The 72089-nt window shown below is 34.6% G+C and overlaps 1 protein-coding gene across 1 annotated transcript; it reads right to left on the bottom strand.

The window, feature by feature from the left end:
* Positions 1-34198: 34198 nt before the first annotated feature.
* Positions 34199-35911, bottom strand: LOC149540902 (uncharacterized). Its single transcript, XM_089802750.1, has one exon. It carries the CDS (start codon positions 35909-35911, stop codon positions 34199-34201), a length of 1713 nt encoding a protein of 570 aa, XP_089658876.1.
* Between the last annotated feature and the right edge of the window lie 36178 nt (positions 35912-72089).

Below are 72089 nucleotides of genomic sequence, written 5' to 3'. Positions count from 1 at the left end.
TTAAGGGGAGTAAGTGAAGGTCCCTTGGGAAGGAGGAAAGGGTTCTAACAATCCTTTAAGGAACCTATCCAATCCAAACAATAGACTAGTCTTGTAAAGGCCTAAAAACCCTCAAAACACTCAGTTATTGAAGAGGGTTTGTACAACAATTTTGAGACTCAAAACCATGAAAATCTTGTTTGTCTCAAAATGGATTTGACATTTGAGTGCCAAAAGACTTAACCACTTTCTACATTGAAGCTGAGCACACTATGCATGTCAAGCCACAACATGTTCCGAGTCAAAAAATCCAACATGTGTTGAGTGATCTTTAGGTGCTGAGCAGTCTTCATGTATTGAGTGAAGATCAAGTGTCAAGTGACTACAAGTGTTGAGCAAGATCCAAATGCCAAGTAATATTTAGGTGCCAAGTCATAGATGATTCTGAGCAGGATAGAATCACTACAGCAGCTGAGTGAGCTAGTTTCTTATATGTGTCGAGCATCAGGAATTAGTAAGTGCCAAGTAACACAGAATGCATATATGAGTTTGAAAAGGCACAAACTCATATGTAAACCATTTTTATGGTTGACATATGATGAATCTCAAAGGATCTAAGTGATAAGATCGAATCTTTTGTATTTCTTATGCAATCTACATGCAACTAATAAGAAAAATGGTGAAGGCATGCAACCAATAATAAAAGTGCAAGCAATGAGTGGGAAACAAAGATTCAATATGGATTGTAGATCCATATCTAACCCTAAGTCTTTAAATTTCTTTATAAGGAAGATGAAATCTCATTGTATTTGAGAGATGGATAGAGGAGTGTATGGGAAAACTATAGTGGAGTTTAGAGTGAAGAGAAAAAAGGCTTAGAAGAAAATAGCAACAATTAGATATTCAGTTGATCAAAACTAAGCAAGGAATACAAACAGATATCAAATTTCAGAGAATCAAGATCAGAGAAAGTAGATCAAGTGCCTGGATTCAGCAATCAAGGATTGTAAGCTATCAGGATTATTATACCTAATACTCTCTAGCAATTGTATTAGAAAGGAAATCCTATGTTAATAGGTTAGCTTAACAGCTAGGTTGTAGATCTATTGAAGAGGTGATTAAATCCTTTAACAGGGTGACACTTCATGTAAAGTGTTTATAAATCCTTTATCCAAGTTACTATTGACATAGTGTAAAGCCTTTAACAGGGTAGCCCTTTAACAGGGCAAACCATCAGAACTGGTCAAAACAATTTTTGCTATAGTAATTTTGTGGGTATCATCCCCACCCCAGTTTTACCTTCTTATTTCTAGAGGGTTTCTGGGTCATCAAAATCTCAAGTGTTATGTGGTGATGCATGTTTTTTTTTCATGGTTTTTTGATATGTTTACATGCATGTAATTTACTTTCAATTAAAAATTTTAATGGTTAAAGTGCAATACTTATGATTCACCGTATCAGAGCTAAGTTCTCTCAAAAAGAAGCCTAACAGCTTGGAGGAAAAGATCTAAAGATGGAAGTTTTCAAATTTGGAAAGATCATTGAGAACCAAGTGATAGATGTGTATCTCACTCTACACAAGGTAGAAGAAGCTAGAGAGGAATTAAGAAAATCCTCGAAAAGAAGAAAGGAGATAGCCATAGCTGAAAATGATATAAACTACAAGGAGATTGATACCACACAAGTGCTTTCCAATGGAGACACTAAAGAGTTTGATGCAGCAATAGTAGAACTGATGGAGAAAAACAAAGTTCAAGCAGAAGAGATAAGATCTCTCAAGATGGAACATGAATCACAGGCCATAATGTTATGTGAAATCACTGAACAAAAGAATAGAGCAATTAAGGATAGCATCATGATGGAAGATGAAAAAAGGAATCTTGCAAATAGACTTGAGGAAAAATGTATTGAATTAACAAGGATTTCAAACATGCAGATGGATACACTTGCCCAAATGATGAACCTTCATCATGGACTCAATATGAAAGATATTAAGATATCTACTTTGAGGATGTAGAATGAACAACTGCAGAATGAATTGAAAAGAGAAAAAGAGATAGTAGAGAATCTCAACAAGTCAAGTGAAGCCATCAAGTACTTTGAACAGTTGCTGAAATTCCCAAGATCAGCCCATGATACATCAGGACTTGGATACAACAGCATTGAAGTTGGGGAATCATAAAAGATTGTTGAGCAAAGAAGTGAAAAAGGTAAGGATTCTAAACCCACTTGTCATTACTATAATAAAAAGGGGCATACTGCTAATGTGTGTAGGAGTAGAAGAATCAAGTAGCCAAACACACCCAAAAGCAAGGGTTACTATCACAAGTGCAACATGCAAGGACATATGACACAAGATTGTAGGACTAAAGACACAAGGACACAAAGATTTGATGGACATTTCCATAATTGCAAGAAGCGGGGACATAGAGCCTTTGAATGTAGATCAAAACCTATGTGGACATCAAATCAACCAGCAAAAACAAGAGAAAATGAAAATCATTACAATTGGGACTGCAATACAAGGTAAAGCTATCACTATTGTCAAGAATATGGACATATAACCCAAAACTGCATAAGAACACATTTCAAGGGGAACTATAAAAGATGGTTGAACCAAACCACATGTTTCAATTGCTTGAAGATTGGTCATATCAATAGGAATTGCCCAACAAGGTCCAAGGCACCAAGTTCTAAGTTCAACAAAGGAAAGGCAAAGGTCGGCGTTGAACACATAAGAGAAGAGATGAATAAGACATGGAGGAAGAAAAATGAGGGTAGCATATCAAGTGAAGGGATCACTTTACCCAATGGGTCAAGTGATCACACTTTATCAAACTAAGCATGAGAAAGGTGGATGGGACTGATATACAAAGTTATATCACACATCAGTCCCAAGATAAAGAAGTATTGCAAAGAAGAAATCAGCACAAGCAAAGATGCCAAGTCAAAATTTGAAGTTCTTTCAAATACTGTCGAGTCATCCTCAGATCCCGAGTAAAGTCCCAATGTATGCCAAGTTTCTAATAGCGATCGAGTTGATGGTTGATGCCAAGTTGAGAAATGTCAATTGATGTCGAGTCATGTTGAAACCTTCAAGTGCCGATTTTTTAGCTGTACAAGCACTAAGCATTTAATGCTATGTTTTGAAGGGTATAAGGTCAATTTTTGACCATTTCTCTCCATTCAAATGCAGAGCAAAGATGAGAAGAGTGCAGGAGAGATCAAAGAACTGCATCAAAGCCATTGGCATGGATTTCAACAATGATTCAACATAAAATTTGTTGATCAAAGGTATTTATCGAGTGCCAAGCTACGCAATGTTAAAAGTTTTTTTTAAAACCCTAGATCGAAATAATGGCTTCTAGTTCTAAGAATCTGAAGGAAAAATAAGGTCATGAGGTTTAGCTGGTCAATAATGAGGTAAAACAACCCAAATTTAGGCCAATTCTAGAAGTCTTCCATATAAATGACCCTGCTGGTGCATTATCCATTGTTCCATCGAAAGTAGTCATGGTGCAGGATGTACGAAAGTGTTATAAATGCAAAATTGGATCCATAGGTGATCTTGAAATATTCCAAGCCTCTAACAAATTATGTGAGAATAAGATTGTGAAGGATGAATTCCAAATAGTCGAGAGAAAGGGTTTTACTAATGCCCTAGTTTACCCTATACAATTCAAAACTGAATGGATACAAATTATTTTAAGCAGAATTCATGATGGATGCTTTTGGCTGAAAAAAGGTCTAGTAAAGATTACAAAAAGGATAGTGTATAGGGTTACTAGTTTTCCAACCCTAGATTGGACTAAGACCCTACGCAATGATTCCAAAGAGATCATTGAAAATAATACAGGAGCAAAATGGAATAAGATGGGTATGAGTATTAATACTATCACTAATCCTCTTCTAGATTTTGCTATGAGAATAATAGCTCAAAAATTCTATCAATCTAGTAGACTAAACAATGTGCCATGCATAGCTATTGATGTGGCCTACAAGCTGGTAAAGAGAGATCACACATATGATTTGTTAGAACATTTGCTGCAACAAATAAATGAAAACCTAGGAGCAATAAGAAGAACAAAAGGTGCTCAATGCAAATTTGGTTCAGTTCTTATGTGTATATTCTTCTATATAACGAAAGAGTTTCCTTCTATAGGAAAGGTAAATTGGAATCCTAACAAAACTATAATTACACAAATTAATGAGTTTATTGATCAGATGGGTGACAACTTTGAAGCACATATGACAAGCTATTTTGAGGATTTCAAGAAATCCATGAATCAAAGAGTAAGAATACCAGTTTCCTTAGTGGAAAAACATATTAATGATATATACTTCTTAGTTGATATTGATTTCACCTATATCCAAGCAGCAGTTCCAAGGGTGAGATGGCTAAGGCCATTTGGTTATGAACTAGATGTGGATGAAGCATTAGCATCAATCACTACATTGCTTGCAGAAGAAATAGACAAGTCATCCAAGCCTTTTGGCACATATGATGTTATTAAATCCAAAGTTGTAATAGAGTTAAAGATTGCCTCCATAATGAAGAAGAAAGATAAATTGGTGAAGAAAATTAAGAAGAAATTTGGTGAACGAATTGAGGCTGAAACAGAAGAAGAAGACGATGATGACGATGATGATGATGAGGATGAATAAGGGCAAGATCAAATGGAATTGACTCAAGGCCTAGGTGAAGATAAGGAGGAACATGCTAAGGAAGAAGAAGCCAAGGAAGCACCAACCCAAGCCGAACCAAAGAAAAGAAAGGCAACAGTAAAACCTCTAGCTCAACCCAAAACAAAGAAGGGTGCTAAGCCAACTCTAGCAAAACCATAGATACCAGTCACAAGGGCTACCACAAGGGCATCTTCACAAAAGGCCAAGAACCAAATCAAAGAGAAGAACAAGGCTATTGAATAGATTGGTGAAGTGCCAAGAAAAAGAAGAAAATATGTATCACAACCAGATTCTGATGAGGAGGAGAGAACAAAGTCAGGAGATATCAGCCAATTCAGAGTGGTAAGTCATCCTCCCAAATTAGCCTTAGATAAAATTTGGGAAAATATTAAGAATGCAGATTTTACTGATTTGAAAAGCATTGATTTCAGCAAGATCAGTAAAAAAGAGCAAAACAAAATAGAAGAATTAGTATATGCCATGATGGCTGAATTCAAGTATACACCTCTAGAGTTAGACAATACCATGCCTAGAGAATTATATGAGATAGTTGAAAACAAATGGCATTATTGTCTAAAAATTGAAAAGGAGATAAGAGAATCTACTTTAGCATAGGTGATGCCTGACCTAATAAGAGGTCAAATAACAAAGGCTAATAAGAAATATAATGGCAATTTCACACTAAAGTATAGAGCCTTTGATATCTTACAAAACAAGATTGAAGATGCTGTTAGTAAGTCAAAAAAAATATGGAAGTTGATATATGGTTTGACTACTATCAAGGAAGGAGAAGAAGATCCCCTTGAGGGACAAAACACAAAACATGAAGAGCCTAGTGAGAAAGAGGAGAAAGAAGTAAAGGATACAGAAAAAGAAGAAGAAGAGAAGAAGGAAGAAGAAAAGAAAGATGAAGAGGAGAAAGAAAAAGGTGAGGAGGAGGAGACACAAAAACAAAATGAAACGGAAACAACAGAAACAAGACTAGAGTGTGCAAGACACACAATTTCCACCTTCTAGCCCTCCTCATGTACCCATCACACCTGTAGACACTATAACTATACAGGATGTTCTTGACACTTCTACTCAGAACATCAATCCTTTAACTGTAGAGGATCTCAAAAGAATCCTTGACCAATCCACACAAAAAGAAAAATTATGTACAGATCTAGTATTGTTCAGTGTGGGTGAATTACAAAAGTTAGTAGAAGACACAATTAGAGATAAGGTGAATCCACAAGAACCACCTTCCATCATCTCTACAGCTACTAATGGTCAACTTCAAATGCAAATAGTTGATTCATCAAGAATAGTTGACACCATAGTACAGAAGCTGAGTACAACAGGAGACAAAGAAATAGAACAAATAGGATAGACTGTTACATCTAATCCTACAGCATAAACACAAGGTGCACTTCCTCACATTTCTATAATTGATCAAGGTAGTAGACAGAAGGAGAAGGAAGCAAAAAAAATGCCTAAAGAGCAGGAGGCAATACAAACATTGATAAATTTTCCTTCCTCGAGAACTCCTTCGAAACAACCAAGCAATGATGCAATGCCACTGCGAATGTCAGCACCAGGATCAAGTACTACAAAAGTTGCAAGGGTGCTTCACTGTAGAGACCTTGAATTAGATGAAGAGATAGTCATACCAAGTTATGATTCAAAAAAAATAAGCATTGATCAAATCAATGAGGTGCAGGAAGCATTGAATAGAAGAAAGAGGTAGGAGATACTTAGGAAGGAGTATAAACAAAAGAAAACATTACATGAGATTAAGGACATCTTTATTGATGCCTTCAATTTGCAGTCACTAGATGAGACAAAGCATATAATGGACCGATTATTAGATATTGTTGACCAGGTGACAAATGAAGACCGAGAAACTAATGCAAAACTTATGGAATGGTCTAAAAGGAAATTCCAAGGGAAAGTAAATCAGAAAATATCTAGTGAAATTGCACTATCCCAGGTTGAATTGGCAAAGATGCTTGACAAAGTGAAAAAGGTACTTGAGAATATATTCTCATTGTATAAAAAGCTATGTGACTTTTCATACTTCACACAGGAGACAAGCCAAAGAATAATGAGCCTGGAGAAGAATCTGAAGATTTCAAGCATGCAACTACCAAAAGATCTAGCTCAAAGTGAGAAGCACTTTAATCAAACACTTCACACCCAAAAATAAGTAGTTGTGTTGATAGCAGAAGAGGCCACCATCAAGGCTAAACTGATACAACTCCAATCCTCCATTACCCTACATTTGGAAGTACTCCATAAAGAATAGGTCTATGCTAAAACTATTCTCAAGAAAGATACTAATCTTTCTACTTGAGATGGACTTGTTCACCTTGCTGCAAAAACTGCCATCCAACACAACTCATCGAAAATTGCTTTGCATAATTGTGATGTAGCTCTCAAGATGATTATGGAGGTAAATAACACATTTTTGGTGAAATATGGTCTTAACCCTTAGTACCCTTTGACATTTGTGTCAAAAAGGGGGAGATAAACAAAAAAAACGGGGAGATAAACTAAAAAGGGGGAGCTAAAAAAAGGGGGAGATATATTGTATAACAAAGGTATAGAGTACAAAAATAGCTAAAGCGTATCAGATTTATCAAAATTTTGGTTACAGGAATTTTGGCAAAATCAGTTCAGGGGGAGTTATAAGAATTTTAAGGTATATTGTTCCTTGCAAAACTTTTGAACAAGTTTTTGAGATTTTGTGCATACGCTGAAAAAAATGAATTATGTACCTATAAGGTCAGACACATAATTCTTAGTTAAGTGTTTTTGTCACTCATGTCAAAGGGGGAGATTGTTATTCTTAGAATGGTTTTGACATTTGAATACCAACACACTTAACCACTTTCTACATTGAAGCCGAGCACACTATGCATGTCAAGCCACAACATGTGCTGAGTCAGAAAGTCCAACTGGTGCTGAGTGAAGATCAAGTGTAGAGTGACTACAAGTGTCGAGCAAGATCCAAATGCCGAGTAATATTTAGGTGTTGAGTCATAGATGATGCCAAGCAGGATAGAATCACTATAGTAGCCGAGTGAGCTAGTTTCTTATATGTGTCGAGCATCAGGAATTAGTAAGTGCCAAGTAACACAGATGCATATATGAGTTTGAAAAGGCACAAACTCAGATGTAAACCATTTTTATGGCTGACATATGATGAATATCGAAAGATCTAAGTGATAAGATCGAATCTTTTGTATCTCCTATGCAATCTACATGCAACCAATAAGAAAAATGGTGAAGGCATGCAACCAATAATAAAAGTGCAAGGAATGAGCAGGAAACAAAGATTCAATATGGATCGTAGATCCATATCTAACCCTAAGTCTTTGAATGTCTTTATAAGGAAGATGAAATCTCATTATATTTGAGAGATGGATAGAGGAGTGTATGGGAAAACTATAGTGGAGTTCAAAGTGAAGATAAAAAAGGTTTAGAAGAAAAGAGCAACAATTAGATATTCAGTTGATCAAAACTAATCAAGGAATATGAACAGATATCAAATTTCAGAGAATCAAGATCAGAGAAAGCAGATCAAGTGCCTGAATTCGGCAATCAAGGATTGTAAGCTATCAGGATTATTATACCTAATACTCTCTAGCAATTGTATTAGAAAGGAAATCCTATGTTACTAGGTTAGCTTAATAGCTAGGTTGTAGATCCTTTGAAGAGGTGATTAAATCCTTTAATAGGGTGACACTTCATGTAAAGTGTTTATAAATTCTTTAACCAGGTCACTATTGACACAGTGTAAAGCCTTTAATAGGGCAGACCATCAGAAGTGGTCAAAACAATTTTTGTTGCAATAATTTTGTGGGCATCATCCCCACCCCAGTTTTACCTTCTTATTTCTAGAGGGTTTCTGGGTCACCAAAATATCAAGTGTTATGTGGTGATGCATGTTTTCTTTTCATGGTTGTTTGATATGTTTACATGCATGCAATTTACTTTCAGTTAAAAGTTTTAATGGTTAAAGTGCAATACTTCTAATTCACCCCCCCTCTCAGAAGCATTCTTCCCATTTGAATATTCCAACAAATCTGAGAGTGCTCATGAAATGAATGGGGGTATATAAAGAAATTTTGAAATTCTTAGTGGAAAAAAATTAAGGAAATCCTTGATTTCTAGGAAAAAAGGGCTAATTGGGGCTCTTTCTTGTAGCCCTCTTTTTAAGAGAAAGTGTGGAATTAGTAAGAAGGGAAAGCACATAAGGTTTCTTTATGCCATGGAAGAGATGTGTTGAGAAGTCTTTCACCATCTCCATTACCCTACAATTGGTGTACAAGAACTAACTTGGGAAGATCTAGTATAGTTAGAAACTTAGAGTGTTCTTCACCTAGGATGAGAACCTAGGAAATGGCAAGAAGTGAAGCTTGTTCAAGATAGAAGAGCGGGGCTTATGATTGAGGGATCTCTACATGAGAGGGATCCTATAGATCCATTTGGTGATATTTTAAGATATTTTTGGTTTCAAAGGAAGACTACAAGCATGACCTAGCAATTAGTTCATCCCCTCTCCCTATCATCATTCCACCACCCTTCAAGGTGTCTCAATGTTGATCTTGCCCACATTTTCACCTAATCTTATGCAAGCTTTTCAAGCCTCAACTTACCTACTATCCATACTCCTCACCTTCTAAGGCATGAACTCTTATCCACCATATATATTCTTATTAGCATCTCCTTCCATCACCTTAGTAGCATATTTTAGAATACTTCTCTATGGTATTGGTTTATCATGGCTTATCATTCCAATATGAGCACTATCAAAATTGAAAAAGCTTGACCTATTTCTAAAAATTCAAACAAAAAACATCTTTTTTTTTTAAATGATGAAAAAGTGCCTTGGTGAAAAACTACTCAACAGGTGCATTGATAGCAAAAGTAAAGATAAATAAATTCATCCTTTAGTAAAAACCACTTCTTGTGGCACCTTAGATAAGTACCATGATCAACTTGGCAATTAGACTATTGGCCTAGTTTTTCACATCAAAAATTTGTTGCATTTTATAATGAAAACCCAGTTGACTCATTGAAATTCGAGGTCATGTGTGTTAAAATTTATTTTCCCTAAGATAAAAACATTAAATTTCATGTTTACTTTAGTATTTTTGTGCCTAGTTTTCCAAAAATAAGGTTGTATTGGTTCTTTTAAAAAACTACACAAGAAAGTTTTTCACCTTAGAAAGTCTTTATTCCAAATTCTCCATGTTTCTTTTAGAATATTTTCTCAAAAAAATAATTTCACCTTAACCTTTTCTTTAGCTAAGGTTTTAACCATGAGTCAAATTTCATAGTATTCCTTTGAAATTCTTTAACCCTATTTTCTTTAAGTCTTAACTGTTGATAATGAGAAGATTAACAAGCATTTTTCTCCTATAATTTGTAATTGCTCAACCTTTAGAGAATGTAGGGAAGGAACTACTCGACACATGGATTTTTTGAAGTCATCTACACTGTGGGCCACAAAAGATATACATGCCAGACTAGTGCAAAGTTGTCAAACTATTGTCAGGACACAGTGGAAATTTGGAGCTATTTCATTGAATGAATTTTGTTAATTAGGACTAAAGTAAAAAGAATTTGTTGTATTTTTGATCTTCTAAAGATCAATGGTGAGTGCTTTCCTACAATATGAAGATGAGTGAACTTTAAAGAACATGAGGAAGCACCTTAAATACATGTGTAATTGTAGAGGTCACTTCTCTTGCCAGTTATTGAGTTGGGAAGGTGTCAATCGAAAAAGTATCAGAACACTTGGCTCAATATCTCCATTTTATTTGATGAAGTTGATGACTAGTTTCAAAAAGCTGAATCTTGTGGAACTATCAATCATTTGAAGATCAATGATGAACACTTTCCTACTTTATGAAGATGCTTGAGTTTTAAAGAAAGGGGGGAAGTGACATTATGCCAAGTGGCCATGTAGGGTCAGCCATTCCAGAGTTTGTTAGAAGGCATTGATGTGGAATATATGCCAATTTTTTTACATTAATTTTCTGAGCACTCTATGTGTCTAATGGGTTGGAAGGTGAATGTATAGTGGGCTCAAAATATTAAAAGAAAGTGTAGTAATACCAAAGATTTTTTGTGATCATCAATCGTTTGAAGATCCTGATCGATGCTTTCCCACAATTTGAAATTGCTTGAACTTAAAAAAATGTGGGGAAGCACCTTCATGATGTGTTGCTAGTTGCACCAAAGGGTAACATAGTCATTTATTTTTAAAGCTAAGTCATCTAATTTTTGAAGATCAATGGTTGGATTTTAAATTCTATGGCATGAAATGAAATATAATTGTTGGGGCATTAAATTTGATCAATGTTGTTTCATGTGAGACTAAATTCACAATAAGGCTTCTAATTTCTCATTATTGAACACTAAGTTTGTAGAATTCTCACAGAGAAAAGATATCCAGAGTTGAAGGTGTATTTTCTAAGGGTTTCAAGTTGCTACTAGCAATTTTTAAAATAAATAAACATGAAAATTGGGAAAGTGTCTGAATTTTGGCTTAATTGAGAAAATACACTAATAGTAAGATAATTATTTAGTATACCTCCATGAAGATATTTCTCAAGGAAAGCAGATTACCTAAAAAGGGTTGTGCATGATGATTTTCTAGAGAAAATGCTGCAATGCATAAATGAAATTTCTAGGGGAAAAGAATTCATACCAAAGAACCCTAGGTTATTGGTTAGTGAGGGTTTTAATGATAAATAAAATTGGTTGAGAGATGTTGAGACATCTATAAGGGGTTTGGAGTTGTTTTATAAATGGTTTTCAGAAAGAAAACTTGACACTCCCTCGACTAATGTATGGAAATTTGACATTGGCAAGTTAATTATCCTAGGGGTTTTCTTTGATGATGACTTACTTGCAGCAATGTCAAAGAAGTATGATCCAATAGCTAGGATAGTGAAGAGTCATTTTGGTGATAATCTTTTTAGGGTTTCACTAGAATTGATTAGGGGGTTTTTCAAGTTAAACTATAACCATGTAGTACATGAGAAAATAGATATGGAAGATCTATAGGCTAGGTATGAGGCTCAAAGTGTGTATTTAAGAAATGGTCCATTTCAAGAACATTTTGTCAAGATAGGATAATTATTGTTGGTTACACCAAATACTCCTGAGCCATTTTTGAGAAGACATTTTAATCCTAGAGCACAAGCATTGTATTTCTCCCTCTGTAGGATATTTGGATTGGATGAACAAGATCACATCTCAGGCTGTATTGTCTTCATCATTGTTGAAACACTTAAGTATGGTATGAGTTTTATTTTTTTATCTTTATACTCTTTAAGCAAAAGAGATTCATACTAGATTAATGGTTATATCTAAGGCTAAAGTTGATAATCCATTCTAATAGTACTCCATGTTAATGTACATATGTTTGTATAAGGGAGTTACCTTTTTCTCTAAAGAAATGGAGTTGGAATTGGAGAGATATGGAGAAACACTCCCTATCTAATTGTGGAGTGAAGATATGACATGGGAGGTGACTAATACCGGGTTTATCAAATTTGATAGGTACTTTTCCTCCAGGCTCAAAATGTTATTGGTTGGAGATAACCCTAGGATACCTCAATCACTATTAGAACTTATCAAACCAAAGGATCATGCCAAAGGATTGAAGGTAAGCCACAATTGGGGAAGTATCATCCCATATGTAGTGCCCACTATATTCAAAGTTTATGGTTTTCTTGGAAAACCACATGTGTTACCCTATCAAGTGCCTTTGAAGATAGGAATTGTCAAGCTCTTATGGTAGATAGGATTAGTGGAAGAAATAGAATTTTTGGGAAAATCCAAAGGTACTTTCTTTCTCCAAATTACATAGTGCATAATTATTTTTTTTGTCAAGAAGGGATAGAGACATATAGGAAAGTTTTTAGAAAAATATCATATGTCTCAATCCCACTCTCGCTCTGTACACCTAGAGGGCTTTTATGAAATATTCAGAGAAAAACCAAGACCAAAGCCCACAAACACCATGCATATTTTCCTAAAGATGTACTTAGGAATAAGTTTTCATTACAAGAGCAAGAAGTTAGGAAAGAAAAATGGAAGGTATATAGCAAGTTTCTTGATTTCATAAATGATTTTGAGCCAAACTATGATGCCCTTGTTGACAAAAAATACTCGGGTGCAAAAATAGATATGCTTATGGATAATTCTGTTGGGTTCATGCAAACTTTAAATGAAAAGAAGGAAATCTTAACCCAAACCTATCTAGATAAGGCCACTAAGGTAGAAGATAGGTTGGCTAATAGATTAATTATAAACCCAGACCAATATACGTTATAGAGAAAAGTTGGTTATGTAGTAGCAAAGAGTTTACAACTCGTACTTCTTTACAAAAGAAAACTTTCTAAAAGCCCATCTGCTGTACCTACCTTGAAGAAATAGAAGTTGGAATAAGGATCCTCTTCTAGGTTGAAGAATACTCCCCTACTCAAACTCCTCTTTGAATAGATGGTGAATTGTCTCTAAGAGAGAAACTGAGACAAATGGGAGGGGAGAAGGACATTGTAATTACTACTATAGATATAGAAGGAGTACCAAAGGAGCCTCATATGCCAACATTAGCTCTCATTGTAGGATATTTTAGAGGCAAAGAGATATATCTTGTAGTAGAACATGCATCTCAAAAATATATAGATAATGACATCTTTGTGAAGTCTAGAGAAATTATTCAATTTTTGTGGAGGAGAAGTATTAAAAAAATTGAAGAAAAATGCAAGAGGCTTAAAATAGAACAACCTAGTAGGTAGAACTCTAAGATAGAGGAGGAGGTTAAAGCTAGTCTTATTGAGGAATTTTCATAGATAATCCCTGAGTGGGGAACATAGCTGTTGAAAGATTCAAGAGTTTTGATTTTACCTAAATGGGATATTACAAATACCATGATTTTTGACACTATAAGCAAAGGAAAAGACACCCAGTTCAAAACTGAGGAAGAATTATTACAGGCCCATAAGGCATTGAAATACAATGATGACCATTGAGCCCTAGTAATATGGTTTATTTAGAAAAAAGACAAGACTAGGATGTAGGAGGTCTCAGATGTTGAGCATATAGGAAGCCTCATGGTTTATAGAGAAGATGAGGTTGACAATGATAGAGTTTCTAGAATGACCAAGGAATGGATGATTTAAGAGTGGTAGTTGTAGCCAAGGAAAAGAACTAATTTTGGGGGTTAAATGAAACATTTTTGAAGCTGTTAGAGGCATATGAGGAAATAGGGAGTAGAATACATCAGATGAAAAAAATGATGACTCAAATGGCAAAACAATTGGGGAAGAGGAAAATAAGAGAAGAATCCAGTCAACCAAGGATTACCTATCCTCCTTGTCCTCCACTTGAACCTTTCAAGTCAACTCCCCTTATAGAAATATCATCTACCCTATAGGGACTCTAAGCATGCATAACTAAAGAGCTAGAAGAAGAAAGGGTTAAAATTTGGTCATTACATGTGGAGATTGCTGTCCAATATGAAAATAAATTAAGAGACTCTATTATGTATCTGGTGAGTAGGGTAGAATGGCCCATTTTTTATGATAATTTGTTAAAGTTAATGAATCTATGGGATGAGTTGAAAAATAATTGGTCTTTCTTGTGAGCAGATACAAAAAACTTTTAATATGACTAACAGCCACTTAGATTTTGATAATAAGAGAGTTGCATTGCAGAGGAGGATCATTGATTACTTTTCAAAGTATCTTACTAAAAATTTTGAACTTTTCCCTCATGCACTCAAGGCCGTGGATATTTTGAAAGATAAAGAAGAATGGGCCAAAGAGTTATATGAATTAATGTGCCTCAAATTAAATAATCTCATCAATGAAAAGGGCAACATTTGGTTTGATAAAACAACTAATGAAGTTGTTCAGGTTCAAACATTTTTTAATTCTTTCAAAAAGGATTTTATTGAAATTGAGAATCTGGGAGAAGAAATCTTGAGGAAGAAACAAGAAATTTTAAATTTTAATTGACCAGATTACTCACTATTCAACAAATGGATGGAAAACCTTGCCTAATCAAATCAGTTTGTTTCTAATGAAACTGATTAGAGTGTTGTGGACCTAGATGAATTACAAATCATAGATGAACCAGGAAAAAGAGAGGAAAATCATCCAATTGAAATGATAGAGGCAATTAGTCAAATTGATGATTTGGCAGAAAAAGAATCAAGTGTAACTATTGGCTTGTTAGTTCATGATGACCTTGAGAGAGAACCACGAGTTAGAATCAATTTTCAAATATCATAATATGGTCCACCATAGGTAAATCAAATGGTCACATAGTTTTAGGTCTGACAATTGCATCTAGGCCAATCATCAAGTGAAGCTCCTCAACAACAATAAGTCATAGTAGAATTGGCCCCACAACAGGATGATACATGATGTAGACATTTAGTTGCACAAATTTTTGTCTTACTATAACAATAACATTTTTTTTGTAATATCTTTTTGTCTTAAGGATAGTTGTCATTCTTCTCTAAGCCTAAAGCTTGTTGCATCTCATGCTATATAAATGAGATCCCAAGGCTAGAGAAAGGGTTCCAAACTCTTATGTAAATTTTAGTATTATGCTAGACTTACTTTCGGTCCAATATTCTTTATGTTCATTTTGTGATGTATTTTTCATTGCAAATCTGAGAATACATTAACATTGAAGGATTTTATTGTCTTGTCCATAATTGTTTTGAGTTTTAATTCAGTGTTGTGTGAATTTAAAATTGAAATTAATACAAAGGAACTTTTTAGCCATATCTTTTTTCATTGAATCTTGTCTCCATTTTTGTTAGCTAGTTATCTTGAGATTGTATGAGCAAGGCTTATTCTATTTAATGTAACTAGGATAGGTTGTATATTAGTTTGTTATTGTTTTTAATTCAAGGAGCTAAGTAAATGTTTCAATAAAGTGATAGGATGTCAATTTAGTAAGAAGAATATACATAAGAATGGATCTTAGGATAAAATGGTGATATTATTGATTGTAATGCAATTGATTAGGTCAAATTTGCTAAGTAGACTCTGAATGCCAATTGATGAGGCACTGATCATTTATTTAGTTTGCATATGAAGAGATCATAGAATTGCATCAAGAAAAATTTCAAAAATCAAATCAATTTTACTTTAATGTATGAAGAATTTAATAGCTAGTCAAAAATTGTTTGCATTTAATCCTTGCATGTTGTGGTTAGTTGTTGTAACCCAGAATTGTCTCTACATCTGAGAAAAATTGTGGCCAAAAATCTACTATAAGGGATAAATTTTATGAAAGAATATCAGTGAGTGAATGAAGTATGAATTTAATATCAAGTTTTGATCCCTTTTATCCCTCAAGTGCACCCACCTTGGTTTTGCATAACCTAATGAGTAGAAAATCCTTGTGATTTTGTTGAAGGTGGGTCCAGATTTGAAGATCTCTTAGTTGAACATAGGATATAGCTAACCCTTAGACTAAGTCTGTTCTTCATTATCCTAGTATTGAGTATTTTTTTTCTTGGTAGTTTTGAAACACCAACACAAACATCATGCATGATTCTTCCATAATCCAAATTTTCCATCTTTCCTCTTTGATCTTGACAAAGTTGAGCTATCCTTGAGCATTGGTTATCATATTTATCACTTCCTTATCATGACCTTTATTATTTTATAGCCTCCATAAATGAGCTTCATCCCTATCATTCTACACCATCACTATCATGTCCAATTGACCCGTTGGTCTTGATCACAATAAATAATTAAACATGTTTTTCATGGGCCTCTTGACATGTCTACTCTTTTAGATTACACACTCGTATGCTATCTCTCTTATTAGCTTATACTATTTATCCTATATGCTATATCACTAATTAGCTTCCACTACTTATCCTTTATGTTATCTCCCTTATTAGTTTCCACTACTTATCCTATATACTATCTCACTTATTGGTTTTAACCTTTTTATCCTACATGCTATCTCATTTCATGGCTTTCTTGGCTTGCCCAAAACATGCTCCATATGGCTATCTTTTTCCTAGCTTGGGAATTCTTTAGGAGATGGTCCTTGAGGATCACTTTAATATTTCTCCATCCATTCTTTCTTATCCATCCTATCCACCAAATGGTTAATACATCATGTCCTTCAGCTTTCTTAACACTAGGAAAAAATGATGTGACTTTTCTTAAGAGCTACTCAAACTTGCCAAGTGGTGAAAACTTAGAAATAGGTGAAAATTGAGACCCTTTCACTTTTATCTATTGGTGTCTTGATTTGTGCTCATGAACCATCCATATTACATCTATTTTCCTTACTTCACTTGAAACTAACTCTTGACTACATCTAGGAGCACAAATTACATAGCTTAACAGAGTCTTCATGTTGCATTGGTGTTTTTATGCTAGCTCACAAAACAATGTTTCTCAACACTTCCCTTGACATCAAGTATTTTTCAAATCTTATCAAATACTTTAGCTATAGTCTAGGATTTTGTGATACTTCTCCTTGTAGACTTGAATCCTAAAGAGATAGTCATGTGACTTTCACACATACACTTAAAAACATTAAAATTGGATGAGACTTGTTGGCTTTATTTCTCTTTGTGTGCTATCTATAATAATTTTATTTTTGAGTATTCACTCATTAATAGTTTCTTGAGAATGTCATGAACTAAAGGAATGGGGGCATGGGGCATGGTTTCTTTTCTTTCTACATATGGATATACCTTGTTGATCTTAGGTGTCTTGAGCTTATTTTTTGTCCTACTTGACATTTAGGATCTACAGTGTATCATCCTTGTCCATTTTTTCAAGAGCACACTTAGGGGTTATCTTGGGATCTATGATTTGATACAGGTGTAATATTGATACACTAAACCTATAGAATATAACTGCACTATCATCTTGACCTTTATGTCTTTGATACATAGGTTGGGTTCCCACATACATGTCTGATATAGATCATATTCATATCTACGTAGCTATACTAGTGATGACTGTATAATATTTCGATGTCCCTAATAAGGCCCAATGATTAAAACTAGGACCTAACTATATTACCCTTACAATCACACCTTTGCATACTAGCTTGCATTTTAGGGTTCATTCTAGCTTATCTTTTTATTTGATGTTGAGAGAGTCCTCTTTATCTTTTCTAGAAATTTTGGCTAACTAAATTCATCTTCCCTCAATTCTTCTTAATCATACCTTGTCATCTTCTCTTGGATTTTTTGCATCTCTTTTCTATCTTGTCATTACAAGAGGTTAATCTTATGATCACATTTATTTATCCTTTTTGGCCCCTTATATAACCTTTTGATCCTATTTTGACATAATTTTTGAAGTCCTTGGATTTGTGCAAAAATTGTACCCCTACCTGATTTTGACGTCCTAGACCCATTTTTAGGATTGAAATCAAAATCTAGGTTCATATTGTGGTCAAAATCACATTTCAAAATTCTTCCTTCTATGCAGTTGTCTGATGTTTTGAGGCTTAATATTTGAGTCTTGTTAGGGAGACCATCATTTGTACTCACTTCCACTTTTTTATTTCATTCCATTTCATTTTATTTTACCTTTCTATTACAATCCGAAAAGATTGATAACCTAGAAAACTAGTGCAAAGGATAGATATCTAAACTATGAATGCAAATGATACAAAATCAAAATAGCAACATAGAGTTAATCTCCAAGAGAGTAATGTAAATTCTAGAAGGAAACTAGCATTAAGAGGATGCAAAAGAAATCAATTCCAAATACAAGCTAGGTAGCATGCTTATATAGACTAGGAAGAGGGAGGAGGTGGCAGCACTGACCAATGAGGAGCAACCATCTATCAGACTAAAGATAGAAAAGTATCTTCCTAAGATAGATAATGAATGCTCACATGTAGGAAGGTGACACCTCACAACCACTTACTAAATAAGACATGTTTTATTAACCTAAGCAAGATTATTAAAAGTATAGGAAAAACCTAGCAATATGAAAAAATAAATAACCCACTAGAAAATTAAAAAACTAGACTAACACCCCCCATAAGTGAAGCTTAGATGGATGGAGAAATGGGTCCCCAAAAGTTAAGCCTAATGAGGTACCCATATACATAAAATTCCCCTAAAAGAGAGAGAAAATAGATTCCTCTAAAAGTTAGGACTCTGAGTGAGAGGAAGAGGCCCCCCAAAAGGATGAAGCATCTTGAACCCCCAACAAAGCTCGCAAATGAAGGAACTTGCTCTCAGTGAAGGGTTTGGTGAAGATATCAACAACCTGGTTAGAAGTTAGACAATAGCAAAGGTTAATGAAATGACTATGGATGAGCTCCTGGATGTAGTACATGTGGATCTCTATGTGTTTGGTTTGTTGATGATGGACTAGATTCTATGAGATCTAAATGGCACTTTGGTTGTCACAAAATATGACCGATGCTCATCTGATCTAGATACCAAACTCAGTGAGAAGATGTTGAAGCCAAATGGCCTCAGTGGCAACATTCACAACCCCTTGATACTTAGCCTTAGTAGAAGATAGAGCAATAGTAGACTATTTTTTTATCAACCAACAAATATGACCTAAACCAAGTGAGAAGTTGTAACCTGAAGTAGACTTGCAATCTTGAGGATCACCTGCCCAATTTGAATCTATATAGCCCACCGAATCAAACTCAATACGCACTGCATAGTGAATCCCATAACTGTGAGAACCCTTAATGTAGTGAAGGATCCTCTTGGCAACTTTCTAGTGTAGCTCATGAGGCTCCTACATGAATCGATAGACCATGCCTACAACATATGATCAATTTGTTTCTTCAGACATTTATGTTCATCATAACCAAGTCTTTTACAATAGGCACATTGAACCTTTTCTTTATTAGGCTTATTACCTTTCGAAGATGGGGTATCAATAGTTTCTTTTGAAGTAATTGATATTTGATCCTTGTTTTCCTTTCTATTCTTTTGTTTCTTATCCTTACTATTGTTGTTACTACTTGGTCCTTTTTGTTCTTTTGTGTCTTGGTTCGTAGCCAAGGCATGTGACTTAGAGGAGTTAGAGTGCCCACCTCGATTAGCTTGTCCTATTCTCGAATGAGATTGATATCAAAATCATCTAAAGATGGCATGGTGAATTGAGTACCAATTGCACCCTTAGTAGCATAGAAGGTAGAGAAATACACAGAATATTTTGAACTTATCTTAGAGAGAATACTAAGAATCGATTGTTCATCTTTCTTTTCAATTTGACATTGTTTTAACTATAACATTAGTGATTTCAATTTAGTGAAGAAATCATGGATTGTGTTAAAATTTCCTAGACTTAAACTAATTAGTTCATTTTCCAACATATGACCCCTCATTGAATCTTGTATGCCAAATAGTGTTTCTTGCTTTGTCCATATTTTATTTGGTGTATCCAAAGACTCAATGTGAAATAGAAAGTCGGGAGAAATAGACAATCACAATGTTCCATATGCCTCATCATATTTGTTAAACCACTTAGGCTTATCTTCATCTTTATCAAGTTTAGTTTCAAGTAATTGTATGGAGTTAGGATAGGCATATTTGTTTGATCCATGATGAAGAAATGCAGAGAAGAAATACCAAAAAAATAAGAGAACCTAGCCATGAAAATGCTCTCCCTTTTTACTCAATCAAAGAACCCCCCAAAGAAATATTATTTGGCACTTTATTTTAGTCCATTTACAACTACCACTAGTAAGAAATATTTAGTGGTCTTGCTTTCAATGCATTACAAAAGACTCACGAAGAGCATATTCTAAAATTGAAACTTGGGCATAATACTTAAGGAAAGAAATTGCACCACTGTGATTTACTTGAAAAATCATGCACTTTCAAAAAAAGAATCGCCTCAATACAAGGTCGTATGAGAATCTTATGATCCTTAGAATTTTTCAAAATGAGAACTATGCAAAGTCATGGCAGAGAATATGCAATTTCTGAAAATTTATGCATGAAAATTAAAAAAAGATTGTACTAGTGTATATAGGACAAAAAAATAGCCAGGATCATAATAAGAATCATCAAAATTGGAGTCCATATGAGCAAGAATGAGGCATTTGAAAACTGTGTTCTAATCTACGACTACCAATGGAGAGGGGTATGGCTATAGCTTTTAGTTCTCAATCATACAAAATATATAAATTTTATGCAAAAACTAAAAGATACCCAGATGGTTTCTTGGTGCTACAGACAAAACCCAAAAAGAGTTTTTCTTGCTGATGTACAAAAGATGTAGCTATAGTGTAAATCAAACACTTTTAACAACAAAAATGGCTCCAACAACCAAGAAATGACCCCAACAACCAAAAGATGGCATGTAAAGGTTGAATTAGCTACCTAACTCAATCAATGGCATGTTAGAACCTACAATACTGATTGAAAACACCAAATATGTACATTGGTTGTCAGATTTGAGATTGAAACCCCATAGATTTAAAAAAAAAAATTCAAACTTTTTTTGATTCTCAAGATCATCCAAAGATGCAAGAGAAGAGCATACTGGGTTTTACAAAAACCTACAATGAGATTTATTAGAATCTTCTCTTGCACATAAAAAAGCTCTGATACCATGTTAGAGTCTAAAAAGATTAATAACCCAAAAAACCAATGCAAAGAATAGATATCTAAATTATGAATGAAAATGATACAAAATCAAAATAGCAACATAGAGTTAATCTCCAAGAAAGTAAAGAAAATGTTAAAATAAAAATAGCATTAAGAGGATGCAAAAGAAATCGATTCCAAATACAAGTAAGGTAGCATGCTTATATAGACTAGGAAGAGGGAGGAGGTGGCAACACTGACCAATGAGGAGCAACCATCTATCGAACTAAAGATAGAAAAGTATCTTCCTAAGATAGCTAATGGATGCTCACATGTAGGAAGGTGGCACCTAGAAACCACTTACTAAATAAGACATGCTTTATTAACCTAAGAAATATTATTAAAAGTGTAGGAAAATCCTAGCAATATAGGAAAAAATAAATAAGCCACTAGAAAATTTAAAAAACTGCACTAACACTTTCTCTTCATTTTGACCTAATTCTTATGCTTTTTCTTTCTTGGTAAAATTGGGGTAGAATATCTACACTTGGTGTTCTACCTTTGGTCTTAATCTCTTATATGTCATCATGGACCTTGGTTTATCTCAATTTGATCAAATCTAGCTCATTTCTACATCTCTCCTATCCCATTTTTATTTTTATCGTGAGGGGGCAAGAATATGCTATCATTTCTTTGATTTGCTACTATCTTGATTCTATTATGGCTATCTATTTCCTAGGACCATATCCTTGACCTTTTCATTTTATCTTGATCTATCTTCTTTCTTTTGCTACTTAGCTTGACATATCAATGATAGTCTTGAGTATTTATATTGTTTATCTCTCTCCTATCCTCAGTTATGTTGCTAACTGACAATGCATTCAGGATTTTTTTATCTCTCTTTCCTTCGTTCTTCAGAGTCAAATTTTTCTCATATGTTGCTCGCTTGGATTCTTCATTTTTAGACATAATGTGTTTCCAAATTGATCACACATTAGTCAAACAAGGGAAAATGTAATCACCTAAAAATGGTCATTGATGCATGAGCATCTTGGGTGTAAGGGAAATCTTGCATCACCCAAAATTAATTTTCATTTCAATCTTTTCTATTTTAATAAGGACTAATAGACAGGGTGGTTATTATTTATAGGAACTTGCTATTTTTAATAAGCTTTTCATATGGGCTTAGAAAGTTTTCATTTTCTACATAAAGGTTCATTTTAGAGTTGTAAGCCTACCATAAAAATCTCATTGCTCTAGCTTAAGTATCAGAGAAGTTATTGCGGATTTTTGGTGGAAAATTTTATAGAAAAATCTTCAAGCTCATTGTTAGAGTCCTTAGAGTGTCCAGATGAGGTCTGAAAACTCAAGAAAAGGGCACTTGCTCAATTCCATGGCTATAGATCAGGAGCTAGCATTTTTGAAAAGTGGTTATAATAGCCAACCAAAGCAAAGGTTTGTTAGTTATGGACTTTCAAAGTTGGGCTACCTGAAATATCTAAAATAATTGTCAAAGATGTATTTGGCTGACTCTATATGTATTGTTAGGGTCTGTTGGCCCTAGGTATTAATTTTCAATGTCTAGAACCTTCTCAGGTGGCATCAAATTTCATATTTAAGAAAGGCCCAAACATTGTCTAGGATAACTCTGGGTGATAGTTCACATATTGTCTCTTAGATTACTGTAATAAAGGCACTCATGTGGGTTACCATATTGTACTTTTGAATTCTATAGTACCGCATTTGTGGGTCAAATAAGAAGTCCATATTTCGTTCTCACATTTGTTGTTATTTCTTTTTTTTTTTTATCAGTTTATGGTATTAAGGGGAGCACTCTTTATCAAGTGTTATCAAAGCTAGAGTTATTGAGTGTGTGGATAGATCACCGATTGTGAAGTAGTTCACACCAATACCGTAGTTTGGGCTATGCATGTAGACTAATTTCTGATTGTGAGGCAGTTTGCACTAGGGTTTCAATGGTAGTGCAAAAATGCCTTCATGAAGAGAGTGAGGCAGAAGAGCTATAGGTGTTACACCTAAGGGTTTCCTAACCCTCCAAAGACAGATGCAAGCATTGGAAGAACAAATGTGCAAAGGAATAAATATTCCTATAAGAGATGAAAGTGAGGATGAGGAAAAAGTAGAAGAAAATGCCGAAGTAGAGGTAGTTCTAAACGCAAAGGAAGAGAGGCTTTCTAGGGCCATCTCCAAGATTGGAAAAATACCTATGTTTGAAGTTCCCACATTTTCAAGAAATCTTAACCTAGAGGAGTTGATTGATTGGATCAATGAATTGGAGTACATTAAGTATGAAGATATTAAGGATCCTGATAGGGTCAAGTTTTTGAAGGAAAAACTGAAGGGACATGCGAAGATCTAGTGGTAGGAGGTTTAGTTGGAGCAAAATATAAAGGGAAAGGAAAAAAATCACTAGATGGGAATGGATGGTAGCTAAGTTGAAGTGACAATTCATTCTTGTAGATTATGAGCTTGATTTATTGAAGAAAATGCAAGCGTCGAAGCAAGCAAGAAAATCTATTCAACAGTATACTAAAGAGTTTTACTAAGTTCTAATTAGAACTAGCCATGTAGAAGCTAATAAGGGGAAAGTGGCCCATCATCTTTATGGGTTAAGGCCAAGCATTGAGGATGGGATGAGTCTAGTTCAAATGAACAATATTGAGGAGGCATACCAATTTTCACTTCAAATTTGATAAGAAACTTAGGAATAAGTTTGGTGTAGAGCATCTAATTCTTATTCATCTTTATGTTTGTAATAAGGTCTAGGGATAGATCTAATGATCTACCTATGACCCATCCATCTTGTAAAGGACACAAGACCCCTTGGTGTGATTATAAACCTTGGGCATCACTTGGTCCTAATGGGTGATTTTCAATCATTTTATGTCTTTTAGGGTGTGTCTAGAGGTTTGCAAACCCAATAAGGTTCCTAGAAGTCAATAAATCCAACTGCAACATTTTTCTTCCAAGTTTTGCAATATTTGTTGCTATAGCACAAAAATTGCAAAAAGTTGTCAGCAACTTTTGCAATTTCGCTAAGCAACATTTTGTTTAGGAAGCCCAAAAGTCCAAACTATCTGGTGGTTGGGAAAAGTAGTTGGAAATAGCCTATATAAGCTTAAGTCATTTGAATATGAATCAAGGAAGAAGGTCCAATTGTTATCTTGCTCTAAAACCAATAAAATATTGTTATTCCAATGCATTTTTTCTAATTTTTGCAAGTACAGTATGAAAACTAAGGCTTGGAGGATGAACTTTGTGAGCTAAAAATTTGATGCTATTTGTCCAGGGAATTTTGGTAGTGGTTTGAAGTTTCAATTTTGTTCCTATCAAAAGAAATCAAATTTTCTAACCTGTTGGCCTAAGAAACCCTCAATTCCAGAGTTTGTGCATTCAAATGGCCCTAACTTGTTAATCCATTAGTGGAATTTCCTCTCCACTGGCATGGAGCATGTTAGGGATGTATATTACAAGATTCTTTTAGTTTTGGAATAGGAGGTAAATGTACAAAATTTTGGGAGCAAGCTCTAGGTCAAATATTCCCATGTATTTGACCCAATTTTGAAGAAATTGGGTAAATCAAAGAGATGGAGAACTTTTGAAGACTTGATGATCGAACAAACTCCCATTGTTTGAACTATTAGAACATCTTAGAAGTGGAGTTTAGATCCTATGCAGCCATTCTTAACCACTTACTTTGAAACCCAAGCCTAACCTAGCTAATTAGGCCTATGGATTTGGTCATGGTTATGATATGCTAGAGTGGGGTTAGTCTCTAAACTTTGGAGTTTGAAAAAACATGGAAAAGGGTAGTTGAAATTGTAGTTTTCTCATCAAGTCCTTTGGAAGAATTTAAAGTTATTGGCAGAAATCAGAGTTTGGAGGCTTATTAGGATTCTAGGTCTATTCTTGTGAATTGTGTTGTGGGTTGTTGGAAGTGTAACCAATGGTGGATTTGTTGTAATTGGGTGGAGACTGAGTTGTTTCTATCCTTTGTTGAGAATTGCAAGTCCTAGAACCTTAAAACCCATATTTCATCCAATTCAAGGAAATTTTCCCTTAAAGCTTGATTTGGAGTCAAGTTGCTTGGTGTCTTACTTCTACGTGGTGAGCCTATAAACCCTTCATTGTGGTTCACAGGTGGAATAGATACTTGTAGAAGATGAACAAACCATATGTTCAAACCTTGAAAAAAAATTTCAGTATTGGTTGGAGATTGGCCTTGTATTGTGCTTCCATTGTTGTGCACTCTGCATTAAGTGGTGTCAAAGCCACTTTGATCTTGCTATGATAATAGGAGAAATTATGGCTAATGGAGGAAAAGAACCTAAAAGGGAGATTCCATTGTGGATCACCGATGTAGAATTAGATAAGCTAGTCAAAGAGCAAATGGTTGAAAGCAGAGTAGTCCAAGAAGAAAATACGACTATCAAGAGGGAGTTAGATAAACTCAAGAACAAAATGAGGAAAGGAAGTGATGAGGAGTCTAAACTAGAGGAGATAGGGGGAAATGAAGATCAAGACAATATACATGCTGATCAGAGGCCCTTCCTTGTAGCATTAGAGAGGGTTGGAAAGAAGGGAGAAGGAGACTTACCTATCTTCAATGGTAAGTTGGACCCTAATGAGTGTGGGGACTAGATAGAGGTGTTAAAAAACCACTTTGAATGTGATGCAACCCCTATGAATGAAAGGGTCAGAATTGCCAAAGCCAAACTCAAAAGCCCTGCCTTGAGTTGGTGGAATTTCTTGTAGAATGAGAGATTGGATGAGAACAAGGAACAAATTGCCACTTGGAAGAAGATGAAAACTGAAATTAGGAAGCAAGTTATACTTGATGATTATGAGATGTTGGTGCACAAAAAGTTGCAGAACCATAAACAAAGGGACTTGGATGTGAGCACTTACACACAAGAATTTCACAATCTAACCTTCAGAGCCAAGGTATATGAGACTAGAAAACATAAGCTAGCAAGGTATGTAAATGGATAAAATTATAGTATTCAAGATGAATTAACTTTGATTACTCTTGGTTTAGTTCATTAGTTTTTTAACATGGCTCTAAAAATAGAATAAAAGCATAAAAGGAGAGGGGATACAAACAATAGGGGTAGAGGAGATAACAATAGAGGCAAAGGTAGGTTCCAAGGAAAGGGATCCTTTAGTACAAATTAGGAGGATTCTAGTAGTTCATATAATGAAAATGAACCTACTAATAGAGGGGCATTTAGAGGGACAAGGTTTAATGGTAGAGGAAGGTCTAGAAAAACCACCACAAAGAAAGTCACTACTCAGGACTTATTACAAAGTAAACAACAAGGTCTACAGAGTTATAGTAGACTCTGGTTCATCTAGTAATGTTGCTTCTAGGGAGATGGTTGATAAGTTACAATTGATTACAACACCTCACCCTTATCCATATAAGGTATCTTGGTTGACAAAAGACAAACAAACACTTATAAATGAACAAGTGTGGGTGGAATTCAAGATTGGGGAATACAATGATAAAGTTTTGTGTGATGTGGTAGAGATGGATGCATGCCATTTGCTTCTTGGGAGCCCATGTCAATATGATGTATGTGCTAAGCATGATGGAAAAATAAATTTTTATACCATAACCAAGGATGGGGTTGAATATAATATGCCACCTTTACCAGAAAATGGGAAACTTGCTATAAATGGGGTGATGTTGGTAGGTGAAAAGGAGTTTATGAGAGTCACTAAGGAGAAGGACACTTGTATTGCATTGGTAGTCAGACCACAAAAACATCCCATTGAACCATCACAAAGCCCATTCAAGGTTATCAATGTAGGACCCAAGGAGGTAAGAGACTTGTTAGAAAAGTATGGAGGAATAGTTGCTGGTAGCAAGCCAGCACTAGAAAGAGACATCAGTCATTGCATAGTTTTCATCCCAGGAGCCATACTTCCAAACAAAGTAGCATACAATATTAGCACTAAACAAAATGAGGAGATAGAAAAACAAATTGAAGGGTTGTTGGCTAAGGGATTCATTAGAAAAAGTATAAGTCCTTATGCAGTCCCTATAGTCCCAATACCTAAGAAAGATGGCACTTGGAGATTATATACAGATTCTAGGGTAATCAATAGGATAACCATTAGATATAGGTTACCTATGCCAAGGATAGAAGACCTCATGGACTATTTGGGGAAGGCAAGAATTTACTCTAAGGTGGATCTCAAAAGTGGATATCATCAAATTAGAATCAGAGGTGGGGATGAGTAGAAAACAACATTTAAAACCTCAGAAGGCTTTTATGTGTGGCTTGTGATGCCCTTTGGCTTGTCTAATGCACCTAGTACCTTTATGAGACACATGAATGAAGTATTAAGACCTTTCTTGAATAAATTTGTTGTTGTTTATTTGGATGATATACTAATATTTAGTAAGGATAGGGATGAACACTTGAGGCACTTAGATTTGGTTTTGCACAAACTTCATGAGGAGAATGGAATAAAAAACTTGGAAAAATGTTCATTCTTTGCAAATAGAGTTGGTCTTCTTGGGATTTGTGATATCAAGAAATGAGTTGAAAATGGATCCTTCAAATGTTGAAGCTATCCCCAACTAGCCACCTCCCACCACACCATTAGAGGTAAAAAAATTTCATGGCATGTGTAGTTTCTATAGAAAATTTATTAGAAATTTTAGTGGTGTGAGCGCTCCTATGATAATTACTATAAAAGGAGGGAGAAAGTGTGTGTTTTCTTGGACTGAGGAGGCTAATGATTCATTTGAGTGTTTAAAGAAGAAGATTGCAAATGAACTTGTCATAGTGCTACCTAATTTCTAGAAGCTTTTTACAGTTGAATGTGATGCTAGTAACAAGGCCATTGGAGGTGTCTTGAGCCAAAAGGGTAGGCCTGTGACATTTTTTTAGTGAAAAGCTCAATGAGGCCAAACAAAAGTATTCAATATATGTCCTTGAACTCTATGCCATGGTGTAGCCTCTTAGAAAATGGAGACATTATTTATTACTTAATGAATTTTTTGTATATATTGATAATCATGCTTTAAGTTTCTTAAATAGACAAGAAAAACTGAACCGTAGGCATATGAAGTGGATAGAATTTTTGCAAGATTACACTTTCATTATTAAGAACAAAAAGGGAGAAAGAAACAAGGTTGTTGATGCACTTATCATGAAAAATTTGACAATCCAAGAAGTCTAATTAGAAAGCATTGGCATCCATGTAATGAGGGATATGTATGAACAAGATGAAGATTTTAAGGAGGCATACCAAGTCTGCGAATCCATGGGGGAGAGATATCACACTAATTTTAGTGAATTCATTTTGTAAGAAGGATTTTTGTTCAAAGGTACACAACTTTTTATTCCCAAAGGGTCTATTAGAGAAAACATTATAAAGGAAAAGCATTGTGGAAGTTTGGCAGGCCATTTTGGAGTTAATAAGACCCTAGAGCAAGTTAGGAGGTTCTACTTTTGGCCTAGGATGCAAACAGATATCAGAACATTTTTTGAGGGATGTTTAATTTGTCAACAAGCAAAGGGGAATACATCAAATATAGGTTTTTACACATCTCTTCCAATACCTCACAAACCTTGGGATTCAATAAGTATGGATTTTGTGGTAGGACTTCCAAGAAGCAAATCAAGCAGTGATCATGTTTTTGTAGTTGTTGATAGGTTTTCTAAAATGGTCACTTCATAGCTTGCAAAACCACTCATGATGCCTCCCATATAGTAGGTTTTTTCTTCAAGGAGGTTGTTAGACTTCATGGTTTTCCTTTATCCATTATATCTGATAGAGATCCAAAAATTTTGGGGCATTTTTGGGGAACTTTGTGGAGGAAGTTAGGGACTAATTTTTGTTTTTCATATGCTAACCATCCTCAATCTTATGGTTAGATAGAGGTAGTTAATAGGTCCTTGGGAAACATCTTAAGGTGTCTTTTAAAGCAGCATGAAACTTCATGGGATTGTGTCTTACCTCAAGCAAAATTATCCTTTAATGATTCAGTTAATAGGAGAACAGGCCTCACACCTTTTCAAATTGTATATGGCACTCATCCTAGGGGTACATTAGAACTCAGCGATATCAAAGAAATGGACAAAAAAAGTGCTCAAGATGAAGATTTTGTAGAGGTCATGAAAGAGATTCACCAACAAGTGTAGGATAGATTGAAAGATTCTTCAATAAAGTATAAGGAGCAGGGAAATAAGAAAAGGAGGGAAGTATAGCTCAAAGTAGGGGACATGGTGATGGTACACCTTAACAAAGCAAGGCTTCCAAAACATATGCATACCAAGCTTTAAATGAGGAAAATAGGCCCATTCAAGATAGTTTAAAAATATGGCAATAATGCTTATCAAATTGATTTACCCTCTGACATTAATTTGTCTCCTAGATTCAATTTTTTTCACCTTTATGTTTTCAAAGGTGCTATGTCAACTGATGTGGATGCAAGTATACTTGAGGTTCCTAAAGAATTGTTGAAGAAAGCCATGCCATCTATACAAAAACCAGTAGTGGACACTATTTTGGACAAGAGGAACAGAAAAAAAACAAGGAGGCGCACCTATTATGAGTACCTAGTTCAATGGAAAGGGAAAACAACAATAGATGCTACTTGGATGACTGAGAAGGCTCTCAAGGTACATGGAATTGATCCTTCCCACTCCACTACTCGAGAGACAGGAGTTCCTTTTATGCAGGGGAGTATGGTGTAGAGCACCTAACTCTCATTCATCTTTATGTTTGTAATAAGGTTTGGGGATAGATCTAATGATCTCCCTATGACCCATCCATCTTGTAAAGGACACAAGACCTCTTGGTGTGATTACAAACCTTGGGCATCACTTGGTCCTAATGGGTGATTTTCAATCATTTTATGTCTTTTAGGGTGTTTCTAGAGGTTTGGAAACCTAATAAGTTTCCTAGGAGTCAATAAATCAATTGCAACATTTTTCTTGCAAGTTTTGTAATATTTGTTGCTATAGCGCAAAAATTACAAACAGTTGTCAACAATTTTTGCAATTTTGCTAAGCAACTTTTTTTTTAGGAAACCCAACAGTCCAAACTATCTAGTGGTTGGGAAAAGTAGTTGGAAATGGCCTATATAGTCTTAAGTCATTCAAAGATGGATTGAGGAAGAAGATCCAATTGTTATCTTGCTCTAAAATCAATAAAATATTGTTGTTCCAATGGATTTTTTCTTATTTTTGCAAGTACAATATGAAAACTAAGGCCTAAAGGATGATCTTTGTGAATTGAAAATTTGATGCTATTTTTCTAGGAGATTTTGGTAGCGGTTTGAAGTTTCCATCTTTTTCCTATCAAAAGAAATCAAATTTTCTAACCTGTTGGCCTGAGAAACCCTCAATTCTAGGGTTTGGTCATTCAAATGGCCCTAACTTGTTAATCCACTTGTGGAATTTCCTGTCCATTGGCATGGAGAAAGTTAGGTATGTATATTACAAGATTCTTGTAGTTTTGGGATAGGAGGTGAAGGTACAAAATTTTGGGAGCAAGCTCTAGGTCAAATATTCCCATTTATTTGACCCAGTTTTGAAGAAATTGGGTAAATCAAAGAGATGGAGAATTGTTGAAGACTTGATGATCAAAAAAAGTCCCCTTGTTTGAACTAGTAGAACATCTTGGAAGTGAAGTTCAGATCCTATGCACCCATTCTTAACCACTTACTTTGAAACTCAAGCCTAAGCTAGCTAATTAGGCCTATGGGCTTGGTCATGGTTATGATATGCTAGAGTGGGATCAACCTCTACAACTTTGGAGTTTGAAAGAACGTGGAAAATGGTATTTGAAATTGTAGTTTTATCATCAAGTCCTTTGGAAGATTTTAAAGTTATTGGTAGAAATCTGAGTTTGGAGGCCTAATAGGATTCTAGGTCTATTCTTGTGAATTATATTGTGGGTTGTTGGAAGTGTAACCAGTGGTGGATTTGGTGTAGTTGGGTGGAGACTAAATGGTTTCTATCCTTTGTTGAGAATTGCAAGGCCTAGAACTTTAAAACCCATATTTCATCCAATTCAAGGAAATTTTCCCTTAAAGCTTGATTTGGAGTCAAGTTGCTTGGTGTCTTACTTGTATGTGGTGAACCTAGAAACACTTCATTGTGGTTCATAGGTGGGATAGATACTTGTAGAAGAAGAACAAACCATAAGTTCAAACCTTGAAACATTTTTGTGTATTGGTTGGAGATTGGCCTTGTATTGTGCTTCTATTGTTCTGCACTCTGCATCAAAGTTTGACAAAAAGAATAGCGAAAGAGGTCATGCTGGAAGATCTAGTAGATGATCTTATGGAGGTCATAATGATGATTAGAAGAATAAGGATAAGACTAGAAGTAGTATTCAAAACCAAAGGGGAAACAATTCCAATGATTTCCATGATCAGAATAATAGAGATCAAAGAGGAAGATGTAGAGGAGAAGGATCTGGAAGAGGAGGCTCCTATGGGAAATTTTTTCATTGTAGAGAAGAAAGCCATAGAGAATTTGAATGTACTGAGCACCAAGGAAGGATAAATCAAATAACACAGGGCTCGGCTAGAGTTGCACATGTTGATGAAGATGCTAGATCATCACATTTTAAAGTCGTTGAAAGAGGAGAAGTCCTAGTTAACAGAAGAGTCCTACTGAGTGGTGATAATGAACTTGATCAAAGAGGAATCCTGTTTCAAAAAAGGTGCAGATGTGAAGATAAGTGTTGTGATGTGATCATTGATGGTGGATGTATTGAAAATTTGGTGTCAGAAACAATGGTCACAAAGTTGAAGTTGAAGAATAAGAAACACCCACATCCATACTATATTGCTTGGGTACAAGATGACCATGAGGTCATGGTTAATGAGTAGTGCTCCATGAAGTTTGAGATTACAAGCTACCAGGATGAGGTACTATGTGATATCATACCTATGGACATTTTTCATATGTTTTAGGCATGTTGTACACAATGGGTGAGCAAATACCTAAACTCTAACCAAGGATGGAGTGAAACATACGTTGAATCCATTGAAGGAGAAAGAAGAAAAGGTATGTAGTGCTACCAAAATATGTAGAGGAGGTTCCTATAGAAGTTGTAGATATCTTGGGAGAATTTTTTAATGTTTTATTAGATAATGTACCTAATGAATTTCCCCCAATGAGAAATATTAGTCACAAGATTGATTTAGTTCTAGGAGCTAGTTTGCCAAACAAGGCAGCACATAAAATGACACTAGTAGAAAGTGAAGATTTGAATAGACAAGTTCATCAGTTATAACAGAAGGGGTTGATTTCAGAGAATCTAAGTCCATGAGTTGTACTAGTAGTATTAGCACCAAAGAAGAATGGAGGATGGAGGATATGCACAGATTCTCATGCTATCAACAAGATCATAATCAATTATAGATTGCCATTGCCAAGTATGGATGATATTATGGACTATTTTAGTGGAGCTACATATTTCACAAAGATAGATCTGAAGAGTGGGTACCATTAGATTCGTATCAGAGAAGGTGATGAGTGGAAGACTACTTTCAAGGCCAAAGAAGGATTCTATGAGTGGTTAGTCATGCCTAATTTGCTAACCAATGCATCGAGCACTTTCATGCAACTCACAAATGAGGTACTGATGGAGTTTCTTGGTAGGTTTGTCATTATAATTTGTGCTTCTGGATTTGATTGTGTCAAATTTTTTAGCATCAACATTTCAAATCACACTCTGTGATCCATCATCAGGATGAGAGAATGCCAGAATGAAAAAGTGAGCAGATCAAGCCAGTTCAGGGGTTAATAAAGGGAAAAAAGAGGAGGGGTGCAGAAAGCGAGGTGGCTTGAGGAGAATAAGAATAAAAATAAAAAATGAAAAATGGGGGGGGGGGGGATTGGACCTAAGAAAGAGAAAATAAGAAAAAGAAAAGATTGACACTACCCCTAAGAATTAAAGAACCCAAAAGAATAATTAATCAAGGAAAAAATTAATAATGAAAATTAATAATTAATAATATAAAAGAACTAAGCAGGAAAAAATGGGTGGGGGTCAAGACGCCCCAACCATTGGGAAACGGGAGAATAAAAAGAAAGAAAGAAAGAATATAAAGGAGAAGCTAATAAATATTAAAAAATAAAATAAAAATTAAAAATTAAAAATTAAATAAAAATGAAAATAAAAAATAAAAATAAAAATAAAAATAAAAATAAAAAATAACACTAAAAATAAAAATAAAAGGAATAAGAACACACAAGAAAGAATACGAAATTATATATATATATATATATTTGTGCGTGTGTAAAATTTTGAAAATAGAACTCTATAAACAATACGAATGCATGTATATGTATATAACTGTGTGTCTGTATACATAAAGATATATAATAGTCCTAAGCTATAAAAATAAATAATAAATAAAAAAATTAAAAATTAAAAAATGAAAGAAACAGAGCGCTCCAGAATAAAAACTAAAATAACACACACACACACACAAAATGGAGTAGAGCTAAGCAAAAAGAAGTTTGTTAATCAAGAAAACAGCTAACAAAGAAGAAAAAAGAAGAAAGAGCGAGAAAGGAAGAAAAAACCAAGGAACCAAGAAAAGAAAGGATGAGAAGGGTGAGGAAGAGGGGGAGAGCAAAAGCTAGGGGAGAGTCATGACAAAAAAGGAAAGGATACAAGAGAGGCCGAGGAGCGAGCAAGACCAAGGATGAAGAGGAGAGAGAGGAAGAAAGGACGAGGAGGGGGAAGCTCAAGGACGGTGACGACTCTCCAAAGAACATAATAATGGTTGCCAAGACTGGCTCAAGGACCACCCATTGTCTCGATTGAGATTAAGGGGATGGTGGTTTATTTCGATGGCTTCCATTAACTTCCTCTTGAAATAGTTATCTTCCTTGACAAGGATTTGGGTGCTCTCCAGACAGATATGGTGTTTGGTGGTAGATGAGTGCTCTGCTAGAGCAGTTTTTGGACTCTTTCATGTTTGATGTCTGCACTATGCTCCCTAATTCTAGTCTGGAATGAGCGACCCATTTCTCCTATGTAGGCCACACCACAAGAGCAAACAATCTTGTAGACTCCTGAGTCAAGAAGAGCATCCTTGGAGTCTTTAAGAGGGGGAACAAAGTTGCGAACCCTGGACAGGGGCTTGAAGGCAACTCTAAGGCCCTTTTTGGATAGGATTTTGGCAATCTTTTGGGATATGCCATCAACAAAAGGAATGGCGACACTTAGGGGAGGAGGAGACAAAAGAGGTTTTGGGTTGGCAACCGAGAGAAAGAAAGACTTGGCTTGGTTAAGTGCCTTAGAAATTTGCTTATGCGAGTATCCATTAAGCTTGAAGACTTGGCGGAGATGGGTCAACTCATGGTTTAAGTTTTCATCATCGCAAATTCTAAAGGCTCTAAGGGCGAGGGTCTTGAGGATGCCAACCTTTTGGCTGGGGTGATGGTGAGAAGAAGAGTGGAGGTATAACTCAATGTGGGTGGTCTTGCAATACACACTTCGGCCGAGGGTTCCATCTGCCTTCTTGATGAGAAGAACATCGAGGAAAGGTAAATGGTTGTTCGACTCAAGTTCCATCGTGAAGGAGATGTTAGTGGATAAGTTGTTGATGTGCTTGTGGAACTCCACAAGCTTTTCCTGACCATGTGGCCAGCACACATTTGTGTCATCCACATATCGCTTCCACCATCTGGGTTTAAGAGGAAAAGAGTGGAGGGCCAATTCCTCAAAGCGCTCCATATAAAGGTTGGCAATGACCGGAGAGAGGGGAGAACCCATAGCCACCCCGTCTACCTGCTCATAAAAGACACCTTGGAAGGAAAAGAAAGTGGAGCTCAAACATAAATCTACTAAGGAGGCAATTTCTTCACCCATCTTTCCCTTAATAATGTCAATGGAGTCAGGAATAGGCACATTGGTGAAGAGAGAAACCACATCGAAACTCACCAAGATGTCATTTTGCTCCAACCTGACATCTTTGGTGAATTGGACGAAGTGGCTAGAATCTTTGATAAAAGAGTCAAAATTTCCCACCAACGGGGAGATAAGCTTGGCAAGATGAGATGCCAACCAATAGGTTGGTGACCCAATGGTGTCAACAATAGGTCGAAGCGGGATGCCATCTTTATGAATTTTTGGAACCCCATAGATGCGAGGGGTTACTTCTTTGGATGGCAACAATTTTCTCTTAGTGGCCTCATCAAAGGAGGAATTGAATACAGCAGTCTTGACAAGCTTGAGAATCTTCGAACAAGGGTTACGAGGAAGGGGCCTGTAGCTATTTGAATCAGCAAGCAAAACCCGCATTTTGGCGACATAATCATGCCTGTTCATGACAACAGTGGCATTACCTTTATCAGCCTTGGTGATGACAATATCGTTGTTGGCAACTAAATTTTTGAAGGCCCGCAACTCAGCTATGGGGAAGTTGGGTCTAGGTGGCTTGGCACGCCTAAGGGCGACCGCACAGTCCTGTCTAACCTCTTCCGCCAAATCAGAGGAGAGGGAGTGGATAGCTTGCTCAATCTCAAGAAGAAATTTAAAGTGAGGAATAGATCTAGGAGCACAAGCGAAGTTAAGACCCCGCTTCAAAAAATTAAAAGAAGGACGATCAATAATAGCATGAGATAAGTTGACCACAAGCTTATCCTCCCAATTGCGCATGGTGTGGTAAGAAAGAGAAGGGTGAGGCGGGAGACTAGCACGGTCACTTCTAGAGTTGGCAACAAGGTTCATGGGATGACCCATAAGAGGAGCATTAGAGGAGCATTAGTAAGACATTAGAGGAGCATATAATTCATATTCACAAGGTGTTTGATACATTGAGGGAGGAAAAGTTGTTGATAAACCTAAAGAAGTACAGTTTTGTAAAGGAATTGGTGTACCTTGGATTTGTAGTTTCAAGAAAAGGTCTGAAAATGGACCCAAAAAAAGTGAAGGCTATCCTTGAATGGCCTACTCCAAGGAGTGTGACAAAGGTAAAATATTTTCATGGACTAGCTAGTTTTTACAAAAAAATTATAAGAGGTTTTAGCAGTATTTGTGGACACTTGACTAAAACAATGAGAGGGGATAGGAAAGAATTTAAGTGGATTGTAAGAGACAATAAGAGTTTTAATCTATTGAAATAGAAGGTTACTAAGTAGCATGGTTTAGCGATTCCTAATTTTAACAAGGTGTTTCAAGTAGAATGTGATGCTAGTGGTATTACAATAGGAGTTATTATGAACCAAGAAGGTAGACCTATTGCTTATTTTAGTGACAAGTTGAATGATTCAAAAAGAAAATATTATGTTTATGATCAATGATTTTATGCTATAGTTCAAGCATTGAAGAAGTGGAGACACTATCTTCTTCCTAAGGAGTTTATTTTATATATCGATCATCAAACTTTGTAATATTTGAATAGTCAAGGAAAATTGAACCAAAGGCATTTGAAGTGGGTTGAGTTTTTTTAGAGTTACACATTTGTTTTGAAACACAGGAGTGGGGATTCTACTACAATTGCAAATGCTCTTAGTAGAAGACAACTTTTGCTGAAATAAATGCAAATAGAGGCGGTTAGGTTCAAGGAACTTAGTACTTTTTATCCTGGTGATCCTAATTTTGGTGAAGCATGGAAGGTTGTATAGAACCTATTACACTTGATAGGTCAAAGTGGTTGGATTTCATGATCTAGAATATTATTTGTTTAAAGGAAGCCAGTTGTGCATTCCCAAAAGTTCAACGGAAGAGAATCTCATCAAGGTGAAGCATAGTGAAGGGTTGGCTAGACATTTTGGTAGAGATAAAATGATAGCTTTGGTTGTTGAGAATTATTACTAGCCATAGTTGCAGCAAGATGTGAAGAATTTTGTATAGACATGCAGAGTATGTCAGATTGAAAAAGGAGTAAAGCAGAGTATAGGGTTGTATCAACCATTACCTATACCAGAGAAGCAATGGGAGGATGTCAGTGTGGATTTTGTTCTTGGATTACCAAAGACACAATGTTGACATGATTTTATTTTTGTGGTAGCTAATAGGTTTTTGAAGATGGCACATTTTGTTCCTTGCAAGAAGACTAGTGATGTTTTTCATGTAGTAAAGTTTTTTCTCAAAGATGTGGTGAGACTACATAGTCTGCCAAAGAGGGTATTTTTGGCATACATTGTGTAAGAATTTGAAGATAGATTTGAAGTTAAATTTATCACATCATCTATAGACTGATGGACAAACAATAGTTGCGAATCGTAGTTTGGGAAACTTGCTGAGATGCTTGGTTGGAGATAAACCAAAACGATCGGATATGATTTTAACGTAGGCAAAATTTGGATATAATAATTATATCAATAGGAGTACAAGTAAATCACCACTCCAAATTGAATATGGGAGGAGTTTTAGAAATGCTTTTGAATTAAAGTAGTTGGATAAAGGAGACATAAGTTGTGCTAAAGTAGAAGATTTTGCTAAACATTTGAAGAACATCCATCAGGAGGTGAAGAAGCACATCATAAAGATGAATACATAGTGTAAGGCTAAGGAAAATATGAAAAGGAGATATAAGGAATTTTAGATTGGAGATGAAGTCATGGTTCATTTGAGAAAGGAGCATTTTCCAGTGGGTAGATATAATAAGTTGAAGATGAAGAAGTTTGGACCGTGCAAGGTAGTGAAAGGCATGATTTTGGAAATGTGTATGAAGTGTAGTTGCCTATTGAATTGAATATTTCACCAGTATTTAATATTTTAGATTTGATAGAGTATTATGAAGGAGGTGACAGAGATGAAGTTTCAAAAGTATAGTGGAGTATTCCAATAGCTATTTTAGCTACAAAGGAGATTGAGGAGATAATAGATAGTTGTGTTGGAAAAACTACCAAGAACAAAACTTATGAGGAATATATGATGAGGAGGTTAACTTTCTTGGTTTTCCTCTGAACACCTGAGACATGACGGGGTCACTTCTCAAATTACCGTGGGTGTAAGAGAAATCTTGCATCACCCAAAAATATCTTTCATTTTAGTCTTTTCTATTTTAATAAGGACTAGTAGATAGGGTGGTCACTATTTATGGGAACTTTATATTTTTAGTAAGTTTTTCATACAAGCTTGGAATAATGTTCTCATCTCATTGCTCTAGCTTAAGTATCAGAGAAGTTATTACGGATTTTTGGTGAAAAAATTTGCAAAAAAATCTTTAGGCTCACCATCCAAGGTCTTAGAGTTCCTAGATGAGTGCCAATCGAAGTAATGGTTTATGATTTATGGACTTTCAAAGTTGTGCTACCCGAAATATCTAAAGTAATTGTTAAAGATGTATTTGGCCAACTCTATGTGTATTGTTAGGGTCTGTCAATCTTGGGTTTTAAGTTTCAATGTCTAGAAATTTCTCAGGCGGCATAAAATTGCCTATTTAAGAAAGGCTTGAACATTGTCTAAGACAGCTCTAGGTGATAGTTCATAGCTTCTCTTGCAAATTACTATAATGTAGGTGCCCATGTGGGTTAGCGTATTGTACTTGTAAAATTTGTAATACTGTATTTGTGGTGCAAATAAGATGTCCATATTTTTTTCTCACATTTTCTATTGTTTCTTTATTTCTTTTATGAGTTTATGGTATTAAGGGGAGCACCCTTCATCAATCATCTAAACTTTAAGACCCCTTTCCAGAATTTTTGCATAATTTATCTATTGCTTATTCTTGATCAAATCCTAAAAAAAATATTTACTTGATTATAACCTATGGTTTGATCACATTATCCTAAGTCTTTTATTTAATTAAAATAATTTTCTCCCTTTTAATTAAATAAAATTCCCCAAGTCCCTCTTATCCTAAGTGTGCACACATATATCATTATTCCCATTTTAAAAATAAAAGAAAGGACTTTTTGTCTCACATGAGGGGCACACATTATTATGTGGGTGGAATCTTTAATTCTCCTCCACAGATATTTTTCCTCTTGAATCCCATTATTGATCTTGATTAGGTGAGATGGATGTACACATGGATAACTCAAGATGCATTCCCCACCCTTGATTATGCCTCTTTTGCTCCTTGATATCGATCGTCCATTTATCTTTAAAAGAGAGGACTCTCTCCTAATTCTCATATTTCTTATTCTTTGTACTAATGTTATTTTGTAGGATTTCTAGGTGATTTTGGAGCTTTGAAGACTTTGAGCATCCTCATTTTTGCATTTTGCATTCTTACACTTGCATTATGGCTTATTTGCATATAGGTTAGCTTTCTTTTTGTGATTTAGATTAGCTCACATAGTTTAAGTATGAAAGCTTGTAACTCTTCATATTTTGATTAACTTAGCTTTCATCTTTCATTTCATGGTAGTATAGCTTGTATTTCATTGCAATTACATTGTGATTCTCAGATGCTAGCACTCTTGTTCTCATCTTTGAATTTCTCATTTTATGGTGCACCTTGCAAGGGTTGCATAGCTTGGTTCATTTGAGAGTCCTCATACTACTACTTTTACCTTTGCATGTCATAGATAGAGAGATATAAGCCACCTCTTGAGGTTATCTCTTTCATGATTATTCTTAAGAATAAGGATTTATATAAGTATGCCACATTATTCATTTACACAAATTATGATAAATGAAATTATCAAACATATATTTAAAGATCATCTTGAAAATGTTTACAAAAAGAATCATCATACATAGACATGTAGACATATTATAAATTATAGATCAAATGTCATTTAATCATATATAAACATAACTTGAATAGAAAACAATCAATCACATATATATAAATCAATCATCAAATTTATATGAAGTAGAACATAATCATATATATGCCAATCATCAAACCATATGACAAAAAAGTATATAAAAAAAACTATGGATCACCAAGTGCACGAGTCTCATCGTGATGTCTCCTCACAACACAGTCTAAAGACTAACTATCAAGATGCTCTGAAGGATCTCTTGACCCATATATATTAAAGCGAAGGCAATGTCAATGTCTAATAATAAATAAAATCAATATGTGCAACTTGTGCATGTTATGGACATGTATGTGTTTCTAATGGAACATTTAAAACTCTCCTATTCGCTGGTGACATCATCTAGTGAGTCTCAATGACGTACATAATCAGGCACCAAAGATGGAGCAAAAAGAGCCATGTTCTCTTTCAATACATATGTGCAACAAATAAAATTTAAAAAATTATACTTACACATGGTCTAGACATAAATTATTAAAAAAATCAAAAATTAATTTTATATAAATAAAAAATTTGTCTATGTAGATGTTGGCATTTAATAATACTCAAACTAGTTAGGATTGATCATGTCCACCAATATATCCTAATGTTGTTGGGCCTTATTTAGCCCTACCTCTACATCTACAACATGATTAGTGACTAGCACATGTCCTAATAATGATGACTCAAGTGGACTCACCAAATTAGATGACATAGAAGTAAAATCCTCATGCATCAACAAGTCCATCCATCTTGTGGTCGACAAGCTGAAGTGAACATCATTAAGGCCCATATCTAAACTATGAGCATGCCTTGCTTTGGCTAAAGGATCTATGGTATATGTATGTCCCTTTCTAGAAAAAGAGTTATCAGTAGGTGGATCATGATGTGTACTATCACTATGATCACCACTTTAATGATGAGAAGAATGTGGTTGAGGATATGACCTAGTACTACCCACACAAGATTGAACATTTGATATGGCTATACCAAAATCTACTGTTATGAATCTAATAGATCTTTATCCAATCTAGTCAAAGTTTCACATGCCTACACTCCTATCAAACCCTCTAAGATGTAGTGAAGGGATGTGTTGTGCACCATATAGTTTTGTTGAAGAAGAAGGGTCAGGCAATGATCTAGAACATCAATGAGATATCAAGTACTCATGAACCTTGTCACTTGATATGGATCTAATAGCTAATGTAATGTCCCCAACTCCATGAATCACCCCTTCAAACTAGGTCTTATGCATAGCCTCATTAGTTGAGGGACCCGGTACATGGGCAATAGAGAGTCCCTCTTTGTAATAATAGCCCGATGTGTTAGTGCTACATGACTCACCTACTGATGAGCTAGTCTACTCTGACCCTATCCTAAATTCCCTAGTAAATCAGTGTAGTTTACCACCCTATGTAAAAAAACCTTGACATAAAGTTGATGTGAAAAATAGAGTGGAATTTGGTACTTATTTGGAAAATACTATGAGAAGCAAGGAAGCAACCATATGTGGATCTATAAAATTTGTAACTTGATACCCCATCAAAAACCTTTGTGGAAGATAATGAGGAAAACACCCCCACTTCAAAAACTCTTTAGGAACTAAACCTTGTAAGGGAAATCTTGCATCACCCAAAAATATTTGTCTTTGCAATATTTTCTATTTTAATAAGGACTAATAGATAGGGTGGTTACTATTTCTGGGAGCTTACTATTTTTAATAATTTTTCATATGAGCTCGGAATGGTCTAATTTTCTACACCAAGGTTCATTTCAAAATTGTAAACCTACCATAAAAATGTCATTGCTCTAGCTTAAGTATCAAAGAAGTTATTATGGAGTTTCAATGGAAATTTTAGAAGAAAACTCTTCAGGCTCACCATTGAAGGCCTTAGAGTGCCTAGATGAGGTCTAAAAACTCAATGAAAGGGCATTTGCATGGTTCTAAGCCTATAGATCAGGAGCTAACATTTTTTAAAAGTGGTTATAATAGCCAATTGGAGCAATAGTTTGAGAGTTATGGCCTTCCAAAGTTAGGCTACTCAAAATTCCTATAATAAATATTAAAGATGTATTTGGCCGACTCTATATGTATTGTTAGGGTCTGTCAACTCTAAGTATTAAGTTTGAGCATCTAGAACCTTCCTGGGTGGCATAAAATTGCCTATTTAAGAAAGGCTCAAACATTGTCTAGGAAAACATTGGGTGAAGTTCATAGCATTGTCTTGTAGATTACTATAATGAAGGCACCTATTTGGGTTAGCATATTGTACTTGTGATTATGTAATTTTGCATTTGTGGTGATAATAAGAAGTCCATATTTTGTTCTCACATTTTTTGTTGTTTCTATGTTTCTATTATGTGTTTATTGTATTAATGGGAGCGCCCTTCGTCAAGTGGTATTAGAGCTAGAGTTCTTGAGTGTGTGGAAAAAATGTTGACTATAAGGTAGTTCACACCAAAACTATGGTTTGGGTTGAGCATGTAGATAGGCTAACAATTGTGAGGTAGTTTGCACTAGGTTTCAACAAAAATGCAAAAATGCCTCCATGAAGATAGCATGGTGGAAGAGTTGTAGGTGTTACACCTGTTGGGATTTGAAAACGTTACCCATTTCCAATTACCTTGATGAGAATAGAACACATCTAGGGGCAGCTGACTCTCATTTTCAACATGCCCATTCAGACATCAAGCCAACTATAAGGCTGGACCCTTCTTCTTCTTTAGGCTCTGCAAAACCTAGGCAGGTAGACCTATAGATTGTTTATATGGTACCAGTTATCAAAGCATACACTGAATCTATTATGAAGTAGATAAAAACCCTTATATCTCCTAGTGGCTTATGAAACAACACAGATTCTACAATAGCTAGGTGCAAACCTATATTATTCATAAACTGAGTGAGGGTTTAAACTTTAATGTCCACTTCAACATGAAGGGAAAATGATTGATTTATATTAAGAAAAGACAACATGTCCAATATGCAGCAAAAACTTAATGATCCTAAAAATGACCAGTGCCTTATCCATTAGGGCAATCTTATACTTCAAAGTTACACATCCTTGAATATTAATCAACATATGGCATATGTTGAGACATTCATGTTTAGTCTATTCACTTTATGAATTAGACAACAATATCCAATATAATTCCATATTTTCACACATCCTTCTTAATGAATTTGCAACCTTGTCTGAAACCACAAGCAATTATATGATTCCTTGAGTCAAAGGCAAGCAAATTTCAAACATACAACTGGGAAATTGCAAATAGGTTCAAGCTCTTTGTTCTTGAACATAAAAAATTACAAATTCAACAAGAAAGGGGACAGAATTATATTGAAATTTTAAAAAAAAACCTTTTGTACATTGTATTTATCTCCTTGAAATACGTACATTAGGAATGCATAAAATAAGATACAAGATCACACTACTGTATCGGAACTATCTATAAAATTCATATGCTATTCATACAAGATATGCTGGGTGTGTGGCTTTCACAACCTGAGCAGAGCTCCAAGAACTAGAAATTGAAAACCAACTAAGAACCCCTTCTCTAGCCCTGGGATCTCACTTAAATACTGTGAGATACAACAAGCTTCAGGCGTAGAGAACTGACAAGTGTCCCTTACAAAAGATATCACAAGCTTATAATAGAAAAAGAAGAAGAATGATTAACAGAACATCACATAGATCAAATATTCCCTTTTAGGCTCCTTTTTGTTACAAGTTTTTGCTGACTCAGCTCTACCACTAATTTTTTGTGCGCTCAACTGCTAAGACCACCCCATCAATGACAAAATCAACTCTAAAAAATATGCACCAACCTAGGCCCATGGATTTTGTCAAGATGACTATTGAATGAGAATCATCTTTACTTCCCACTCTTTACTGATCATGCCAGGCTTCAAAAATAATAGAATCATTACTTAGCATGCAGTACAGAAGCCAAAAAACAATGTGGCTATTAAAAACAACAAAATAGGGACCCTCTGATCCCCAGCCATGTCTGCTTCCTTAACCAACTTCTTGCCAAAATTTTCCATCCACTGACACAAAAAGGGGGTACGCGCACAAAAAATGAAAAAGACTATACCCAAGGGTATAAAATCTTCTTCACCCTCTTCCAAAACTATGCACAGGGTCTCAAACTAAGATGTTTTGAAAATTTGTTTAAAAGATGATGTTACTGCTGAAAAGGTTGTTAGCTTACCAAGTCTGTTCCTTGTTCTTCTTACCACCTTGGTGACTTGACTATGACACCTGATTACTAGCTTTCCTCTATCAAAAAACCATACATAGGCATATGAAGGTAACCATTTTCCTTTTTCAAACCATCCTTTGAAAATAAATAAATCATTTTTCAAACTATCAGTGCCCCAGAACCAATTACTCTTAACAAGCAATCCTTATGCTATCCACACCCTCAAACTTAGTGAAATCTTTAGAATCGTCTTTTGAATAAATCACCAAGACTAAAAAATGCAGAGATTATGGTATAAAAACTGATCTGAAGCCTTTTCTTTTTATCTATGTAACTCTACACTTTATCCTTGAGCCAACTACTTGACTCTCATGCCAAATTTATCTCAACCCTAGCAGTAATTGTTTTTGTTCAGAGGTGACTCATGAATTTCTACTTACACAAGTTGAAATTGGGAAAATCTTACCTATTACATTATGTTCTTCACTTTCACACGCGAAGGTTTTCAAACCTCATTATTATGCAAAATGACACCACCTTCAATAGTAAAATATGTGTCGTCGATCCTGAAGATCTTACAAGTCGAAGTTGTGAACCAGATGACTTCAAAATCCACTAGACAAGCTGAGTCCGTCCCACGTGTCATGCTTGCACATTCTTGCATTTCGTATCTTGTGAGCATCTTCATAAAGCAAAAATGTGTCGGTCGTTAATTTGAATAAGATCAATGACCGAGAAAGATCTGTGTAAGCTCATAAGGCAAGACTTGATATCACCGGGGACACATGTCTTTATGACACATTTTGGCTTTCCTTAATCTCCCTGCATGTTGATAAAGTGGGCTAGTGCCCCTTGTCAATCTAAAGAAGATCAACAATTGATGGAAAACTCTTCAATAACCATTGCACTGTTCCTTTATCACAAAACTCGTGGCATTTCAAAATGGCATGACTTGGTCAATTGCGATACGTGTCCACAACCTGTTTACCTGCATTATTAAAAATATATTGAGATTAAACAATGCAGGCAAATGCTAGCCCTTGATGCTGGCTTAAATCGATGGTGATTCAAGATTTCAATATTTGGCAGCCCACTAAAATGATCCTAACCAATGAGAAATCACCTTTTAATGCACGTCCTTTGATAAACCTGATGGCGGCATTCAAAAATTTTGTGCCCATGACATCATCACTTCCACACTTGGTCCCATTGTGCCACATGTCACAAAGTGGCATTCTCGCAATATTTATCTGTTATGCATCTTGAAAATGAGGGTATGCTTCATCTGTCAATCTCTCACAGATCGACGATGTTCATAACTTGTCCTCTTCACTTGTACGAATACCCCTTGTCTCTTCACAAGGGACAAATGTCACTTATGCACTTTCCCACTTTGTTTAAACCATGCTCATCTTCATCTTGCGGGCAAGCGGCATTCGTTGATCTACCCAAGATCAACAGTGAGTCAACCTTTGAATTATCTTGGACCCACATAATCAAATTATGCTACGTGCCCTCTTCATGCTTCCCCACATTTTGTAAAGGCCTCACATCTTAAAAATGTGGGAATGCAGGGTTCATCGATCTGAACAAGATCAACGATTGCCAAGACTTGCATGGTAAGTTTGAAATCAAACTCTTTTAGATTTAAGACCACGTAAACCATGATTACCTTAAACTTAAAATAGACTTAACAAAACATTATTTCATACTTGCCTAAGGTTTAAAAGGTATGTCCTAAACAAAAAATTGAGAAGGGGCTAAAGGATTTCAAAAGATGTGGCAAATTTGCACAAAGTAATAGGTTCTTGACTAGATTCTACATATTAATTGGGGTAGAGAGCAGATTTAGGATTAGTTCAAAATAATACTTTGTCAGATAACTCAGAATGACAATTTATCATCATGGAACATTTAGGTAAACTGAATGAAAGGTGTCATAAACATTGAACACCTTAAGGGTTTTAAAGGCACAATCGATTACACAATCATTTATGGGGCTTGATTTAACATCTTTTGAAATGGGACTAAAAAATGAAGCATGTAATTTTTCATCCCAACAACACCTAAGGGTTTTAGAGCCCTCCAAAAGAAAATGCAAGCATTAGAAGAACAAATGCATAGAGGAATAAATCATACCATAAGAGATGAAAGTGAGGATGAGGATGAAGAAGAAGAAAATTTTGAAGTAGAAGCAATTCTAAACCCAAAGAAAGATAGGCTTTTTAAGGCCATCTCCAAGATTGGAAAAGCACCTAAGTTTGAGGTTCCCAAATTTTCAAGAAATCTTAACCCAAAGGAGCTGTTTGATTGGATCAATGAACTAGAGGAATACTTTGATTATGAAGATATTGAGGATCTTAATAAGGTCAAGTTTTTGAAGGTGTATCCAAACAAACATGCAAAGATCTGTTGGCATGAGGATCAATTGGAGCATAATAGAAAGGGAAACGACCAAATCACCATATGGGATTAGATGATAGCTAAACTGAAGTGACAATTCATTCTTTTGGATTATGAGCTTGATCTATTAAAGAAAATGCAAGGTTTAATGCAAGCAAGAAAATCTATTCAAGAGTATATCAAATATTTCTACCAAGTTCTCAATAAAACCGGTCATAGAAGATAATAAGGAGAAACTAGCATGTTATCCTAATGGATTAAAGTTGATTATTTAGGATGAGCTAAGTCTGATTTGAATGATTAGTATTGAGGAGGCATATTGGTTTTCCTTAAGAGTTAAGGAAAAATAGAGCGAGAAGTTTAACAACAAGAATAGTGCAAGAGGTCGTGGTGGAAGATGTGGTAGATGATCTTATGGAGGCCATAATGATGATTAGAAGAACAAGGATGAGGCTAGACGTAGTAGACTAAACTAGATGGGAAATAATTTCAATCATTTCCATGATTAGCATTATAGAGATCAGAGAGGAAGAGGTAGAGGATAAGGATCTAGAAGAGGAGGCTTCCATGGGAAATGTTTCCACTGCAAAGAAGAGAGGCATAGAGCATTTGAATGTTCCTAGTGCCAAGGAAGGATAGATCAAAAAACAAAAGACCAAGCTAGAGTTGCACATCTTGATGAAGATGTCAAATCATCACATTCTAAAGATGCTAAAAGAGGAGAAGTTTGTTAGAAATATTAGTCCACCAAGATAACTAAGAGGGGGGTTAATTAGTTATCCAATTAAAACATTTATAAACCTTAATTAATCTTAACCATTTAACCAAAGTAAAAAAGAACCATAACAAGATGTGTTTACACAATTACACTAGATTTTTTAACTAGTGAAATCTTTGATTAGAGAGAAAACCCTGGTGGGAATGATGCCCACAAAGATATACTATATATATATATATATATATATATATTCCTTGTTAGAGGATGACCCTGTTAGGAGTCTATAAACACATTCAGTAGATAAGAGTCTTTGTTAGGAGACTTCAAAGCCCTATTAGGAGATTCCAACTCTATTAGGAGTTATATCAACCCTATTAGGAGTTGTCGAAGGTAGAAATACCCACTATCCAAGCAAATTTTGGGGCAAGACCACTAAACTCACTATCCAATTGATCTCCCAACTATTCCTTGCAGAATAATTGTTCGTACTATACTTTATCATCTTTCCTCTATACTATAAACTAAACCAATCACTGTCAAACCTTGTAGACCAAGTCACGAACCTTAGATCCAAGTATCAAACTTCAAATCTCTAAATAAAACATCAGCAATGAAGTTCTCTCCAACTTCACTCTGCTTTGCTTATCTTCGTACATCAATTGTTTCTCTTCTATTCTACTCTTCATACCTCTTTCAATAATCCAAAAAATCATAGACAATAGAACGAAAATTTCCTACCTTTATAATGAATCCATAAAAAAAATTCTTGAGTTACCTATTACACATTCTCAATTAATTATTATAGGACCTCATTAAGAACACGTTACACTTAGCAATAATATTAATCAGTCACCTTGTAACTTGAAAAAAAATTTGTACATGTAATATTATGATGAGCAAGTTAGCCATGTCATCACCAACATGTCTTCTACATGCTTTTAACCTTGCTTCTCAGAATAACAATTCTACTAAGAGATATAACAAGTTTACTAGAACATGCTTCTGTAAACTCTATCTCATAACAGTCTTCACCAAAACATGCATAACTTCTTCTAGACATAATATATTTTTTCGTCTGAGTTTAGCTACATATGCTAGACACTTATTATTTTCTCCCTTTAACCTTGCTAGTGAAATTACTCAACTATGTATCTGTACCAACTTGATATTTTCGATATTCTTGTTAAATACCAAAAAAAACTACTATGTTTACATCAATGACAAATATAGTCATAAATGTAACATATCATCATGATAATGATCTAATCATGTTTCTAAAATACTCCCCCATATAATTATCATCAGTATTCATTCTTCCAACAATCTACCCCTTCTGCATTGATGGCAACATAGATCAGAAACATCTAGTTCGAAAAATACCAACTGTAAAAGATTGTTATCATTTCTTTTCAAATCTTCTTCATCAATCATTCTCCCCCATTGATATACCTCAATGTAATTTATATCAAACTATTCCTCATGTTGTAATCTCTCCCTTAAATATACTCTATATCAAATTATTTTTCATGTTATAATCTCTCCCGCATTGACATTAATGTCAAAGGTTTCAACAACCAACTATATCTGCAACAATTATCTCTGACTTGCTCAAGTGTCCAAAGACACTATTCAAAATAACATCCATCAAGATTCCTAGATGATTTTGTCCATAATAGATACTCCCCATATAGGAAGCATCAACATTCAATCCAAACAATTAATAGTACTCTATAACACTAGACTAATGCATTCTTGCATTATCTACTCTAATGTAGGTTGGGGCATAACCCCTAGCATACGTCACAAATACTCCAATCTGATTTCATTTTCTACAACTTTATCTCTCAATATGTGATATGTGATAGAAATGTTCTTAGACTTAGAATGCAATACTAGATTCTTTGACATATTCATTGTACTTGTGTTATCACAATGTATGACAACATGTTCATTGAATTATATCCTTATATCCTTTAGCATTTGCTTCATCCAAACAAATTTATTACAATTCTTTGCTGCTACAACATATTCTACCTCTATTGTACTTTGTGAGATACAATCATGCTTCTTACTTAACCAAGAAACCAATCTTCCTCCAAGAAAAAATGCTCCACCACTAGTGTTCTTTCTATCATCCATATTGGCTGCCCAATTAGCATCAGTATAAGCATATAAAGTGAAATCATTAGATCTATCATACCACAATCCAAACTCTAAAGTTCCCTTCAGATATCTAAATATCATTTTAACTATTGCATAGTGTGCTTCTATTGGATCATCTTGAAATCTTGCAACAATTCCAACTTCATTTTCTATATCTAGCCTTGTGTGAGTCAAATATTGCAATCCTCCAATCATAGATTTGTACTTATTCTAATCAATAATAGGTGTCTCATCCTTTCTAGATAACTTTTGTCCAGTTACCATAGGTGTTCCAACTAGTTTACATGATTTCAAATAAAGATTCCTTCTTTATCCTACACAATCTATAATCCTAGGAAGTATTTCATCTCTCATATCATACTCATTTCAAATTCTTTCTTAATTTCTTCTACAAACTTGTCACTTTCATCATCATCTCCTCCAAATATGACATCATCAACTCTAAATATGACATCATCAAAAAATATTACCAAAATTATCAATCCATCATCTATTTCTTTCCAATATAGATTACTATCTAGCATACCTTGGCTAAGTTCAAGTTTTGTCAAATGCTTGTCCAACCTTGCATACCAAGTTCTGGGAGTTTTCTTTAATCCATACAATGCTTTCTTCAATTTTCATAACATGTCCTTTTCATCTATTAAAGGAAAACCTTCAAATTTTTCTATGTATACCTCTTCTTCAAGTTCTCCATTAAGAAATGTTGACTTGACATCTGTCTAATATACCTTGAATTTCTTATGTGTTGCATAGGCTAAGAATAACCTTACTCGAATTCTTACCATAAGAGCATGTATTTTCTCATAGTCTATTCCTTCTTGTTGTGAGTAACCTTTACATACCAATCTTCCTTTGTTCCTTACAACTTCACCTTATTCATTCATCTTGTTCCTAATACCCATTTTTTTCTAATCACATTCTTGTCTACTAGTCTAGGGATCAATTCCCATGTCTCATTCTTAACTATTTGATGCAATTCTTATTTCATAGCTTGCTTCCAATAGTCATCTTTACATGCCTCATTTGCATTATTTGGTTCTACTTGAGATATCAAACATAGTTCTCCATTGATTCTGCTTCTTCTCATTACACCTTTATCTTTGTTACCAATGATTTGATCTAGTGGATGATTCTTTGTTATGTTCTTACTAGAAGTAGGAGTTGTTATTTCAACTCTTAGCTCTATTCTAGGTTCTAAAATTTTTACTTGCCTTACCTATCGTTCATTCTACAAATCATTTTTAGTCTTAAAGAATAGTTCTTCATTCTTTGGTTTAGTAACAATATTCTCATCATCAAAATTGTAGTCAACTATTGTTTCTTGTATCCTAAATTTCTCATCAACTCTTACATTTGCACTTCCAACAATACTCTTAGTTCTCATATTATAACATCTATAAGATCTACTTTCTAATGAATAACCAAGAAACATATCTTCAAAAATTCTAGCATTAAATTTACCAATATCAGCATCTCTTTTGATATAAAATTTATTGCCAAAATTTTTAAAATACTTAACTATAGGAGAGTGATCAAACCGTAGTTCATAAGGGATCTTTTTTGTGTCTTTCCTAACTTGCACTCTATTCATAGTGTAGACTGTTGTATTCAAAGCTTCTCTCCAAAACATCTTGGATACATCACTCTCAGCTAACATAGCTCTTGCTTCTTCTATTACTGACCTATTTCTTCTTTATGCAATGCCATTTTCTTCAAGGGTTCTAGGAGCTAAAAATTGTCTTTTGATTCCATTAGCTTCACAAAAGATATTAAAGTCATTTGAAGTAAAATCTCATCCTCTATTTGATCTTAAACATTTAATCATCATACTTAATTCATTCTCAACTCTATTCTTGAATATCTTGAAGTTGTCAAATGCCTCAAATTTTTATTTAAGAAATGAAACCAATATCATTCTAGAAAATTCATCAACAATAATCATGAAATACCTTTCACCATAGAATCATTTTATCTTTTTAGGAACATTAATATATGTGTGTACAATCTTCAACTTTGTTTTAGTAGAAAACTTTTTTCTAGTAAAAGAAGCTTTGTCATGCTTTGCCAACACAAACTCCTTGAAAATTATTTTAGTAGGCTTTACAATCTTAGGAAAATCTCTAACTACAAACATATTACTAGTTTTCACAATGTTTTCAAAGTTTATATGACAGAATCTCTTATGCCATAACCAACTATCATCTACCTTTGCAACCAAACATGTCATTTAATGGGATTAAACTTAAATGCATTACCTTTAGATCTAGTTCCTATTCTAATTACCTTTCCATCTTTATCTCTGATCATGCATGTCTTCTCTGTGAACTGTAACAGGTAACGTTTATCCACTAGTTGTCCAACATTCAAAATATTGTGTTTCAAACCATCAACAAAATATAAATTTTTAGTGTTAGTCTTACCATCAAGAGTTATAGATCCAATACCTTTAACATGACAAGCTGCATTATTTCCAACTCTAACAATGCCTCCATCATAACTTTTGAAGTCAACAAACTTGTTCATATCACTAGTCATTTGATGTGAAAAAGCACTATCAATTATGCAATCAAATTTCTTTTCAACCTATGATATCAAACCCATTTTCTATGGACTTTCTACTTTAATAGCTACAAATCCTATTTCATCATCACTGGCACTTATTGCTTGTTCATCAAAATCATCTTCTTCATTGGCATACAAACAAGCTCTATCTCTTCTAGGTTTGAACTTTCCTTTATACTTTTTCTCTCTTTTAGGAAAATTAGATGCATAATTTGACCAAATTCATTACAAGTCCTACATTTAAAGATTTTCTTACCATCTTTTTCCCTTCTTACAAGAAGGGTTTCTCCTTTTATCATTCTGTCCTCATCATATCTATTACTACTAGCAAAATCTCCTCTAGTAATTGTGCTCCTTGATAGATTAGGTCGAATATATAGGGCACTAAAAGCTTACTCAATTCTAGATAATTCTCCAGACTGTCTAAGCTCATTCTCAACTACTTCAAGTCTCCCAAGTAATGTTTCCTTGGTAAAAGTTTTGGTACAAGAGATCAAAAACTATATCATTTGGACTACCTACTTAAATGGTGGCATTAAACTCTTCAATATCTTCCAAATTAGGTCATCATCTTCCTTGGTTCCTCCTTGAGATCTAATACCTACATTAATTTTTGATATTCTGCCCACATATTTCGTTATAGATTCGTTTTCCATCATTTTAGCATCTTGAAATGCACAAATCCAACTTTGTAGCCTCAATTTTTTAGAATGTTCATCACTTTAAAAACTATTTTCCAAAGATTTCCAAATATTATGAGAAGTGTCAAGTATTTTTACCTGATTGTACTCAATTTTAGGAAGTGCAAACAATAGTTCTTCTCTAACTCTCATGTTGCTCATGAAATGTTCTCTCTCTTCCTCAGTACAAGATTCTAGTGCACTTTTAGCAATAATTATCTTATCTAATTTTTCCAAGATCCAATATCCTAGACCCTTGCATAGAAGATGTATCTTCATATTTTCCTTCTAGCTATCATAATTTGATCCATCAAACTTTGGAATATCCTTTCTTAATATGTTCACTATGGATATCCCAAAGTTGTTAAAATTTATCTTCAAGGACCTGATTCTCTGATACCAATTGTGAGACATAATACTCCATGAAGATAACTAAGGGGGGGTGAATTAGTTATCCAATTACAACATTTATCAACCTTAATTAATTTAACCATTCAAGAAAAGTAAACAACACCCGTAACATGATGCACATACACAATTACACTATATTTTTTAACTAGGAAAACCTTTAATTAGAGGAAAAACCTCAATGGGAATGATGCCCATGAAGATATATTGATATATATACATTCCTTGTTAGAGGATGGAACATGTTAGGAGTCTATAAACACATTCAGTACATAAGAGTCCCTATTAGGAGACTTTGAATCCCTATTAAAAGATTTCAACCCTGTTAGGTGTTGTGCCAACCCTATTAGGATTTGTAGAAGGTAAAAGGACACACTGTCCAAATAGCTTCTTGGGAAAGACCACTAAACTCACTATTCCAACTAATCTCTCAACTATTCCTTGTAGAATAATTTTTTTTACTATGCTTTATCCTCTTTCCTCTATCTTGTCAACTAGACCAATCACTGTTAGGCCTTGTAGACTAGGTCACAAACCTCATATCCAAGTATCAAACTTGGCATCTCTAAATAAAACCTCGGAAATGAAGTTCTCTCCAACTTCTCTTCGCTCTACTTATCTTCGCATGTCAACTATTTCTCTTCTATTCCACTCTTTGTGCTTCCTTATATCATCCATCATATAAAATCAAAAGAAAATATTCTTCCTTTATACTAAATCCATAAAACAATTCCCTGAGTCAGCTATTACACCTTCTCAATTTATTATAAGACCTCATTCAAAACACATTACACTTAGCAATAACATTAATTAGTCACCTTATAACTTAAATAAATTTTCATACATGCAATATTATGATGAGCAAGCTTAGTCACATCATCATCAACATGTCATCTACATGTCTTTAATTGTGTTGCTTAGAATAACAATTTTGCTAAGAGATATAACAAGTTTACCAGAACATGCTTGTGTAAACTCTATCTTAGAATAGTCTTCACCAAAACTTGCATAACTTCTTCTAAACTTAACATATTTTTCTTCTGAAATTAGTTACATATGATAGACACTTAGTAGTATCTCCCTTTAACCTTGCTAGTGAAAGTACTCAACAATTTGTTCCTACCAACTTAATATTTCCACTCTACTTTTGTCAAATACCACAAAAAAAAATTATTTTGACATCAATGACAAACATAATCATGAATGTAACATATCATCATGATAATGATCTAATCATGTTTCTACAATACTCCCTTGTAGAATTATCATCAGCATTCATGCTTCCAATAAAGTCATTGTTAACAGAAGAATCCTACTGAGTGGTGGGAGTAAACCTAGTCAAAGAAGGAGCTTGTTTCAAACAAGGTGCAGATGTAAAGATAAGTGTTGTGATGTGATCATTGATGTTGGAAGTACTAAAAATCTAGTGTCATAAATGATAGTCACAAAGCTGAAGCTAGAGAGGAAGAAACATTTGCATCAATACCATATTGCTTGGGTGCAAGATAACCACAAGATCATGGTCAATGAGTAATGCTCAGTGAAGTTCAAGATTAGAAGCTACCAGGATGAGGTACTTTTTTATATCATACCTATGGACATATGTAATATGTTTCTAGGTAGGCCATTACAGTTTGACAGGAATTCTATACATGATGGGAAAGCAAATACCTACACTCTTGAAAGGAATATGTCTTGTTGATGGAAAAGAGTTTCTCAAAGGTATGAAGCATGAGCATATGTATTTTCTATAATTCCAAAAGATGGTAAAGAAGAAGTAGAAGAGGTACCTATAGAAGTTGTAGATTTGTTGGGAGAGTTCTGATAATGTACCTAATAGATTGCCCACAATGAGGAAGATCAATCACCAGATGGATTTGATTCCAACAGCTAGTTTGCCAAACAAGGAAGCATGCAGAATGACACCAACAAAAAATGAAGAGTTGAATAGACAAGTTAACATGTTATTATAGAAGGGGTTGATCTAAGAGAGTCTGATTATATTTGTTGTACCATCTGTATTAGCACAAAAAAAGAATGGAGAATGGAGGATGTGCAAAGATCACAATCAAGTACATATTTCCATTTCCAAGGATGGATGATATTATGAAATATTTGAGTGGAGATGAGTATTTCAGAAAGATAGATCTAAAGAGTGGGTACCATTAGATTTTTATTAGAGAAGGTGATGACAAGATCACAATCAAATACATATTTCCATTGCCAAGGATGGATGATATTATGAACTATTTGAGTGAAGCTGAGTATTTCACAAAGATAGATCTAAAGAGTGGGTACCATCATATTTGTATTAGAGAAGGTGATGAGTGGAATACTTCTTTTGAGACAAAGGAAGGACCGTACAAGTGGTTAGTCATGCCTTTTGGGCTAAGTAATGCATCAAGCATGAGGCTCATGAATGAGGTACTGAAGGAGTTTTTGGGTAATTTTGTCATTATTTACCTAGATGATATTTTGATCTCTAGTAAGACATTGGAGGAGCATTTGATTTATTTTTGAAAGGTGTTAGATAAGTTGAGGGAAGAAAAGTTGCAGATAAACCTGAAGAAGTGTAATTTTCTAAAGGAATTGGTGTACCTAAGATTTGTAGTCTTAGTAGAAGGTTTGTACATGGACCCAAAAAAAGTGAAAGCTATCCTTGAATGGCCTACTCCAAGGAGTGTAATAGAGGTAAAATCTTTTCATGGGCTAGCTAGTTTTTACAAAAAGTTCATAAGAGGTTTTAGCAATATTTGTGGACCCTTCACTGAAACAATGATAGTGGATATAAAATAATTTAAGTGGACTATAGGAGAAGATAAGAGTTTTAATCTATTGAAATAGAATGTTATTGAGCAACCTACTTTAGCACTTCCTAGTTTTAACAAGGTGTTTTAAGTAGACTATGATGATAGTGGTACTACAATAGGAGTTTTTTTGAGCCAAGAAGGTAGACTTGTTTCTTATTTCAGCAAGAAATTGAATGATGCAAAAAGAAAATATTATGATTATGATTAGTAATTTTATGTTGTAGTTCATGTTTTGAAGAAGTGGAGACACTATCTTCTTCCTAAGGATTTTTTTTTGTATACTGATCATCAAGCTTTGCAATATTTGTATAGTCAAGGAAAATTAAACCAAAGGCATTTGAAGTGGGTTGAGTTTTTGTAGTGTTATATACTTTTTTTTAAACATAGGAATAGGAAGTCTAATAGGGTTGTAGATGCTCTTAGTAGAAGATGATTTTACTAACATAAATACAAATAGAGGTGGTTTAGTTAAAGGAACTTAGTACTTTATTTCTAGAGGATTCTAATTTTGGTGAAGCATGGAAGCCTTGTACAAAACTTGTAACAATTGATAGGACAAAATGGTTGGATTTCATGATCCAGGATAGTATGTCGTTCAAAGGAAGCTATTTTTGCATTCCCAAAATTTTAATGAGAGAGAATATCATCAAGGAGAAGAATAGTAGAGGATTGGCCAGACATATTGGCAGAGATGAAACCATAGCTTTGGTTGCTAAGAATTATTATTGGCCACAATTGTAACAAGATCTAAATAAGTTTGTATAGAGTTACAGAGTATGTTAGATGGTGAAAGAAGTGAAGCATAATCGAGGGTTGTATCCGACATTACATGTACCAGAGAATCCATGGGAGGATTTTAGCATGAATTTTGTTCTTGGATTACCAAGGACACAACATGGGCATGATTTTATTTTTGTGTTGGTTGACATGTTTTCAGAGATGGCATATTTCATTCCTTGCAAGAAGAATACTAACGTTCATGTAGTAAAGTTTTTTTTCAGAGAAGTGGTGAGACTACATGGTTTGCCAAAGAGTATAGTTTCAGATTGAGATACCAAACTTATTGGGTATTTCTGGTGTACATTATGGAAGAAGTTAAAGACAAATTTGAAATTCAGTTCATTGCATCATCCATAGATTGATGGACAAATAGAAGTGGTGAATAAGAGTTTGGGAAATTTTCTCAGTTGTTTGGTTGGAGACAATCCAAAAGGATGGGATCTGATTTTACCATGAGTAGAATTTTCATATGCTATTCTATCAACAAGAGTACTAGTAAATCACCATTCTAGATTGTAAATGGGAGTACTCCTAGAAATGCTTCTGAATTGAAGCAACTGGATAAAGGAGAGATAAATATTGTTGGAACAGAAGAATTTTCTTAATATTTGAAGAATATCCATGGGGAGGTGAGGAAGCACATCATAACAATGAATACATAGTACAGGGCTAAGGTAGAAGTGAAAAGGAGGTATAAGGGATTTCTCTTTGGAGATGAAGTCTTGGTTCATTTGAGAAAGGAGCATTTTCTTGTGCGTGCATTTAATAAGTTGAAGATGAAGAAGTTTGAACCATGCAAATAGTGGAAATGCATGAATCTAGAAATGTTTATGAAGTAGAGATCCCTATTGATTTGAATATTTCACTAGTATTTAATATTTTAGATTTGATAGTGTATTATGAAGAAGGTGATGGAGATGAACTTGTAGAAGTGCAGTGGAGTATTCCAGTAGCTATGACTACAAAGGAGATTGAGGAGATACTGGACAACTATGTTGGACAAAGTACAACAAAACTTATGAGGAATACCTAGTCAAATAAAAAGGGAGGCCAGCAGAGGATTCATCATGGCTAGCAAGGGAGGAGGTTAACCATCTTGGTTTTCCTTTAGACAGCTGAGACATGACAGAGTCACTTCTCAAATTACCCCAAGTGTCTGATGCAAGAGCATCCTGGGTGTAAGAGTAATCATGCATCACCCAAGAATATTTTTCATTTCTATCTTTTCTATTTTAATAAGGACTGGTAGAAAGGGTGGGTACTATTTTTAGTAAGTTTTTTGTACAAGCTTGGAATGTTCTGATTTTCCATATAAAGATTCATTTTAGAATTATAAGTCTACCATAAAAAATGAATTGCTCAAGCTTAAGTATTAGAGAAGTTATTATGGATTTTTGATGGAAAATTTAGGAGAAAATATATTTAGGCTCACCATTGGATGCCTTAGAGTGCTTAGATGATGTCCAAAAAAAGATGAAAGAGAACTTACATGGTTTTGAGCCTATAGATCAGTAGTTGGTGTTTCTAAAAATTCATTATAATAGCCAATCAAAGCAACAATTTGAGAGTTGTGGCCTTCCAAAGTTGGGCTACCCAAAATTCCTAAAATAAAATTTAAACATGTATTTTCCCTACTCTATATGTATTCTTAGGGTCTGTCAGCCTTAGGTATAAAAATTGAGCATCTAGAACCTTCCTAGGTGGCATAAAATTACCTATTTAAGAAAGGCCCGAACATTGTCTAGGATAGCTCTAGGTGTAGTTGGCAGCATTGTCTTACATATTACTATAATGTAGGCACCCATGTGAGTTAACATATTGTACTTGTGAATTCTATAATTCCACATTTGTGGTGATAATAAGAAGTCCATATTGTGTTCTCACATTTGTTGTTGTTTCTTTATTTTTGTTATGTGTTTATGGTATTAAGGGGAGCACCCTTCATCAGTCTCTTAGCCTCAAGGATTGTCTATATGGTATGTGTAGCATATGGGGAAGCACCATGAATCACATCTCAAATGTAATTCATGTTGTGTTAAATAATCTAACATGTACTACTATAAACACTAGAGCATGTACTACTATTTAGGAATTCTTGAAGTCTTTGAATCTCCTTAGTAGTGTGATCATATAGCTCCCGAGATGGAATAGGTTGTTGATTGGGTGGAATAGGATCCTGTTGTAGGGGGATAGGAGCCTACTAGGTGGAAATTTTTTTGTAGCAGTGGAATAGGAGCCATCTTGGGGGGAGGATAAGCTTCTAAGGGAAAGGAGCCTACTAAGGGGATAGGTTGTTGAGGGGCTAGAATAGGAAACTACTGTTCTACCATGTGTTAATCTTTCTCGTATGTGTGTACCTAAAATTTATTAAAATGACATTTAAGAAACTAGATAATTTACATAAAATCCTAAACATGAAATGAACATACAATATATTATATTGCTAGGTTTATACATAAAATAAATATACATCATTTTTTAATTAGGATATGTAAATGAACATACACATGTATCAAATTTATATTTAAACATGAAATGAGCATGCACATATAAGTCATAAATATGAAATGAACATATGTGTGCATGCACATACATAAACTTGGACTAAACTTGAAATAAACATACACATATAAGTCTTATGCATACATGAAATGAATATACACATACTTAAGTACTAAACATGAGTTGAATATGTGCACATGTCATTTACTTGTGTGTGTAAAGTGGTCCTAATAGGATTTATTAAGGAAATAATCCAAAATTGAACATGTATCAAGCTAGATCATAATAATGTAAGGGGTCCTAATAAGATGTCCTAAAATGAGATAGTTCCTAAAGTCAAACCAAGTAGTCCATCATAATCTTCTAAACTATGTCATCTAGATAATTCATACATGCACATGTAAAGGGGTCCTAATTTAGGATTTTCATTAACCTAGTAGAATCTATATAATCGAACATTGAAATATATACATGTAGAAAATGTTGAAATCAATAATACAATGATGACTTAAGGGGAGAATATATAATCAAACATGTAAAATCTATCTAGTGCAAGGGCACCTAGGAAGGCTCATGGAAGACCTAGGTGCTAGCCACACCACTAGGTTAATAATAGGGCCAAACTAGTTATAAGGTGAAGTATGTTATGTTTAAGATGCTTTATGAGGCCTTAGTTTCATAGTTGCATGACTAGGTCAAATAGGTTATCTTTGTGTTTTGAAGAGTAGGATGGCCAAATAAGTGTTTTAAGGTCCTTTTTACATTTTTTTTATCCATTAAATGTTTTTTAAGGTTTTGAAACCTTTGGAGCAATTTTGAGTGTCAAACACTAAAAGATGCAAAAGTTGGTCAAGATTTGTCAATGTTGTTATTGACAACATTGACAACTTTTTGTTGCATTTGAGAAAATTTTTAGTTGGAGCCTAGTAACTATCTGACAAAGTTAGAATGAGACTGTGGACATGTATTTAAGGTCATCCTTGACTTATTTAAAGGGTTGGAAGTTCTATCCATTTTGGTGTGTACAAACTCTCAGCAAGATAATAGTTATAGTTTTATATTTTTTGAGGATCTTGGCACTTTAATGAATTAAATGTTGGTTTTTAGTAGTTAGAAGTATTAGGGGATTTCATTGTAATATTTTTTATAAATTTAGTTTTGGTTTAATAATTTTCTTGTTTCTTAATTAAATAAGTAAAATTGTGTCTACCTATTGTTCTGAATCAAGCGATTGAGCAAAATGGAGTCATAACTATTTTCCCATTGTAGGATTTGTATAGTCTCTTGGGATTAGGAAGATGAATCCTTGTAAATATTTTACAATGAAGGAAGGGCCCTAGGAAACAATGCAAAAAAAAAAAATAGTGATTCCATAGGTGAACTAGAGATGCATGGCAAGGGATCACAATCCAATGTAGAGATGGTAAGAGGGATTGAATGTTTACATTGCTTTAGACAAAGCTTGAAGAAGAATAGTAGCATGTGTGAAGAAGTCCCAAACTCAATGGTAGGAATTCATGAAGGCCCTAAGGAGGATAAAACTTATTTCTTGTCAAACTGGTTCAATTACGTTGGAAACCCTCAATTTTAGGTACTAAAATAGGTCATACTATGTGGATGACTTCAGAGACTAAGACCTGAACAATCCTTTAGTACTTTGAAAATGGTTTCTAAATCCATGATTGGGTTACCCTCTTGTTAAGAACTTTTCGAAGTTATTCTTTTTTTTCATCAAAATGATGGCTAATTGCTTGTAGCCTTTTTGCAAGCAATTTAATGCAATTTTAAGTGTTTCTTGGAAATCGATTAGGGTTTTAATTCCAATGGTGGTAACAAGTCTTCGAGAGTGTCCTAGTTCTAATATGTTTGTACCTCCTTTTGGAGTTTTATTTATGAGGTTGGGGTTGTTGTAGAGTTAATGAGGAGGAGGCAATAAGGCCAAAGCAAACCTAGGAAGTTGAAAAGGAGTGATTGTTCTACCTAGTTGGTGTGCACTAGTTGAATGGACTAGGACCTCTTAGTTAGGATCTTAAGGAGAGTAGGGTAACTAGAAATCTTATTTTGTAAAGAGGAAGACCTAAGGAGACCCTAAAAGAAGCTAGGGTGGAAGCAAGACTGGTTATCACATTAGAGTGGTATCAAAACAAGTTAAAGACTTGGGAACTTAGTGTATGTCTACAACTAATGGAGAGTCATTGGGTAATTCAAGAACTAAGGAGACCCTAAAAGAAACTAGGGTGGAAGCAAGACTAGAATTTTAAGAGGAAGACCTAAGGAGACCCTAAAAGAAGCTAGGGTGGAAGCAAGATTGGTTGTCACATTAGAGTGGTACCAAAACAAGTTAAAGACTTGGGAACTTGGTGTATGTCTACAACTATTGAAGAGTCAATGGGTGAGTCAAGTATGTTGACTAATGTAGAGATAGATAAAGAGGTTGATAAGAAAAAGGAGAAGAATAGACTCCTTGAAGTATCCCTAGAAAAGGTGAAGTTAAAATTGAATGTAGCTACTGATGTAGCCAAGAAGGAGGAAGAAGAAGGTAATGAGAGGGGTAAGGGGATTGAAAAATATGATATTATCCCTAACCCAAACCCTATCTTGAATGAAGATCTATTATTGAAATATATTAAAGCCCTAGGAGGGAAGGCTTTGGAAGCTATGCCACTATTTAGTGGGAGATGTAATGATGTATTGGTTGGATGGCATGGAGAATCACTTTGATTGTGAAGAGGCATCAAAGGCACAAAAGGCCAAATTAGCTAAGTCAAGACTCAGAGGTTCAACATTGACATGGTGCAAATATGTCCAAGATAAAAGGATTAGGAGGGAAAATAAGCTTATAGCCAACTAGAATTCCATGGTAACCAAATTGAAGGAGAATTTCCTACTAAAGGATTTTGAAATTCAACTTTAAAAAAGGAGACAAGGACTAAAATGGAGAGATTTAGATATGGTCTCTTATATAGAGGAGTTTCAAAGGTTATGCCTTAGATCCAAGAAATAAGAAGACGTTCCAATAAGAGTGGAAAGGTATTTAAGTGGTTTAAAGTGGAATATTGAAGAGGTGCTAAGCTTGTGGAAACCTACTACTATTCAAAGGTTCCATTAACTATCCCTAAAGTTGGAAGAGAAGACTAGAAAGAAAGGAGAATATAACTTCAAGTACAAAGGTAAGGGAAAAAATTAGAGGGCACATCAAGGAGGATATCAAGGTAGAGCTAATGACCAGAGGAACCAAGATGAGACCAAGCTCATTGAGCAAGCCACTAAAAGCATTCCTAGAGGATGTTATAGTAGAGGAAGAGGTAAACCAGGAGGTTCTAATAGAGGCAAAGAATTGAGCAGAAGTAACTCATACTTTTCTAGTATGAAGTGTTACAACTATGGTCAACTAGGCTATCTAACATATAGATGCCCTAAAAGAACTCTTCTTTAAACCATGACAAAATGGTAGCATATGATCAAGAGGATAACTCTATTCACAAGGAGAATGAAGTGGATCATATAGAATCAAAAAAAAGTGAGAAGCTTATATTTAAAAGGGTATTGATCAAGCAACTAGCTCTTGATGAATCTAAGTATAGGAGGGCTTTGTTTAGAATTAGAAGTAAGATTCTTGGGAAGGTCTACAAGTTAGTGGTGTATTCAGGCTCTACTAAAAATGTAATATTAGAGGAGGTAGTTGAAAAAATTAAACTAAATAAGATACCCCATTTGAATTCATACAAGATGAGTTAGCTCAACAAGGGTCAAAGAGTTCTAGTCAATGAGCAGACTTGGGTTGACTTCTCCATAGCAAGGTACAAGGATAGGCTATTGTGTGACATCTTACCCATAGATTCTTTCCATCTACTATCAGGTAGAAACTTCCAGTTTGATAGAAAGGCAATATATGATGGGAAAGTAAACTCCATATCATTGAAGAAAGTAGGTGAAATTTTTAAAATACAATCTTTGTTGGAAGGTGAAGAACCATAGTCCAAGGTGCCTAGTGTGTTGCTATGTAGTGGGAAGGAATTTGTCAAAGATATCAAGGATGATGAGAGCCAAAGTTATGCAATTGCATTGAACTCCAAGGGAGAGGAAAATATAGTCAAAGAGCCACTACCAATAGAGGTACAAGCATTTCTTGATAAATATAAATAAATAACAAGTGATGGTACCCCTACCACTTTACCTCCTAAAAGGGTGATAAGTCATCAAATAGACATTGTTCTTGGTGTATCTTTTCCAAACAAAGTAGCATATAAGCTCACTCTAGATCAAAACTTGGAAGAAGCAAGAAAAGTGCAACTAATTTTTTACCAAGGTTTGATCAAGAAAAGCATAATCCCATGTGCATTCCCTATTGTTCTAGAATCTAAGAAGGGAGGAAAATGGAGATTGTGTATAGACTCAAGGGCTATAAATAGAATAAAAATTAGGTATAGGTTCCCCATACCTAGGATTGAAGACCTCATCAATTGTCTTAGAGGGGTAGTGTACTTCACAAAGTTGGACTTGAAGAGTGGATATCACTAAATTGGGATTAAGGAGGGAGGTCAATGGAAGATAATATTCAAGACAATATATGGATTAAATGAGGGGCATGTGATGTCATTTGGTCTCTCTAATGCTCCTAGCACATTCATGAGACTCATGAATGAAGTGTTGAAAGACTTCAGTGGAAGATTTTTAGTTGTATGTCTAGATGATATACTCATCTCCAACAAGACAAAGAAGGAGCACGTCAAACAAGTGGAAGAAACATTGTAGAGACTTCACGAGCAAAAGCTTTCTATAACCCTTTAAAAGTGTGACTTCTTCAAGTAAGAGCTTGTGTATTTGGGATTTTTGGTGTCAAAGGGATCCTTGAAGATGGATCAATAGAAGGTTGCTTCTATTCTCAACTTGCCACCACCTACTACATCTACTGAGGTAAGATTTGTTTATAGTCTAGCTTAGTTTTATAGATAAATCTTTAGTAATTTTAGTGGAATATGTGCACCTTTTCTAGATACCATTAAGGGTGGGGTCAAGTCTATGTTTAAATGGACTATAGATGTAGAGAAATCCTTTGAGATGGTTAAGAAACAAGTAGCTACCCAACCTATTTTGCAATTACCTAGTTTTGACAAATTTTTCACCATAGTGTGTGATGCAAGTGGCCTAGTAGTAGGGGGGGTGTTGAGTCAAGAAGGTAGGCCAATAGCCTTCTTTAGTGAAAAACTAAATGAAGCCAAAAAGAAGTATTCTTCCTAAGATCTAGAACTCTATGCCCTAATTCAGTCCCTTAGGAAATGGAGACATTACCTATTGCCCAAGGAATTTTTTGTATTCACTAACAATCAAGATCTCAAGTATATCAACACTCAATAAAAGTTGAGTAATAGGCACTTGAAATGGATGGAGTGCCTAAAAAATTTCACCTTCACAATCTAGCATAAGAAAGGCCAAATGAACAAGGTGGAAGATGCATTGAGCAATAGATTGTCAATAGTATAAGAAATTTATTTTCATAGCATTGGGATAGAGAGCTTCAAGAGCTTTTCTAAGGAGGATGAAGACTTTGCAGAGGCATATAAGGTATATTCTAATTTTGAGATCCATTTCCATAGAAAGTTCTCTGAATATACCTTACAAAATGGATTTTTATTTAAGGGAAATTAGTTATGTGTACCAAGGGTATAAATAAGGGAGAACCTAACTTAGGAAAATCATAATGGGAGTCTAAGTGAATACTTTGGTGTGAGAAAAACTCTAGAACTACTTCAAAGCTTCTACTATTGGAATAAACTAGTTAGAGATGCGACTAGGTATATTGAGCAATGCATCGTATGTATGAGAGCTAAGGGTGAAATGAGTAATGCAATTCTTTATCAGCCCTTACTAGTCCCAAATATGCCATAGGGGTGTGTGAGCATGGACTTTATAGTAGGTCTTCCCAAGACAAAAAAATTTTATGGCAATATTTATGTCATTGTTGATAGATTCAGTAAAATGGGACACTTTATTCCATCTAAGACTACCAATGATGCTAGCCAAACTACATACCTTCTCTATAAGGAGTTTGTGAGGATTCATGGACTTCCATTGAGCATTATTTCAGATAAAGATGTAAAGCTCATGATCCACTTTTGGAAGACTTTGTGGAGCAGACTTGGTACGAACCTTTCATTTGGTTCAACATACCATCCTCAAACTAATGGCCAAATTGAGGTGGTTAACGAGGTGTTAGGTAATTTCTTGAGGTTCCTAACTAACGAGTTTGAGAAAGCATGGGATGTTATCATTCCCCAAATAGAGTATGTTTATAATGATAGTAAGAATACAACCACAAGGGAAAGTCCTTTTGAAATTGTGTGTGGAATGCATCCAAGGGGTATATGTGAGTTAAGGGATCTTGGAGGAATGGAAAATAGAAGTGGAAATTCTGAATATTTTTCCCAGACCATGAAAGAAATCCAAGAGAAAGTCAAGAAGACTATCCAAGATAATGCACAAAAATTGAAAGCCAAGGTGGATGAAAGAAGGAAAGACATCTAGTTTTTTATTGGTGATTATGTTATGGTGCATTTGAACAAGTCCAAGTTGCAAAAGGTTGTGCCAACTAAGCTACAAATGAAGAGAGTGGGGCCTTGCAAAATCATAGCCAAATATGGAGCCAATACTTATAAGATTTATTTACCATCAGATTTGGGCATCTCTTCTATTTTTAATGTGCAAGATTTTGTTGAATTCAAATGTACACTACCTCAGAGTTGTCAAGGAGTCATTGTTGATGTGGAACCTATAGTATTATCTTCATTAAGCAAGTTGGAAGCTAAACAAGTGTTGGACTCAAGAGTTAAGAAGGCTACTAGACATGAGGTTTACATGGAGTACCTCATCAAGTGGAAAGGAAAACAAGATTCAAAGGAAACTTTGGTTTTTGAGGTATACTTCAACAAAGATGGCATCCCTGAAGACCTATTGTCCACAGGAATCACATAGTTTTCTTTTGTGGGGGAGTATGGCACAGTGGCACCTAGGAAGGCTCATGGAAGACCTAGGGTTCCTAGGATATTTTGGCTTGTATTTTTCCTAGCCACACCACTAGGTTAATAATAGGGCCAATCTAGTCCTGTGATGAAGTATGTTAAAGTTAGGATGCCTTATGAGGCCTTAGTTGCTCATAGTTGCATGACTAGGTCAAATAGGGCATATTTTTGTTTTTAAGGGTAGGATGGCCAAATAAGTATTTTAAGGTCCCTTTTACATTTTTTTTATCCATTTAAGGTTTTTGGTAAAGTTTGGTAACCTTTGGAGCAAGTTAGAGGGTCAAACACTAAAAGATATAAAAGTTGGTCAAAAATTGTCAATGATGAGAATTTTTTGTTGCATTTGAGAAATTTTTTTAATCGAGGCTAATAATAGTCTAAAATAGTCAAGATGAGACTTGCGATTTTTATTTAAGGTCATCCTTAACCTTTTGAAAGGTTTGGAATTTCTAGCCATTTTGGTGTATAAAGACTGTCAGTAAGATAACAATTACAATTTTATGCTTTTTGAGGATCTTGGCACTTTAATGGATTAAATGTTTATTTTCATTAATTATAATTATTAGGGGAGTTAATTGAAATATTTAGTGTAACTTTAGTTTTTGATTTTATAAGTTTCTTGTTTCTTAAATAAATTATTTTGTTTTTTTTCTACTTGTTGTTCTAAATCAAGTGATTGAGAAAAATAGAATCATAACTCCTCCCACCATAGGATCTATGTGGTCTCTTAGGATTAGGAAGATGACTCCTTGTACATAATTTATAGTGAAGGAGGGGCTTTCGGAAGCACTGAAAATGTTTTGGTGGTGATGCCTTAGGTGAGCCAGAGATGAATGGCTAGGGATCACAGTCAAGTGCAGAGCTGATAAGAGGGATTGGATGCTTAGATTGCTTCAATAAAATCTTGAAGAAGAATAGTAACATATGTGGAAAAGACCCAAATTTAGTTGGATTCAATGATGAAGGCCCTAAGGAGGGTAAAACTTGTTTCTTGTCAAACTGGTCCAATTACCTTAGAAACCCTAAATTTTAGGCACTAAAATAGGTCATACTATATGGATGACTTGAGAAACTAAGACATGAAGAATCCTTTAATACTCTCAAAAGGGTGTTTGAATGCATGATTGGGTTACCCACTTGTTAAGAAATTTTTCAATTTATTCTTCTTTTGCATCAAAAGAGGGGCTAATTGCTTGTAGCCTTTTTGCAAGCAATTTTAAACAATTTTATGTGTTTCTTGGAACTTGATAAGGGTTTCAATTCCAATTCTGGTAACAATTCTTGGAGAGTGGCCTCTAATATTCTCATAATTCCTTTTGGACTATTATTTGTGAGGTTGGGTTTTTTGTGGAGTTAATGGAGAGGAGACAATAAAGCCAAAGCAAGCCTAGGAAGTTGAAAATTAGTGATTGATCTACCTAGTTGGTGTGCACTAGTTGAATGGACTAAAACCTCTTAGTTAGGATCCTATGGAGAGTAGGGTAACTAGTAGCCCTATTAGGTCAAGATGAAGACTTGAGGAGACCCTAAAAGAAGCTAGGATGGAAGCAAGAGTGGTTGTCACATCACTATCTAGATCATAATTTTCTTATCTATAGATCACCTGGTTTATGGTTTATGTAGACATATTTTGTAAGGTCCTAGATAGGATATCTTAAGAAGAGTATCTTTTAGTCAATATATAATGTGGTAACTCCATGTGTGTGTTAATTTAAGGTTTTACTTGTAATTTGTTTTTCCTAATTTAAGATTCATATTAAGGAGTAATAATGCATATAGTCAAAATAGGTTAATAGTATTAGAATATATTTTATTTGTGTTAAGTCAAGGTCCAAGAAAAATTTATGGGTGGGATAAAAGGGTATTAGGAGGTAGATTAATCAAAGGGTTCTATAGGTTCATAATTGTTCGTTAAGTAGTACCATGGGTGGACTAGTCCATTCATAGTATCTATCATAAGGAGCCTCAAATATGTATAATATGGCCTAACATTTATGATTATTACAAATTTTGTACAATTGTATATATATGGTCTTACATGACTCATGTGCCAAATTTTAAGCATATAGGTCTCCTTCATCTGATGTATCTTTTATCATTCTATCTATCCTAATTTTATATATTCTCCTTGTATTTAGTTCATAAGTACATGAGTTTAAAGGAGTCATAATTTAGAATGTTCATTAACCTCTAGGAGAATCTATAATCAAACATTGAAATCTATATGAAAATGTTGAAAGTGATGGACTAAAATGATGGCTTAAGGGGAGAATATAAAATCAATCTAGATCATAATTTTCCAAACTACATGGGCACAATGATCTCAACTTATACATACAAATGGTTATTTGAAGATGTCTTTATAGGATGATTTAACTTCGAGACAATCCAAAATTGAACATGTATTGAGTTAGATCATAATAATATAAGGGATCCTAATAAGATATCTTAAAATGGGATAACCTTAAATCTAACCTTAGTCCATCATAATTTTCTACACTAGGTCATGTAGATAGCTCATACACGTGTAAGGAGGTCCTAATTTAGGATGTTTATTAACCAAGGAGAAATTATAAATCTTCACATTAAAATATATATGAGAATGTTGAAAATGATCCTAAAATGATGGCTTAAGGGGAGAATATCAAAATAGAACATCAATCCATCACATGAATTTCTAAAGTGTCATGGTGTCTGGTTCATATATGCATAAATTTAAAGGGGTCCTAAAGACCTAGGGTCATGTTATTTTTTATAGTTCAATCAATGTTTAAGGGGTAGTAAGAGGTGGATAAATAATTCATTTTAATGGGGTTTTACTATGCACAAGTTATTTATATTTGTAGGGCTCAAATTTTGTGTGTTGTGCATGATATATGTACATTCTATATGTACACAATGTGTGTGTATATATGCACACATAAGTATATATAGTTTATATGCATATATATATGAATATGCATGTATAGATGCATGTAAATAAAAAATATGTTCAATGAAAACATATTCATTAATTTAAATATATATACATTAAAAATTAATCTATACACATGCACACATAAAAACAAACATATGTACATTAAAATAAATATATATGTAAATGTCCATACATAAAAAAAAAACACATAAACATTAAAACTTAGAAAGTATATATATATATATATATATATACATATCGTTGAAAATAATTGTTCAATTACATATTGTCTTTGATGTTAGACAAAATGTTATATCTTTACCAGTTAGTGTATGTCGAGCTCACTTGGATGATGAAGACTATTTCCTATGTCTTCTGAGCATTCCAGTGTTTGCCAAGTTTACAACATAGTGTCTATCGAGTTCACTCAGGCATCAAAAGTTGAGTGTTAACTGAGCTCACTTGGTTAATGAAGGAAATTTGGATGGAACCAGTGCTAATCAAGCTCACCCAGTTACCAAAAGAAGTTTGCAAAGATGCAACATTAACCAAGTTCACTTGGTTAACATAGGAAAATCATTTCTAAGTTAGTGTCTATCGAGCAAGGTCAACTAATGAAGGATTTTCTTGTTTCAGAATATTGTGTTTAATTAATTTGTTTGTTGGTTCTATCTAACTGAGGAGATGAATATTAATTATTCTAAAGTGTATTCAAGTTGACTTGAAAATGAATAAGATATTAGTATAAGTTCAATTTGAGGACTGAATGTGTGTGAGTATATGGAAGGATAGAAGATTCTTGGAGGAAGTGAACTAGAAGGATAAGAAGAACATCCTTAAGGAGTTGCAATGATACATTTGATAAGGAAGGATCAAGTATTTGAGCCATAATTGAGATCTAAAATCAAAAATACAGTTGCATCACAAATCTGGTCATATCATTGTTACTCTCTAACCATTTTAGTAGTGAAATAAATCTCTTAACAGAGTTGGCTTAACAATTATTTATAAATCCTTTTTTCTAGATTGAAGTGTCTAAAGACCTACAAGGCCAATCCTAATAGGGTCACACCTAGCAATGTGTTTGATAACCTTTAATAGGGTTGGCTCCTAATAGGGATCACTTCAGAAGAGTGAAAATCAGTAACTAGTTACAATTCATGTTTTTTCCCAAATTGGATTTCCACGTTAAATCTTGGTGTCACTTTTGTTCATACTATTTATTTTATGTAACTAAGTTAATTAAGGTTAATCAAAAATAATATCTTAAGTTCTTCATGTTCAATATTTTCCAATTAATAGTTGTTATTTTAGTACTTACTAAGTTACAACATATTGTTAGGGTTAACTGAGTGCCTATGTGTTAACAATAGTTTCAGCAAAGTTTATGTTTTGTATTGACATATAAAGGATCTAGGATTTATTTTTGTGGTAACTGATTCACTCCTCCCCTCATAGTTACCCTCTTATATTTCCAACAATTGGTATAAGAGCTTTTAGTGCTTACAAAGAAGGTTTCAAGGACCTAAACTAAAGATCAGGATGTCTTACAGAAGGCAGATACCCAAGTTGAATAGAGATAACTTCAACGGATGGAAGGAACTTATGAAGTTAAATTTGGAAACCATTAGTGCTTCAAGTATGAAATATCTTAACACTAAGTATGTGGCACCTGTTGGAACTATGACTATTGAAGAAATTATAGAGAAAAAGAATCATAACATTATAATGATTGATATTCCTTCAACTCTCAACTATGTCAAATTTTATAAAGTCAAAGACTATGGTACTACTTATGAAATGTGGATCAAGCTAAAAGCCATCTATGGAGGAGATGATAATGTAAGAAGAGCCAAAGTTGAAAGTCTCAGTGAACAATTTGATCAAATAAAGATGAGAGAAGATGAGAACATTGGGAAGTATAGTGATAGAATCAAAGTCAATATTTGTGCAATCAAAACCTTGAGAGTTAAGATTGAAGATGAGACAGTGGTAAGTAAGTTTCTCAAAACACTTCTTATATATGGAATTAGAGTATTAGCAATTCAAGCAATGAGATGCAACCCAAATAATGATATAACATCAGATTAAGTAAGTGGAAGATTGACAAAATTTGAGCTAGATAACTATGATAATTATGTTCCTAGTTCTAGGAATCTTGAGTTTGCATTTGAAGCCAAGTTGTCACTCAAGAAGAAAGCTAAAAATTCTAAAAGAAAATAGTCTAAAAGTGAAGAGGTAGATAGTTCTAATAGTGATCTTGAAGCCATTGAAGCATTACTTGCAAAATGGTATCCCAAAGGAAAAAGAAAGTACAAAAGTAAAATTCTTTTAATCTTCTTTTCTTGTGAAGAAGTTGATCACATTGTTGCAAGGTGTCCAAATAGAGAAGACAAAGATGAAAAGAAGAACAACAAGTACAAAGGAAAGAATGATTTCAAAAGCTCCAAGGACTACAAAGATAAAAGTAAGAAGTCTTGTTTTATGGCTAAAGATTCAAATAGTAGTGATGATGATGAAATGGTCTATATTGCTATAAAAGATGAATCTGATGATGAAGAAGACAAAATGGAACTTACCTATCATGTTAGAAAAATGATACATGGATTATTGATAGTGATTGTTCACATCATATGACTAGTGACAAAACAAAGTTTGAACATACAAAACACTATGATGGTGGAAGTGTAAGATTTGGAAACAATGAACCATGTTGCATAAGGAGAAAAGGTTGTATCTCACTAACCAATGAACTTAGATGTGATAATGCTAATTGGGTTGAATGATTGAAGCATAATCTACTCAGTGTGACACAATTAGATAACATTGGATTCAGGGTAGAATTCATGAATATGAAGGCCAAGCTGCTAGATGGAAAATGAAATCTAGTTGGGTTTGGTAACCAAATAAAAGGTAGTTTATTCTACCTAGATCTTAGTGAAGGTTCATGTTTTATTGCTCAAGTAG

This window comes from Cupressus sempervirens, chromosome 9 (genome assembly GCF_028749045.1).
Source record: "Cupressus sempervirens isolate cs-2001-9-10 chromosome 9, ASM2874904v1, whole genome shotgun sequence".
In the NCBI taxonomy this organism is placed as follows: Eukaryota; Viridiplantae; Streptophyta; class Pinopsida; order Cupressales; family Cupressaceae; genus Cupressus; species Cupressus sempervirens.
This window is presented reverse-complemented; position numbering and strand designations above follow the sequence as displayed.

What these genes read in the sequence shown, in the direction of transcription:
- LOC149540902 (XM_089802750.1), bottom strand. Translation starts at nt 35,911, where the DNA reads ATGCGCAATTGGGAGGATAAGCTTGTGGTCAACTTATCTCATGCTATT.